The sequence below is a fragment of the Lepeophtheirus salmonis genome, chromosome 6 (assembly GCF_016086655.4).
Source record: "Lepeophtheirus salmonis chromosome 6, UVic_Lsal_1.4, whole genome shotgun sequence".
Taxonomy (NCBI): domain Eukaryota; kingdom Metazoa; phylum Arthropoda; class Copepoda; order Siphonostomatoida; family Caligidae; genus Lepeophtheirus; species Lepeophtheirus salmonis.
In genome coordinates, this window is record NC_052136.2 from 17,340,717 (window position 1) to 17,412,637 (window position 71,921).

General features: G+C 29.8%; 1 protein-coding gene and 1 long non-coding RNA gene across 4 annotated transcripts; one reads left to right on the forward strand and one right to left on the reverse strand.

Annotated features, from left to right (window-relative positions):
- Positions 1–35,212: 35,212 nt before the first annotated feature.
- LOC121120367 (brain-specific serine protease 4) lies at positions 35,213–59,851 on the forward strand. Of its 2 annotated transcripts, none has more exons than XM_040715211.2 (5): positions 35,213–35,783; positions 35,920–36,134; positions 53,319–53,477; positions 58,868–59,014; positions 59,070–59,851. In XM_040715211.2, exons 1-5 carry the CDS (start codon positions 35,414–35,416, stop codon positions 59,622–59,624), a joined length of 1,446 nt encoding a protein of 481 aa, XP_040571145.1. In that variant the 5' UTR covers positions 35,213–35,413; the 3' UTR covers positions 59,625–59,851. The 2 variants fall into 2 exon arrangements, with proteins under 2 accessions (XP_040571145.1, XP_040571146.1); XM_040715212.2 differs by having other exon boundaries at positions 35,271–35,732.
- A 4,073-nt stretch (positions 59,852–63,924) lies between these two features.
- On the reverse strand, positions 63,925–67,829 carry LOC121120846 (uncharacterized). 2 transcript variants are annotated; one of them, XR_005865228.2, is made up of 3 exons: positions 64,563–65,206; positions 64,306–64,497; positions 64,035–64,245 (listed from the first exon to the last, which is right to left on the reverse strand). It is a non-coding gene; the product is annotated as an uncharacterized lncRNA (long non-coding RNA). The 2 variants fall into 2 exon arrangements; XR_011780804.1 differs by having other exon boundaries at positions 63,925–64,245; positions 64,306–67,829.
- Between the last annotated feature and the right edge of the window lie 4,092 nt (positions 67,830–71,921).

Consider the following 71,921-nt stretch of genomic DNA (forward strand, 5'->3'; position numbering starts at 1 on the left):
AGAAATAATGCATATTATATTCTAAAGAGTTATCTTTTAATTTATGTGCCTTCAAACATCTTACCAATTCTTAGAAATTATAATTATAGAAACGGTAAAATATTTACTTTGTTATAAAACAAATTATTTTATAATTTGATTGCTTAAAAACATGAACATTCACGTATAAAGAACTTTTTTGAAGTTGTTATTGTAATGCTTTCAATACACGTCAAGTATTGTTGAGTATACCTATATTTTCTGCAAACAACATTGCTTAAAAAGAACAACAATGCATATCAAACCAAGAAAATTCTATATCAGATTTGCTTTGAATTATCATAATTAATCATTCTTCACGCAAGACATTTGTGGTTATGAAAATTATATATGAAAAATGCGTATAAATATATTTTAAAAACTTCAAAGTATATTTAATTACAAATTAACAAATGTCTTTGTAATAAAGGTAATTTTGGTCTAAGTTGGATAAATACATTATTTAAATCTTGGAATTTCTGGAATATATTGACATTTATCAGTAATCCCGAAATTTTCCAATAAAATGACATAAATTACTTAACATCTAGATATATTTTTTACTTAAATATCATATAACCTCACTAATATCGCCTTCCTGCCTTACTAATTAAATATTCCATAATTACATAAAATAGGTAAGTTTACCTTAATTACATAAAATAGGTAAGTGTACCTTAATTACATAAAATAGGTAAGTGTACCTTGATTACATAAAATAAGTAAGTTTACCTATATGTGTCATATTATTTTCATGAATATAATTGCACTTTCCCAAAATGAGAAATATGTTTTCTAATATTAACATATGCGTACATAATGTCCATTACCTTTATTGTATCATCCAATTTTTCCTACAAAAAGAAAAAAAACCTAAATCATTTGGTAATTAACCCAATAAATCAAACATTACCAACTAATATTTTTCTCTTAAGTACTACAAGACTTTTATTGTTATATTATTCCTTCAAAAATTTTAAAATGAATTCAAAATTACACTTATTAATAATATTAAAATCAACCCTCTCACCCCCCCTCCCCCTAGCCCCCATTTTGAAAAACATTTCATCTAATTTTCATCTAATATCATTTCCATTCCCCAAATTTTATAACGATGCACCTTGTTTTATGTGCCTGTTACCGAACTGAGCCTGTATAAAAAGAACCGAGACCGACAAATCGGAACTTAGACCCAAACCGTTGAAATGAAAGACCTGAGACCGAAATCGATAGAATCGCTGAATATGAACCGGGCACAACCTTTCTAAAATCTCATTTCATTTCATCATTTTTTCTAAAGATGATATTTGATTCATCAAGAGACGTTCTCCTCAACTAAAAGATACAAATATGAACTATAACTATAAGTTGCGATTCTGTACAAGTTGCCATCCAAACATAGGATGATTACTTGGAATGAAGATACTGCTATGACGTAATATTCTTTGTATGGCCAAATTATGACGTAATTTTTGAGTGTTTTATTGAAAATTAATTATTGATAAGTATTCTGTAGTACACCATAACTTTCAAATAGCCACAGGTATATTAGATGTAAATTGATATGAATATAACAAAGTTAAGTTTGTCTGGATGTTTGCCGATACCTTATTTTTGAGTGTTACTACTTGACCTGAGAAATAACAATAATGATCGTGAAGCTAAAGCTTCTCACGTCTTATTTAAAAAGAAAAGGGGAATATATCTATTTAGGGTCGTAAATTCCAAGCATTTTTAAGCCTTTAATTTTGGTCAACGCTGTTTTACTCATGAGTCAATGCGTCTCAGGCCTCCAATTCTCCTTTGAACGATCTAATGAAGTTGTTAATCGAATATTCTACAATTAATCGACTCACTTTCTTCGATGATAGAGTCAGTTTAACTAAAATAAGAAAAACGATTAGCTCTCTCAAAGTTAAGCACCGGAGGACAAAAACTTAAGGAATAATTTTATACACAAAAATATTTCAGACTTTGTCACGAAGAAAGAAAAAAAAAATCATACACATTTTGGAGTTGCCTGATAGTTTATAGAAGTTGACACAGCACTTTGGAATGGTAGGGAAGACTAATAGGAGGCATCCAAAAAATGATCAGTATGAAATGATTTAGCTGAAAAACGAGTGGCAGTCATCACAGAACATACTAGTTTAATAACAAATGACGAGTCACAACTTAAATGTCTTTTAAAAGTCGTAGAAATAAAAGAATAATAAAATACATACCAAAAGTCATTAGCATTTGTCTAAAACTTACAATAAGACATTATAAAAAATATGAATATACTGGTTTGAAAATAAATTTACATCAACAATTTGATAATTTAAACTGAATAAATCTTGTGTCTAAATAAATAAATATAAACTAAAGTAAGTACTTGTTCATTTATTTGATTTATCATCAAGAAAAATGTATCCAAATGATTTTTTTGTAGGTACCATCTTTGACAAGGATTACTTACATTTTTAATTCTAGTTTTATGTGTTAAAATTAATTTAATTGGTTAATTTTTTAAAAAAGGTCATTAAATGGTTACCAAAGACATGGTTATTAGAAATTTAATTTTTTACGCTTACTTTAATGTGATTTAAACGTAATTGCAAATTTTCATACTCATCAGTCCAACAATTGGGTTACAATATGCTAAATAAATAAAAAATGGGTCATGAGATAAATTTCAATCAACTTCAATGGACGTTATTTTGAACATATAAATATTATTTTTGTTGAAATAACTATAAAATATATTTTATTGTAAATTTAGCATTCTCAGTTTATTGTTTACAAAGAGGCTTTAATCTGAAGTTTATTGACAGTATTCAAGAAAATATACTCCGTTTTTTCTTTAAAAACGTAACTTTCAAAACTTTTTGGACGTTCAGCTACCCCTAAAAAAATTTCAAAACTGTTCAAACTTTCCGTAAATTTTTTTGTACAATTAAGAACCATTTTTTAACCTAATTCATTTAAGTTTCAAAAAAAAAAAAAAAGAAAAAAAAGAGATTTTATTGTCACATCAGGAGTCATATTAGACGGAGGTATCTCATTATCACCACCACTGATTATAAGTCCAATCTTTTTTTATAAATGGAAAATCAAGATTTCTGTGAATGACGAAGGTTATTTTTCTCTTATGTTGAAGGATATTTTTGTGCTTGACGGTGAAAAAAATATTTTTTTAAGTTGCATTTTTTGTCAGCTTCGATTTTTTTTTCTCGCAAGAAGGCCACCAAATAGCTTTGGAGAACAAAGGGAATGTCTATATTTTCATTAAAAACACTGATCAATTTAAAACTTAAATATTTTTGAAATATTGAAGTTTGAAGGTTAAGTAATTATAAAATTTATTAGAAGTGCTTTGTATATCATTTTTTCAGCATTCAAGTTAGGGACAATTTGGCTCAAAAGTATTTCTCCTTTGTAACAAGATTCAAGTGGGAGTATTCTCCAATCAATTTTGTGCCAAATTTATCCCTTTTCTCATTGGCTGAAATCGGAGTCTTGCACATATTCATTCATGTATTCATAAACCTGATTGCATCATATACATAGTTGTTCCTCCAAAAAGATAGAGTGGCTTAACATAAATACTTTTCTATTAATCCTGAACTGTTTTTTCTATTGTATTCCCGCCTAATGGAAGAAAGGGTTTGCGTGTCCATTTTCCCTCCAAAAATTATCAATGCTGTTGTGTAATTTAACTAGAATCCAAATTTTCTCTATTTATTTCATACCAGTCTGGAAAAATGAGCAATTTTCTAACAGAAAACGCAAAATGAGCAATTTTTTCCATGTAGGTCAAAATGAGCAATTCAACGATCGCTCACAAAGCCTAAGTCTATTGATTGAATCGAAAGTATTTATGAGTTCTATAAATCATCAAAATTTCAATAATAAAATATAAACATTTTTCAATTAAAATAGATATTTAGCCTGATTGTTTCGTCATAGGCATGAGCATACTATAAATATTTCAAATCTAATTACCTTAATCCCATCACAAAAAAATGACAAAACATTGAGTTTTAGTAGGTTATTTATACGATTAATTTAGGGATCGATTATATTGAACGAATATGTACATAATGTTATAATAAATATCTAAGAACGGATTTTTGGATAACTCCTTAAAGACGATGACATAGCGACATGAATCTCCAAAATAAATAGGTTAATTATATTTAGTTATTAATATATGTGTTTTTTTAATATTACAAAAGTCAAAAAGAATCATTCCAAATCTTTTCAAGTAATATATTTGTAATGGAAAGTTTCAAAATTCTCACTTATATGCATATCATTTTTGATGATAAATTCTACTTGCTGAACTCATAAGAATGTTGTACAATTATAAGATTATAATATTTGTCGTATTTGTAATTTTTTCTCCGCATCACATGGTATTTGAAGCAATTATTCCATTTTTTTACATGTAATTCCTATGAAGTAATAATTAGGGTGATGAGCTATTTAGTCACGGAGTCAGTTTGGAACACAGAAAAAATGCATATTTATCTATGATTTGGAGCAACAAATTTTAATTACCTGCAGATTTAAAGGCTGGATCACTGGATTTTATAAATCCAACCTCAAAAAACTATTCGAATAATACTCTAGAAATGAAGTTTAAATTTTCAGTCCCTAAAATAATGAATCAAAATAAATCATTTTATTGAAGACACTCATAAATTATTCTTAATTTATAGTTTGTGATAGTATTTTGTGATCTTGTCTTTGAATACCTACATTTGAACTATACGATTCCAAATCCATTTAACTAATTGTGCAAATATACTGACTTTAATGAATTAATCATATTAATATTGAAAGATCAATCGGAGAATAATATTTCATATTAATTAGCTATTTGAATGAAAATTACTACGTAATGATCTTGTGCAAGCACAAACTGAAGTTGATACTTTATTTTTGAAGGGCAATTTCATCGATTTAAATAATTAATTCAATAATTTAGTTCAGTAAAAATAATATTTCACCCTGAATACAGAAATGAAATGCATATATACTTGCTACAATATTATATATCTACTATATAATTAGTGTGTCTTAGTATGTCAATAATAAAATAATTCGTAATAGAAGGATAGTAGAGGATTAGGGAGTTTGTTTTAGTACTCTTAGTGTGTGCATAATAAAATAATTTGTACATCCTAGTCTACTATAATATGCAATACAACAATTTTTGGATTTAGACACATACAATTAATTCAAGATACATACATATGACAGTTTATTCCAAGGTACTGTATTATACAGGTGTGTTTCTCACAACTTTTATAGTTTGACAGAAGTAAGTATCCCATTTTAATGGCTTCATATATGTGTGGAAAACACTAGCCTGTACATGTATGTATTTTGCTCTAAGATTACAAGGAATCTAACTCAAAATGTAAAATTTTCTACTTGGAAACTGGGACTGGCACTATATAAGGGGGGAATTACATTTTATTTTCATACTATACCCTTGTAGATATGAATAATAAAAAAAATAGGTGAACATCAATCTACTTTAATGAATATAATGCGGTAGACAACTATTACTATTGGTTGCCTTGTAATTGTAACTTTGAACAACTGAATCTAATCATTTGTTAATATTTTCAACTTTCTCTAAATAGGGGATATACACCATTATCTTAATTTTATATTAATTTTTTCCAGGGTGGTTTTCTGCGCACGTTACATTAGGTATAGTTTTATAATAAATAACAATAATTATGTCGAAAAAATAAATGACATATTAAAAGTAACTGGATATTATTTTTTCTTAACATGAAACTCTGATGTAATATAAACTTATAACTATATTTTATATTTTTATTTATGTTGATGAAGAGTTAGTCTTGCTAACAGAACTGAAGATGATGCATTGAATAAGCCTCTGTTTCCTTGGGATTTTAACTTTTCTCTCCGGAAATAGATATATATATATATATTAGTAAATATTTAAATAATAGTCGGGAAATCAAATTTTCTAAGGATTTTGCACTTTCATATTGCTTGCAAAGGTATGTAATACAGACCAATAATAGCTATACAACTAATAATAGGAAGTATTTTGAAGTTTCTACTCGCCCAACAACAATCTCAATAATACAATAGCATTTTCATATACAAAATAAAACCGAATTAATCAATAAGATAAAAAATAAAATAATGGAGAACTCATAAATAGGGAACGTAAATTTTGAAGAATATTATTGATAATTTATTATTTTTTCAATCATTACAAAACATTTGTATTATTGTTTTGTTATATTTTAACTATTTCTTTTTCTTTTCAGTAAAAAACAACTTATAATTATCTAGTTTGTAAAACATTTAATAATTTATTTATTTGTGTTGAGATAATATATCTTTGCAAGGGAACTAGTCCAATATGAGTACAAACAATTTAGCTGTTTAAAAATGGATTCCCAACTAAATAAGTTTGGGAATTTCAATGACATTAAGACATTTCAACATAAGTCTACAGAAGTTAAGAGGTTTGTTATATATTTTGTAAAACACATAATCTCTTAACAGCTCTGAATAACTATTTATATGTAATAGCAGAATGGACTATGCTTTGCAGACCAAAATATTGAGAATAGAGAAGCCTAGTACCTTTAATAGTCTAGAATCATGTTCCACTTGTTTTCCAATGACAAGTGACTCAGTAGTATTGAAGCAATCAGGCCTAAGCTTAAAGGAGTCCGCTTATATAATTATCCGTATCGACTGTATATCACGAAACCTAACTTATAAAGGGAATTGATATAAATGTGATAGAGATGAGTGATTTCTGCGTTAGTTACATCCAGGAAACTGGATTTTTCTTATTAATGCTATAGTTTTCTTAGAGTAGGAGACGAAGCAGAGTTGACTTTCAGTAATTTGAAAAAAGGGAGTTGTAGGTGGAGGACGAGAACTCTCTCTGCTACTCACTGGCCATCCCAGTCGATTATTCTGTCGTTCTATGGAACTTCTTAATTCTTATATGTATACGTATACGATGATTGACCAGACCATGACATTGAAGTGTGTTATATCATCAACCACCTAGATAAATTCTCAACTCACGTTGTTATAGTAATATTATTGTATTCATTTATGAGTGAATACAACCTTTGTGACGTCACTCAGCTCACCAGTCAGAATGCAGACGCTAACCATCATACCTTTATTATCAAGTACCTTGGTTTATTAACTCTTCAATTCGCTCCAGGATCACAATGTCTCCTGCGTTTTCTATTTTATTGCACATTAACAGAAGTACTTTTTAATTATGAAATTAGACGTTTTCGAAGCTATTAATTCAATCAATTTAAAAATCAATAATTTTTACTACGCATAAAGCACTTAAAAACAAGATATCTTGTATATATTAGTCTTCCTCTACCCTTATTGATGGTGAAGAGCAAAAATCAAAAACTGTAACTCATTGTTATACGATATATTAAAAGAAATCAATTCCTGCATTTTCGTAATCATCTATTTGGTTCCAAATAACAGTCTTTCAAGATTTTTTTTATGTTTAGGCAACATAAAGGTACTTATCTTTAATGTATTATTATGAGGTGCTGTGCTTTAGGTTCACACATTCGTCAAAAATGAGTCTTTCAAAGACAAAGAGACAGACAAACTTTTTTTGATTTTAATATACCGGTAGTTGCATAAATACGCGGACTAATTTTTAAACACTTATATCTCGAGGTTCCGTGACCGAAAATAAGAAATTCCAGCACAAGTAACTCGGTAAATCTTTTGGCTTTGTTTTTGTTTTTCTTACTCGCATCAAACAAAGTCGTTTACGATGAATAACGAGGCCAAACGTCATATGGTTGCCACTCTCCTCTGCGTCGGTAGGTATGTCAAGGAGATAATCAAGGACACTGGACTATCCAGGAATACTGTGTTCAAGGTCAATAAGCTTGTGAAGAAGGGAAAAGATCTGAAGGAGGATGTTCGGACTGGCAAACCACGGAAAATCAATGTGTGATAAGGTGTAGGAGGCCTTCACAAAAACATTTGACCACCTCAATCGCCTGATTTGAATCCCCTTGACTACAGAGTGTGGTGGCAAATTGAGAATAAGGCCTGTGCTACCCACCACCCGAACTTGGACTCATTGAAGGCCAGTGTCAATGAGCAATGGACAGCCATGGAAGACCATTACATCATCAATGTTTGCAAGGCCTTCAACGGGCGCTTGGAGGGTGTCATAGCAGCTGATGGCGGTTATATTCAGCAATTATATTAAATTTTATACCAAAATAAATTATCTATTATGTAGTTCTCAAAAAAAAATACGTCATACGAACTTTATTACACGTTTATTTATTTGCCACAAATAGTCCACGTATTTATGCAACTACTGGTAGATAGTATTAAAATTAAAAATAGGTCATTGTAATAGGTTTTAACTAGAAATATATATAATTGCACTCTCGGGCTCCGTAGGTGAAGGTCCTGTTCATAATGAGTAAGACTTAATAGTCTCAATATTTAGCAACAGAAATAAGAAATTAATGGGTATGTAGAAAATTGCACTCTTACCTAAATCAGAATTTCTATTTTCTACTTCACCATTCCACATTCTATTGATTTGCAATTGGCGTGTTGTGAGATATTACATGAAAAGTAATCAATGTACACTCAAAATCAGATTAATAATTAATATATATACATTAATGTTATTTTAGGCACCCCCAAAGATAATAATAATCATATCCATATTGTAGAAAAAAATGTAGTAATCTTTGGAAAAAATAGTTACATAACAATCCCTTAGAAACAATACAGAAATGAACGACCAAATCAATGTTCTTCATTTTTTCCCCCGTTCATTTTTCTTTTTTTTCTGTTCATCGGTTATTCGTTCAAAATAAATGGAAAGCGTGAATGCTGTTCATTTTCTGTTCAATCTCCAAGCCTGAATAATTTTAACTCATAATTCAAATATCGTATTGGGCTTCATTAACCATCGACATTTTTAGGAAAAATTACAAGGACCGAAAGTTAAGGACCAAGCACAAGTACATACAATGTTAAGGACCAGTCCGTAGGACAGACAGTCTTAAGAACTGGTTCCAAGGACCCGACGGTCCTTAAGATTGGTCTCAAGGATCAAAAGTACTAAAAACTGATATGACCGATTCTAAGACTGGACTGAACTGAATAAATAAAGGCTGACACAGCACAAACTATTCAAGGTAATAATGTTTTTTCCATTAATTTTCCAAATATGTTTGTGACCTCTTTAATTAGAGTCTCTTTATATGACAGTATTGGAAATAGCTTTCTATCAAATAATATTTTTGTAAAATATAAATTATAAAATATATATAAAGCATTCCAGACCAATGAACAAACTATGATTTCTTTTTATTTTATGCCCTGTACCTAACTATATTCAGATAAAAAGTGTCGTATCATAACCATACATTTCCCTGACTATTAGTCTATAGAATTATGTATATCTACCCCAAGTCTAATATCAATAATCAAAATAATATCTAAGAATCTTGTAAAGACATCCTCATTGTCTCGTTATTTTCAGTATGTGGAATATTGGGGAAAAATAAGAAAATACATGGAAAAAATGACTTTGATTATGCATATTCAAAAAGGACATTGCAATCTAGTATAGAGGGCTAATAAAGGTTATTTCTTTATAACTCTTTTTTTTCTTGAAAATATCAAATCAGTACTTTTCTCTAATGGAATGAATTGAGATTATTTGAAAAAAACAACAACAAAAAGTATTAGGAATATAAATGAAACGGAATGAGCAGTTCATAAAGTTACCCATTATATTAATTATGTCTTCATCTTCCCGGTCCATCTTAGTAAAGGAAATATACTTTATGTTTATGGACTTCAAAGAAGATTCCCATGTCAAAATGGAGTAAATATGATATAATAATTTTTATTTATAATTATATAATCAGAGTGACTCCCTTTGCCCAATTAAAGGAACATAAAAAAAGGATAACCCCACGTATCAAGCTTATGGATTTTTTTTTTTTTGATAAAAACGTTTTTTAATTTTAAACCACTTTTTATTTAAAGACAGATTATTATTATTAAAATTATTTGAATAAACAAATTGAGAATAATTTCATTTCAGTTCTAAAAAAGAAGTACTTTGAAAAACTTATAATTGAATCGGAACTTGACGAAATAAGTAACCATATTACTGTATCTACCATTTTATAATTCAATTTTCTTGTAATTGTGTTCAATAAATTTAAAGTAAGACTATTTCATAACATAACTTTATTTATGGTGAATGAAAGTTAATAAAATTTGAATATTAGTAAAAGTTATAGCTTCATAATAATATTTTGGGAGTAAAATGTGGAAAATTTTAAGTTTCTGATTACTATAGTTTAATTGGACGATTTTTTTCAACTGATTATGATTAATAGTTAGCATTACTAATTATTTATGATACCCAATTCGAGTCACTCTGATTTAAAAAAGAAAAACAAATGCTGAGTTATTTGATAAAATTGATATTCGTTAGGGGGCTATCACGGGAGTCCAAAATTGAGCTATCACGCATTCTGACCCCTCAAAAGTTGTGAATGGTAAATTAAAATTCATTCTACGAATAAAATCCTGGAGAAAAGTATTTACCCCCCTCACCTTCCTTTTTTTGTCCTTAAAGGTTTCTGTATTAAATAAAATAAAATTTTATACAAAAACCTTTTTTTTTCTTATTTATAAAAAGCTTTATTTGCTTAAAAAAATGATAGTGCACGATATGTAATTTTCTTCTAAGTAAACTCCCTTACTTCTACAGTGAGCTAAACGTTGTGCACCCCCGGATTTAGTGCAAAAATAGACAAAAAGATTAAAATTACTTATGAAAAGGAGAAACTTCTGCCAAAATCTTATTTTCTTATTCAACATAAGTTCATAGTATATATCAATCATATTCATGAAATGATTTGATTCATTGTTTATTTTATTAGGAATTATGAGTTGCCTATGGTGGTTCATATGAAATTTTGGCATTCAAGACTGTGTTCAATGCAAATTTACGATCTTCTGAGTCTTCATCGACCAATTCTGCTAACAATATATTTTCATGATGAGCAAATTTCGAGATAAATTTTTTTGTACAATAGGAGGCAGATCTTGATGAATACCTATTGATCGTGAAATTGCAAGCTGAAAATGCTTTGAACTATCATAGCAATTTGGTTGACATTTAATTGTAAGCCCCATTGGTGCAAATAATTTAAGATAAATACTGCCCATTTTAAGCAGTTTTTGCTAGGCTTTTTATTCAATATATAATATTGCAAAATGCCATTTGCTTTGGTAAGCCCTCTAGTCTCGTGCAAGGTTCCTGGTGATTTAAGAGGATAAGTGGAAACCAGGAGGAATTTTTCCAGACACAATTGCCAAAACAATGTCGTAAAGGCAGCGTTGGTCATTACTTAAATCTGCGAAAATATCTTCATTAATTTTTTTAATAATGTGCTCCTCTTTTTCTGTACAAAATATATTTTAAGTTGTATAAAAGAAACATGTTAATAAGTCTATTTTTCAAAATAATAAGAGGTAATAATAAAGAATGTTAAATTTTAATTTTTTTCCCCAAATGTAGAAAGTAAATTTAATTTACGAACATTTAGCATTTATACTATCTACATTATTTATTGTTTACTAACTTATATAGAATAAATAAATAAAAAATATTGGCAGAATTTTCTCTTTTTCATAAGTAATTGTTATCTTATTCGTCTATTTCCACAATAAATCCGGGGATGTGCAACGCTTATCTCGTTGTAGAAGTAAGGGATTTAACTTTAACAAAAAGTTACATATGGCGCAATATCATTTTTTTATGCACATAAAGCTTTTTTATAAATAAGAAAAAAAAGATTATTTCATAACTTTTGTTTTTACTTAATACATAAACCTTTCCGGACAAAACAGTGGGTTTAAATTTTTTTCTCTGGAATTTTTTTTTAGTAAAACGGTTTTTCTATTTACCATTTGCAACTTATGAGGGATCAGAATGCTTGATAGCTCAATTTTGGGCTCCCGTGATATCCCCTAATATTCGAGGATTTTCCATCTTGATGATCATGTTATGATGAAGTTGCTTCATCACTAAATTAAAACTGTTAATACAACTGTTAAAAAAACAAACTAATGAATCATGCTCGTACAGGGTGTCCACGATAAATTGGAACTATCTTAAAATTCAACCTGCTTGATAAAAATGGAATTTGGAGTGCATTTGTTAATATAAAAAGTTAGACATGATATTAAACAATAAATTTATTCAACATGTCCTCCCATAGCAGCCACCATCTTCCCCATCCTGCCCCTAAAGGATTTGCATGCCCTGATGACTTCCGCGGAATCGACAGCATTCAACTCCCTCGTAATGGAGCCCTTCAGGGCCGCGATGCTCTTGTGGCTGACCTTGTACACCTCCCTCTCCAACTTCCCCTACCAGTAATCACACGGATTGAGGTCGGGTGAGTTGGAGGGCCAGGTGTTGGGATCCCAGAAAGTGATGTCGTGGGAGTTGAAGAGGTTAGTGGTCCTCATGGCGATGTGTGCGGGCGCTGAGTCTTGTTGGAATATGAACTCCCTCCCAGCGGCCGTATCCTTCATCCAGGGGATGACAAACTCCTCCATGACTTCGCAGTACCTTATCGCATTAACACTTTTCTTGGGATTGAAGAAGATAGGAGGCTTCACCTCACAAGTGCTGCAGATGACACCCAGGGTCATCACAGAGGCCGGGAACTTTGTGGTGAAGACTGCAAAGACCTCTTCTCTCTCCTTGGGAAGCCACCTGTCATTCTGGACGTTGTAGCTTTTGTTGACAGTCCAGTTCTTCTCGTCGGAGAAGAAGATGATTCTTCCTCCATGGCTCTTCAGGTCATTCAGGAGACGCTTACCGTTGGTGCACCTGGTGGCCTTCATGGATGCTGTGAGGATGTGTTGTTTGGCCATTCGGTATGACCTGTACCCGAGGTCCTCATTCACAGCCTTGGAGACCAGCTGCTTGCTCACTCCACGGTTCTTGGCCAACCTGGACAAGGAAGTTCCCGGCGAAACCTAGATGGACGTCCGGAGGCCTTCAAGGAAGCGGAAGTGCGAATTCGGTCACTGCTCAGGTTGTGGGCCTTGCAGCAGACCTTCCCCTCAACCTCCCAGGCATTGAAGACCCTGTACACCGTGGTCTTGGGGTAGTTAAGAAGCTTGTACATAGCAGAGGGATTGTGTCTTGCTCGAGCCAATTCGAGGATGGCGTCTCTCCTTGCTTGTTCCATGATGACTATTGTTTGTTGTCAAAACAATTGTGGTGGAAGTTATTGTGTATTGTTCAAGCAACCTTTTATATTAGTATGATTTAACCTCGAATATCCACATTATAGATCTAGATGAGGTTTAAAGTAGTTTCAATTTATTGTGGACACCCTTTATATTGGAAAGAGAAAAAAATATGCTGGAATGGGAGAAGAAGTAAATGCATTTGTTAAATGTATATAAGTTCCAATGTATCTCGTGGAGCAACATAGCTCAGTGAACAACGCGCCCAGGAGAAATTATTCTCTTGACCTCAATATTCATGGGGTCAATTCAAAGTTGCTCCTAGAGAAGGACATGCATATAGGCTTGTACCCATTTACTCTTTTTCCGTTCAATTGTTCATTTTGTGAAAACTTTCCGTTCCCCGTTCATTCGTTTATTTTTCCCTTCATTATGAATTATTTATTTATTCATTTAAATATCTAGTATAAAAAGTCCAAATTAAAAAAATACTCACTAATGTATAAAGCTCTTTTTGTTTCTCAATGAATAACAAATGAGTCTCAAGGGCATAGCTTATTAAAGCAAAATAGGCAATCCCAGGGGTCCTAAAATGATACTCTCAATGGTTATAAAATGGGGTTTAATTTCTTGAAATCGTTTCTATTTTTTTTTAATAGCCTCAAAATAGAGGCAGTTATTTTATTCAAGGCAAACTCCAATTCATTTTCAACACCCTCCCTCCTTTAACCGACATATTTTTCTGAGATACCTTATTTACTGGATAGGCTGACCTGTGGCATAGACCTAACAATATACTAGGCAAATAAATGCATTAACGTCCATTACCTATACCTTTTATTTGATCCATAACAGCTTATTTTGAAGGCTATCTTGAGATGACTTATTTTCAAGTGAGTAACCATTCCCTTTTTCCATTCAATATCCGAGCTTGAATATACATTATATAAGGTCTTTGGAGTCGGTACATAAAATCCCAGACTCCGATTCCAGTAATATTGAGCGTCACCAACTCCGATTCTAACACATAATTTAACATTTTTTAATAGTATATATTTTATACCCTATATAAGTACTACTGAGTCATTTGAGTCTAGAGACTATAAATATAGATTTAATTTATAGATAGTTATTAGTCATATACATGTATTTGCAAGATGAACAGCTAATAATTGTGCCAGGTTTAATAATGCACTCGTAACCGAGGAACAACAATACACACAACCTCTAACTGGATCGTTATAGTTTACTTTGATTACATTGACTATTTACAATACTGAGTAATGAACTAGCATGGTTAATGGCTATGTTCTACCCAACTTAATAATTTAGACTTTAGAAATATTCTAGAATTTTGACTGTATAGACCAAATAGCACGTTTGAAATTTGTGAAATAAACTTATAGATGAGTTAACTTAATAAGTTTGATCAATTAATAGCACTTAATTGTTATAATTTAGAAAAACACGATACAAATACTCTATGTAAACCTTAGATTATAAATGAGTTTCATTTAGATAAATTAGAATAATTTGAAAAATTTAGTGTACATACTTATATATGTTTGTTGATCCCGAAGTTGTTTGAATAGAATCGTCAAGATAGGCATGTCAAAAGCAGCAACACAAATGTTTCCTTCCTTTCTTTTTTCAAAAAAGGAAAAAAAAAATGTTTTTTAAAGATAATAATATTATTTTGGGCACCTATTTTTAAGTGGAAGTGCGGAACCTAGGCAAGTCAGTTTTAACGTAAGCAAAAACCAATGCGGGGCTCTTTTAAAAAAAAAATTGAATGAATTTATTTGTGACTTATTTTTAGAAAAGATTTTTTTATAATGGAATACAGTTTCATTAAATAAAGGATTTTTAAATTAATTCATTTTATCACAAATATCTACTATGTGCATCCATTGGCCTTCTTTAATCCATCAAACCAGATTTACCAATTTTTTAATGCCCCCTGAACTACAATTCAATGTAGGCTGATACTAGATTCTAAAGGTATGAAATATCCAAGTATACATAAATAATTAAAAATAAATAAGGACCTTTTGAATATTTTTTATTGCATAGATTAACATAGTAATACAAAGGGCCTCAAATTAACATTAACTGCACGTAGATAATTCAAATTCTTAATTGTTTTTCTTGTTGTCCTTTTAAAACTAGAAGTACATATTATGTTAATTCATGTCATGTGTTTTAAAGCACGTTTAAAATTTAATGATTATTTCTATTCTTATTATCGTAACTTTTGAATGTACGTAGGTTGTATTGGGTATACACGTATTATTATAACAAGGATCAGTTATTTGTATTGTAAATTCAATGGATTTTTTTATGAACTTGAAAAAATTGAATTCAAGGATAGAAATGACTGAAAAGTAAAGAAAATAAAACATTTAAAAAAGTGTTGGGAGCCATGTACTTGACAATAAAAATGAAAAATATTTATTTGTCCAAAGTAGTGGTAAATACGACACTTTTTGTCTGCTTGGTTCTTTGGGGATGCTATAAATATTGCTCTAAAATTAACTACACACCTGTATAAATACAGTCTTTGAACTCAATTAACAAAGTTAATTATGCAAAGGGATGAAAATATTTATGCTGTTAAAATAATTTATCTCAACTTCGGGTAATGGCTTAGTTAAAAGAATCCAAATTTTGTTGAAGAGTATCATTGGACTGTCCCTCGACGACACACCGCTATCATAAGTAGTCAACCACAATGATATCAGGGAATGAGGGAGGCCACAGTATTAGGATGAAAATATTTCCTGGCATCCGTAATTCCTTTTCCTTACCACTGATGTTGTTATAATGTTTTGGGGTACTCCAAAAAAGTTCTTGAGGTTAAGGTTTTCATTTATAGCCTCCTGATTATCGCCTAACTGACCTTCATTTCTTTAGATATTTATTTTAGCCTTCGAACTGGTAAGGAAGCCGTATCTCTGTATATTTTTTTACCACTAACTCCAACTTGACTCTGAAGGAAGCCAAATATGTTGATGTGCTCATTTTTTATTGCGAAAATCATTTAGACGCACTTCTACAATCTAAATAGTGTATTTTTGTACCATTCCCTTGTGATGGTGGTCGGAGATAATTCGTCATTTTGCTATGTTGTCATTTGATAAGAAGAAGTTGTAATCATGCGTATGATGAATTATTCATACTGAAAAATATGTATGGGCTGACAAACAAGCATAATATATGGCAAGAGACTAGTAATTTAAAATTCATTATGATCCAGGATTTGTCAAAAGAAGAGACGTTTTGCTATAGAGAGGCCAAATGTACAAGTTACAATTTCTATGTTTTAATACGTCAATCTTAATTATCTCATTTCCACAATATTGGTGAGAACTCTTCATTCAGAGGGAGATGTTAATGTCACGAAGATATATTACGAATAAAGAAAAAAGAAAAAAGAGTACTTGCAGCAACTATATTTCATTTTCTAATGTCTGAACTGTTTTTTATATCTACAAAAATCCTATCCCTGACTATTAAGTACCTTCACAATAAATATTCAGTGACATTATCAAAGTCAAGTATTCTATATTGCATTACGTAAAATATTATGAAAGTTGCTATATATAAAATAATATAGTCCTACTTTCAAATCATAATTTATGTATTCATATTTATTTTTATTGCACATGTCTTTAGGACTCTTAATGGTCAATATAATTAGTTAAGTAGTATATAGCTAGGTGCATGGATTTTTTTTGTGGTGAAGGTCTTACGTACATGCATATAAACAGCCTACACATACATATGTGTAAAATATGTAGAAATGAATCTTAAGTAGTTATACGCAGACACAATGACCCCTAACAAAATGTTGTAGACTTTTTATTTCTAAGGAAATAATCCTTACTATCACATACTAATGTGCGTGTCAAAATCATATTCAAAGCAATCAAGTCTATTTCTCATATCTTGTATTTAGGCTATATTGCAGCTAAATACTTTTTTATTGTACATATTTATAGCCTCCTTATAAAAGGTTCCCAAACTTTTTTAGCCCATAGATCTTTTTGTCTTCCGTAGAAGCCCGATTGAATGATCTTAAACTAATTAATCTTAAATTATTTTGACAGCTTACACAGTTATTTTCACTTTTATAGTATTATTTTTAAATTGGACAATTGTAATAAAAAAAAGAAAAAAAATAAATATTGAAAAACTACAAAATCCATGTATACTGTATATTTAATTGGAACGGAACAAATCAAAAATTATCAACATGACTACCTACATACATAAAATGACTAAGAAATAATTATTTTATCATTAATTGGAAGGATAAGTTGGATGCTCTGATAACAATTTGTCAATATTTGGCTTCAAATTGGCCAGGTTTCATACCAAATTTTTACATTCCATGATTTTTAATTGATTTTATTTTTTTGTAAGAAGAATAGCGACAGTACTAAAACTTCTTTTCACAAAATATGTGGATAAAAAATTTGTTCATAACTTCTTAGGAATATAAAGTAGAATAACCGAAAAGTATTTATTTTTAAGCCAAAACTGCTTAGTTTCCATTCTGAAGTGCACCTTAAGTTCTTCGTTACAGCGTATTCGGATCTATATTTCTTGTAACATGACATCTGATTATTCAATTTCTTCTTATGGATTGATCATCCAAAATATTACAAAATTGTCCAAAATTGAAGATTTCCTAACCAATGCAACTAGAAAAATCCTTCAGAGTCAAACGCTTCCCATATCAACATTAATAACTGACATATTACAATTGATGAAAATATTAATTATTTTTCAAACATTTTTAACGTAATGATTAATTTTTTTTTTCATAATTTTCTGTAGAAAGTACTTGGAAGCAGTTAAAAATTCGTAAGTTTATGTTAAATTTTCTTAATCCAATGCTTTAATTTTCAACCACTATGTTTATTAATGTATATATTTTTTATATAACTGCTTTGGTATTTAGGCGTAAGAATAGAAATAAATAATAAAATATATAGTAAGATATTTAATTTGAGAGTAGGATAAATGTCATGTTTTGTTGATACTATCTCAAAATTACTATGATCAATCAATAAATAATACTTCATTTTATATTGTTAAGATAATGCTCATAATGTATAATATGAAATATGCACACATTATAAAAATGAGACCGATTATTTTCTTACGTTAATTTTTCAGTGTGAAATTTTTCACTATATCATTAATCAAAGACACTTAATAAACGCGACAGCATATATTAAAGTAAACTACCATGATAATTGTAGCTTCTAACTGTGAGTAATATGCAATAGAACGAAATTATTTTCTTATTCAGTAATATTTAATAAGTATCTTATTTGTCTATAAGTTATATTATCAAACACTGTTGAAAACTAACTGGGTCGTTAGATATCTACGTTTCTACAATGTGGCTGAAATGTTCTGTGTAAGAATTTGTTCAGTTAAATTGATTAAATATATATATTTATTAATAATTATGACATGATCTACGGAAATATTACGCGGTTTCTCTATCTAAGCGAGTAGACACAAGTCATTACAAGGCCGGCTTTAGAACACTACGATAGGCCCTTCACTTCTATTAGGGCATACATTTGAGTTTAAAAAAAAAAGAATTTATTTTCTATAAAAAAATTATTCTAAAAAAAGATGAAAAAATTCAAAAAAAAAAAAAAAAAAGAAGAGTTCAGGTAGTTCCTCTTTGGAATCTGACGGAACTGGGTATTGTAATACAAATGTAATTTGTTATACATGTATTTCGATTACACCCAAAACTGCTTTTAACTTTTTATTGAAGCCTACTTTTACCTCATATTACATGACTCAACAATTATCAAATTAACATGAAAGTTTACTCCATATTAAAAAGAAAGGTTGGGAGATGCTATGAAAATTGTTATATGGAAGCCTTTTATGTTAATAGCAAAGAAAAAGACATTTATTTACATAAATATCAGACCAAAAGATGCAAATTAACTTTCATATTAATTAAAAAATGCATCTCACAGCGTATTCTTAAAAATAATAAAATTTGCACTGTATTTTTTTGATAGTTATAGACTTGTCTACTGATTTTGCATTATTATTATTTTACTTTCTGAATGGTTGAAATTTTATCAACCCATTAATGACGAGTTGCAGGATTTCTTATAACAAATTTTAACTACTTTTTTATCATCAAAACGAGAAATACATGGGTGTAAAAATGTTTTTATGTGTTTGTAAATATTTTCTTGAGGGCTTAGAGCCATTTAAATAATCGTAGATTGCTTTTTATACCCTCAAAATATATATATATATTTTTTTTTTTTTGGGGGGGAGTAACCATAGTGAAAACTTTTACATCAAACGTCTATGTTATGTGCATTTAAAAAAAATATATTTTAATAAAAAGTTTTCCTTCTGTTAACTAGTCATATTATGTTATGATTCGCTAAAATTTTATTTAAAATTGGGCTCTGTGATTAATTTACAACCTTGATTTGATTGCTGGGTGGCAAGAAATCATACCGGTTCATATTTCTTAACCTGTTGAAAGAAATCAAAAAAAAAAAAAAAAAATGAATACCTATAATATATATATTATTTAAATCAAAATATATAATCTTAAATTATTTAAAAGTTAAAATTACTTCCAGAGATTTGTTGGCATCAATTGGCTGATTTGTAAACAATTTCCTACTACTAAATGAAAATGAATTAATTAGTTTTTTGTTTTTTTTCTTCTCATTTTAGAATAGAATATATTAAGTGATGAAATAGAGATATACATAGATGAATTACCCTTACAAATGGATTTCATTATTTCGAATCACAGATTGGATCCAATGATTACCATCATTAAACAAAAATAAAAACAAAAAAAACAGACACTAATTTTGTTTGCATTACACTCCCTTCCAATCGCAATTATTCGTTTAGGATAATTATTTTTGCCAATTATAGGGAAATTGATATAAATCAATCTTCCAAATGCATTACAACATAATTACATGTGAAGTGATGTAAAGATTTTTATATAATTACTTCATTCACAACATATAATCGGATGAATATATTTGTACATACATACGCAGTCCTTTTACAATGAAATAATTGGCTCAATCTTAGTCAAAGAAATTCCTTACAAGTTGCAGTGGGTTCTTATACATTATTTCAGGTATTTTATATACGTATTTTCCGCTTGAAAATTGTGTTTGATAAAATTCCTCATTTGATAATTACATTTTTAAGGAATAAACATAAACTTAATTATATTTTTCTACTCTTAATCAAAATTGAGTCCCCTGGGGTTCATGACTCTTCAAAAAAAAAAAAATTATTTTATTTTGATTAGATGCACTTTTCGATTAGTAACCTATTCCAGGCTCCTATATAAATATATTTCTATAGTTGTAATAATCAATTTTTTCGATTTCGATTATGGATAGTCAAGAATTTTTGAGATTGGATATCGAGAGTTCAAAATAGAGAAAAATACAAAATTGCTTACAAACCACAACTCTTAACATAATTTTATATTTCAAATAAATAAACTGAGCTGTACCAGATCTATTACTTTTTTTCTTGATATATTATGTATTCACCTCACAGCATAATAAGATAATTGAGTAATTCAGTGGGCCTCAAAACTTTACATTGCCTACCTCCGCGAAAATATCAAGTTCTTCTAGGAGAACCCAGATACTTAGAGCCTTTTTAATCAGAATTTCCCCCTCTTTTCCGGGTACCTCCAAAATGGAGTGTGCTTAGGACTTGTGGTACACGTACCAGAATTTGATAAACACTGGAGTAGTTCATTTTCAATGCGATTAAGTAGTTTTGAAGAGATATTTCTCCCAGTGCTGAAATATATTTCGCTTCCAACACTGGTTGGACGAATACTTAAAAAAACAACTCAGTAGCAGCTGTCTAAACAAAAATCTCTTTAGTAATTAATAATATTTTTCCTGTTGAACCATATCTTTTAGAAACAAAAAAAAATTCCAATAAAAAACGCGAATATTGATTTTTCAAATGAATCCCTTAAGCAATAAATAAATAACTTAAAGAGATCCGAACTGCAAAGATCTAATGGATATCATACCTGAACCTCCTTTCTCCCAAGATTATAATATTTTATTTTTAGCTTTAGAAAATTTTTTAAGATTAAAATAATTATGACTTAGCATTTGTACATTTCAAGTAGGCATATCAATCTTAAATTATATTGCAAATGAAATATATAACTTAGCTTTCTGAGTTCAATTAATTGTCATTATTAATCTTATATTTCCATTGAATATTTAAATTTAGTATTAGAGTTAGCAAACAAGTATGAATAGTGCCTAATGTAGGTTCAGAATGTGAACTCTCCCTCCCTCTATATCTTACATGAGTAGTGTATATTTCATATTTTATTGCTTTAGTTTTTAAAATAAATTTACTCACCTGATAAAGTCAAATTATTACTTAAACATACATTATGAAGTCAGAACATATTTTATTTCAAACTTTGGGAATATCTCGAATAAATGGTTTTATACTTTATTCTAAAAATAATAATGTAATATATTCTGATCGACTGTTAGTAATGTTATACTGTAATCCAGTTTTAATTAATCTTTATGTTTTCTTTTAAAAGATGATGATTATTACTAATAATGATTCATAACTTAGCAATGAATTTCACACCATTATACACATCTATGTATAATATAAGGTATCATATTAATTAAATACTTGGGAGCTTAGTTTTAGATATACATAATTAATCTTGTGAACTATTTTTTTATTAAATGATTATTTTAATTTCCATATATATTTTTTTAGTATGACAATATACTTGAAGTTTAATCACCCTTTTGATATAAAATTATGTTGACCTAGACAAAATACTCAATAAGCATTACTTATTCACATCTCTTTATGAGTATATTCTTGGTTTATTAAAAAAACAAATACATATAAATGAATGTTTGGTTTATTATTATTAACAGCTAAATATAATATTCTATATGATAAATATGTACTAAAAATGTGCTATTGTTGCATCCCCCAAAAAATAACAATGAAAAAATTTATTGTACAATTTGTCTTACACAGTTTAATTCATTCATCTAAAATATACTGTCCTGAATTGATACGTTTTTTTTTTAAATATTAGCCTCACAATGGATTTAAGTAAATAAATAATTTATTATATAAATAAATATTAATTTTCTTCGATTTTCATTGTTAAATGTTATTTTCCTTTTCATATTTGCTATTAAAAATAATAAAATTAAAATAAATTAATCCATTATGGGGTTAATTAACCCATTACTCTCTGATTGTAGAAATCGTTTGAATTTTTTGATAAAATCTTTTAAAGTAACTTCTATTAGTAAATATATATTAATACTCAAATTCATTTTTCCATTAAAAGTGTCACTTGTACCGTTGGTTGACACGTACATATAAGTACGCTTGCAAAGATCTCCTACAAAAATATTTATACTTATAAATTAAAATGATGGTATGATAATAAATAAGGTTAGGACTAATTTTTGTATTCTTTTTTTCCCAAGTTAACTTTCATACTATAAATGTAATAAAAAATATTTATGATATACATTGATAAAAATTATTTACAAGTGTTGAATTCTGTATTTTTCATAACAATTAGCACACAAACCTACGTCACACTTTTTGCATCTATGTATGCTTCTTGACAAACAAGATCCACAAAAATTTCGTTTATTTGTTTTGTTTTGACAAATAGATGGCATATATTGCCGTAAAGTATAGTAAAAAAAAATAAGTGCCCTTTCCTTGGCATTTGAAAATGAATTGTTCTAATTCAGAAGAGATCTCTGCGTCTTCATGGTGTGATGGATGGATAAAGGAACTACATTTATTTCGTAATTGGGCTTACGTAAATTATGTCTTCGACTTCCCCAATTGCTGATGGAAGAAAATTCACTGCTCAATTTCAGATAGCCAAAGGAATTTTGTTTTTCAGCACTTCATGTACAGATTGTGCTAAATTATTCAATACACTTAGACACGCTTTTTCAGAATGCCCACAATTACATATTCTAAGAGCATTTATTAGTTTAAAACTGAAGGGTCTGAAGAACAATAAATTTAATATAATAACGGCAATAATTATATTCGGCATGTCATCAAAAAAGAAAGAAAGTACTTCTGAGCTAGGTCGATCTGCGATACTTTATTAAATGTAGAGAATTTCCTAGCTAAGAATATAACTTTAGGAGAATCCGTGGTTGCGGAGGATATTCGTGCAATTTTAATTTCGGGTTTGGCAAGATATGGAGAGTTCGAGTTAAAGATACCTAGGGGGGATCGAGGGTACTTGGGACTGGGCCTCTGATGTAATTAGATATCATTCATAAAACGCATCAGGACATTTTCGGACTTTGCAGAAAATACTCAAACTTTTTAGAAAGAGAAAAAAAAAACAAAAAAAAACCGAGCTAGTTGTTGGTTTAAAAGCACATTTGGTATAAATGTTTTATGTTTGTACTTTATTGATTTTAGATACTAATGTTTTTAGTTTAGATGTATGAATATTTTATGTTTGTTGGCCTTAATCTGGTAATGTTTTTGATTTTTTTGTAAGTGTATCCTCACCAGAAAATTTTGGACCATTCTAATTTTTTATAAATTATTTTCTGTCTAAATAAAGGTTTTAAAAAAATAATATTTTTTTTTATGCTTTAAGTTAGGTAAAATAATAGTGTTGATGTTTTTACAATGATTAGTTACCTAGGATTTTGTACATAGTTGTGTAAAATCAATTTTTAAAATATTTTGTTTCCCCTTAGAATTTAAAAATTATACTACTATTTTCACATTTCTAAACCAATAATAAAATAACAAATACCATCTTTTTCTTTGTATACTTAATGAATTGTATGAAAACATATTATCCAATAGGTCAACTTCTCCATAGTGTTGTAAATTTTGCAGAAATGAGACGGATTTACTTCAAGATTTTTTCTTCTTTAATAAAATTGTTTGCAATACTGGTCTGTGCATCCTTTCAAACAATGATTACGTTATCATTATTGTTAAAAATGCACTTCTGTTCCTCTCATTTCATTTTCATTGATTCCTTTTTTGATGGAATGTAAATTGAATATTAATTACATCCAGAGGTTATCCGTTGTATTTCGTGCATAAAAATCTTCTACATTATTTAAAAAAATATTTTTTCCTGTAATACATATTTAAAAGTTCCACATTTTTTTATCTCCTTCTTCAAATATTTACTGTCCAAATCACACCCTCCGCATGAAAGACACTTTTTATTTCTTTTTCTATGTTATTTAAACACTTCAGTTGCATATTCATATGAGTCCTTGTTCTGGATCAAAATGGGTTGATAAACTACTTGTATGATCAAAATAGCATGTTGAGTCTTATAATAGAAAAGGTGTGAATTACAAATTTATAAGATTAAACAATATTGGTGATGTAGGATCTTCTCCCAAATAATTAGAAAGTGAACATAAAAATAATGAAGAATCTTTGGATAAAGTGACGGATGTAGGAGAACAAGTCAACGTAGGCAAGAAATCGTTACGTTGAGGAAATGGAATATTTATTAATTGTTTGTTAGGGAGGTTGTTTCATTTTTTATAAATTAAAAGAAAAAAAGTTGTTTCTTCACAAGAAATCAAAGGAACGACATTTTTCATATCATATTCAATTCCTTCCTCCAATAAGTTTTTATATATAATATAATCTTCTGGAATCATGAGAAACAATTCACTGGACAAAATTCCATGTTTTAAAAGTTCACAGAAAGAGTTTGTCAAATATCAACTATACTGTTAAGTGTACAGCTCGAGGAGAAGTAGATTTGAAAATGAATAGGTGGTAGTTATTTATTTCTTTTAAAGAACAGAAATACTTGTCTAAAAAAATCCTCCAACTATACTATATATTTGTGGGCATCCACTCTTCTTGGAAGATATAACGATGAATTTAGTAGATGCTTTGATGACAACTTCTACTTAATCTTCCACACATTCAATTTTTTTTTATTATAATAAGGTTTGGAAATTACGCCAAAGCTTCTGTCTGGCAATAACTTTGAATGATTTTCAACAAGAAAGTGTATAGAAAATTCATCAAATGTACCACAAATGACAATGTATATTACAAAAATCCATAACGATTTAATTTTTATTCTGACCTCTGTAAAGGAAATTAATTGTTATAAGTAGAAGATCTTTCCCTCTTATTCTAATACTCTTAGCCATAGTTATCACATAGAATTTCAAGACGTAAAATACCACTTATACGCTGTAATTCATGATATAAGCCTTGATTTGAGCCTTTCTAAAATTATTATAGAATAAGATTACATAGACTGATAACATTAGATAAAAATGTACATGCTCAGCCATATAAAAAATATATACATTGCATGTTTCTTTTCCTTCATTCTCAATAGCAAAAAGGCTAACTTTATATAAGTAAATGAAAGGTGAATTTCCTAATTGAATTGACGAGTAAGGAATTGATTTAGCTTCAGAAAATTCCATAATTAATAATGTAAAATATTCTTGATCATTTTTAGCGTACTCAATCCTCTTATTGTAATCTCTGCATTTCCTTTCGACATGGTGGATGTGCTGCTGAATACTGTCGTTAATATTTAATGTCCAATCAACCAAATGATTTTTTTGCATAGATTCTTTGAATAACGAGGGCAATTCTGTATAATATCATAACACATATGGAAAACATCGCTTCACTGTCTCATAATACCCAATTCGGGACACATACAGTCTTCCAATGACAAATAAAAGTGGACAAACTGCAATATTTATCGTATCTTTGATCCAAACATGATTTTTATATTTATTATTTACGACTTCCATATACCAATGACTCAGGAAACGAATTGCATTACGATCATAATGCAACTCTTTCCTATACAAAAATACCGTGATCCATCATTAGGCTCTCCAGAAAAAAAACAATATCTTCTTTTCTTTCATTAATATTACGATTGTTCGGGTTATTAGATGGATTTCCAGTTAACTTATGTTACTTATGAGTAGAGTTGTTGGAATCGTTGAAAAAGAACGAATTTGATTGGTCGGAAGATATTATATAAAAAAGGAATAAAATACGTTGGTACCCTTGCATCTTCTAAACAAATTATCCTCAGTATTGTACTAATCATCTGCAAAGTTACTTCCCCCTTACTGCTCTCACATGTGCCTCATCATCATGCCGAAGAAAACGTGCCTTTTTTCATGGGTCTCTAGCAACGGAGGTACTGATGTGTAGAATTATGATTTTGAAAATAAATCTTACCGTTTTTGCGGTTTTCTCGTGCCTATCTCGTTCTTTATGGCAAGTAATCTGCCACTTTAAAACCTCCCATCATATCAACGACTTAAAAGTCTTCAAGAAACACAAGACTCAAGAAGACGAAGTAGAATAAAACGCTTTATCATTCAATTTGGACGTAGCAAAGTTATTTGTGTTCTGCAACATCCCTTTAAATGTTCTGGATCATCCCAATTTCTCCAAGTTTATTGAAAAATATACCGGAAAAACTTCTCCAGATCGATGGGTTGTTAACAACATGATTGTGGAAGTATGTCAAGGAGTTTTGAATAGAATAAAATAAGAAGTGGAAGAGAATGTTATTTTCGTTGAACTAGATGATACAAGAGATCATCGAGGGAGGTCAATGATGGCAATTTTGATTGACCCTTTGGACGGACATTTCTGTGGGAGACCTTACTTTATTGAGTTGATTGATATTGAGATTACAAGCAATGTAAGGAACATCGTCATAAGCTCAGTTTATAAGTTATTGGGAGAACTGATACCGCCTCGTATTGTCTCAAGCAGGGGAATAATTTCGAGAGAAAAAATCCCGGAATTGATTCACATTACATGTATTGCTCATAGATTACATAGAGTTGCAGATATGATTTAACAAAAGTTTCCTCTAACGAACGAACTTATTTCCGATGTGAAGAAGATGCTTTTGAATTCTGGAAGAAGAAAGAGAGTATTAACTCTTTCGTACGAAATTTCCCTACCTCCATCACTAATAATAATAAGATGGGGAACTTGGTTAAAAGCAGTGGAGTACTACTACCATCACTTCGGTGTCTTCAGGGAATATTTAAACAGCCTTGATGAAGATTTGACAGCAACCAGAAGAGCATAAGAAGTAATTTATAATGATTCCTTAAGAGAAGAAGTCGTATTTATACAGGAAAATTTTCGCCAAATACCTTTGGCAATAACAGCACTTGAGGAAAGATTGCCTCTTCTTACCAGCCTAACCATAATAGAAAATCTGACTCAAGATTTGAAGGAAGATGCATTCAAGACCAAGTTAAAAGATGTGCTTCAAAAGAACCCTGACTACAGAAAACTAAAGGAACTCTCAACAAGTGAAAACCTTGGATACAAAAATACTCCAATTGTCAATTGTGATTCTGAGAGAGTCTTTAGTATGATGAATATCATGAATACGAAAAGGAGGTCCAAACTAAGTACTAAGAAATTGTTGATCACTAAATGGAATAAATTTTTTGTTATCATTTAATTGTCAACACGTTAATATTAACAATTTAAAAAAAAATAATTTGTTACTTTTTTGCCTCATTTCTTTTCTTTAGATTTTGGGCCAAAGTTATCTATTCATCCTTTATGGTCAGTGGTAACTAAGAAGTTATGAGTACACTTCCTGTAATGATGGGTTTGATGTTCTCTAACTAACAATATATTTTGTCTTGCATAAATTTACAGAATATAATATACATTTATAAAGTTATTTATTAATAATATACAACAATCCCTCTTTCTTCATGTGTAAATAAATCAATAATTTAAGTTAATTATATATTCTAAACGATACTCTTTTAATTGGGTTGGAATCGATATTTACTTTGAACTCTTGATCCAGCGACAGATACAATTGCACCACTGTCATATGCAGCTATTATATTTTTGAATTAATTTCCATGGACATTCAATGCATCGATAGGTAATTTATTCAGTCCAAATTTTTGAATAGAGTTGATGATCGAAATAGAGTTTTCTTTTAGACAACTCCATACTCTTGCATAGTGGTCTCTATTACCACATCTTGTGCGTTCTTTCCCATTTTTATGAGGAAATTGGAAACCACTGTCTACACAATCTTTCTTGGATCTTGTTCCACGATCTCCTACAGCTTTGACTTCTTTGATATATATTTAATCCACATGACTTTGTATTTGCGTTAAAACCCTTTGATACTAAATTATTTAGACTATTTTGATTATTCTTTGCCGTTTCTACTATTCTTCATTAATATATACTTCACATATTTTATTTGCATCATCAAATAATCTTAATTGTGCTTCTCTATAATTACATACCAAAGTTTTATATTATCACAATTAATATTTAATACTATTTGTATCATACAATAAATTATATCTAACATTAAGATATTTTCTAGATAATATTATTTTGATTAAATATTATGTAGTAAATTTTCAGATAAGTTGTAATGGTAAAAAAATTATAATTGAGATATCTTATAATTATGTATGTTCGAAATTACCCATCGGCCATCAAGTATGATATATGAATAAAGGTTTGCTTATGTCCGAAAGAAAACAGAGGAACCAGATAGTTAAAGTTGTATTTGCGGGAGGGCTTGCGCAAAACACGATTCCTGCAATCCTACTTATGATTGAGCCCACTTTTCAAATAATGAATTTAAATCCTCTGAACTCTAGATTTCCTCATGAGGATGAAAAATTCGTCAGACAAACTCTCCATTCAATAATTTGGAATTTGAAATTTTCCTCTTCCCTATCCAGGTACCAAAATGTCCAAACGCATAGGCTTCACGACTCAATGGAGAAATAGAGGACATATCTAGGCATTGATCTCCCCGAAAAGAAACACATTCAAAATCAAACAAATTAAAACAAGGAGTTTAGTTACCTAATGGATCCAATGGCCCTAGAAAACAGGAAATACCATTTTCGAGATACATTTCAATTCTACGTCTTTCTTCTATATCCACATCACGAAATGTGACGTCTTCATGCTCCTATGTTAGATATCAGAGATATCGTAAATATATGAAGAACAAATATCGGAATTAATGACGAAAATATATTATTTATCTTAATATAATGATAATGGCGTCGAAGGATTTAAAATATAACAATATAGTATGTAATTTAATTTCAGATGAGCTGGTTAAGAACCTAATCTTACCAACATAATTTTTATTTGTCCTTATAATATAATTTCATGCTGTAACATCTTTAAGGGACCATTATAGCTTCTCTGAAGCATTATACTTTTAAAAAATGCATTCAAATTAAACTAAAGATTCTAAGCAACACATTTTTGTTTGCGGTTTATAGAACTTCTGTCTAAAAGTGGTAAAATTTCATGTTACAAGAATAGTCTTTTCTTTTCTTATAATAAAAAAGTAGGTAGAAATATAAAAACCTTTTTTTCTCCTTTACACATATTTTTTTTAGGAGTCAATTTCTCGTGATGTCCTCACATATATGCATCTAAAAATTGTCTAGATGAGAATTCTATTTTTTATTTACATCAAAAAATTCCCAAATCAAGTGAAGAAAATTGACAAAAACTTTTTTGCATTAATTTACCAAAAAAAAAAGTAAATAGCATTTATTGGAATTGTAAAAGAAAGACAAACCTAGTTATATTTTTTCGTAGTTGCAAAAACAAAAAAGTAGTGAAGAATAATGTTGTCGAAAAAATAATATTCGATAACTGGTTCATTTTAAATCATTTGCAAATACTGCAAACATTATGTTATAAAATGTTCTGGAAGTTGAAAAAACAATAATGTTATGTAAAGTTAGAGTTGTTTTTTTATGTCCAAAACGTATCGTTTTGTGGCATTTCTCTTTTAAAAATTTGAATTTGATATTTGATGAAAAAATGGAGGAAAAAAGAGAAAAAAAGAAATGAAAAATATTGAAAAACTATTCAGAAAATGACAAATATTTCGGTTAAACATAAATTTTTATTTGGCAAATTTATATGGAAACCAATCTCCTGACAAATTTCTAAAAGCCTTATTCTTTTTACTAATCCCATATTCCATTTGAAGTTCAATTTTTTTATCCTGAAAAAAAAGGAAATTAATATTTTCACCAATTTTTCTTTTTGTCCTTAATTTTTTTGATTTTGAATAAATTTATAAAATGTGGTTATTTGTATAGTTTTTTGAAACCCCAATCTCTTTTTGATAAATAACTGAAACTCCTATCTAGTCTCCTATAATTCCAAAAAACGTTTTTTTTTTGTTTTGGGTATAGCATTAGCCCCCTTATTGGAACCCTCCCCCCCACTTCCAAAAAAAATTCAACACCCCCGTCTTAGCGTGTCCAAGCTTAAAAGATAGAGACCCATGCAAAATTTCAGCCTCTAAGATTCAAGGATGTGGGAACGTATAAAGGACATATACATACAAACCCATATATATACCATCTCAGGATTACACGGCATTGCTCGGAATAAGGAGGGAGAAGGAAATGACATTGAAAATTGTCAAGTTAATTATGAAAATTAAAAAAATATTCAGAAAATACTTCCATATACTAATAATTACAATATGAATGCTTCGTTCGTATCCTGATAATTCTAATTCTGTTTCTCTTGGATTTTAGCAGACTATATCAATACGGTTAAGAAGGGTAATCAACAAAGTCTCATCATAACAACAATGGAATAAAATGTTCCGGAAATTGAAAATACTCCTAGGAGAGTGTGACGTCGGCATTTTTTTTAGACTGAAAATTGACGTTTTATGAAAAAATGGGGAAAAACGAGAGAAAAAATTAAATAAATTGAAAAATCAATTGTTAATAATTAACTCAGCCCCCTATCCATAGTCTTCTGGAGCCCCCCCCCCTTCCCACACACATACTTTTAAAAACCAGCATAACACTTTGTAAATAACTAATTCATGTCTAAAAGATAACTGAATCTTCCTTAAAAATTGCTCAAACCTTTAAAAAAAGAAAAAATACTCAAAACTTTAAAATATAGAGCTCAGACAAAAAAGCTACTTATAGATTTGGTAACGTAACCAACGTGTCCAGTAATAAAAAAAATAGATATAGAAACATAACGTTCTTTGAAAATAACATTTTTTTTGTGCTATCTATTATGTATACAAATTTACTTTGATGTGAAATATTAAGAGAAGGATTGCAGAGATAGAATATGAAATGACTTAAGGTAAAAAAAAAATATATATAAATATATCACACGAGACTAAAATTCCCTCTGAATATATAGTACACATTAGGTACTGCGAAAGAAGACAAATTGTACCCAAGATACTGCTATATTCTTGGGGTTGAATAAAAATGTGTTGGATCTGTCATTTGTATATTAAAGAAATATAAGAAGTAAACAAACCAGATAAATTAAAGAATCTAAAAGAAGTAAACAAACGAGATAAATTAAAGAATTTAAAAGAAACAAGTTTCTTAAATTTTGGCAACGAAGTATTTTTCAACTCGTACCTATTTAGATGAACATGCACTCTTTGTAGAAATGTTCATTAGACTGAAAGGATCAATATCAATAATCCTCAAAGAAAAACAACAAGAAGTAATTTAGAATAAGGATTCAATTTCCTTTACAGCCCAACATTCAGTTAAAAACTTGGACAACTATCATTTTTTTAAATTGATTCTAAATGAAAATATGATTATATAAATCTAAAAAATAGCATTTTTGTTTTAAAAATCATATAATATAAGGCTTTAGAAATCGGCACACCCCCGAAAATTTTACTTTTCAAGATTACAATGACAATACATTGAATCAATACTTAACAGCCAAGGTATCTTTTTCGACACCTTCATCATTTTTTAATGGACACAGTCAAAAATGGTATAGCGTCCACCTGTTTTTGCGTTTCACCACACTAAGTAGCCAGATATATTTTTCAAATTTAGAATTGCTACAAAATAAAAAACTTGGTTTTACATTTCATTATCGGCTCACTCGTTTTATACTCGTTGGCTGTTTAAGATAAACTCGTAAATACCTTCAACAACTTAAAAAATTAATGATACAAAATTTTATTTATCATTAATTAAGGATAGAAGAGTATTGATCAAAGAAAGTTCGATTATGTAGATACTCTGGTTAATTTTAAAAAAAAGGCACTGAAAATATGTAGTAAAATGTCTAAAATGACGAATTGGACGTTCTACTCTTTATAATTACATCGCCAATATTATTTTAGATACTTTGACTCTGAAAAATTATAGAACCAAACTTTTTTTAAAATCTGAATTAGTATTATCACAATAATATAGGACATTTGACGATCAATTTTCAAAAGCAAACGGATTTGACTCAAATTTGGTAAAAATTGATAGTAGTCTTACTCAGAAATGAAATATTGGATAAGTACCCTAATCCAACTCAGTATAATATATCTTTGAAAAGCTACCAATTAGCTAAAAAAAGTTATGTCATAATTTTTTATGTGTCATTTATAAAAAATATTTTACATTATGTAAAATATTTATGATACAAATTTTTGAGATAAAAAAGAAGTTACCCATGAACTTAGTTTTAAGGTAAGTGGTCTTGATTTTTTTCTCTCCTGAAGTTTTAATTACCTAAGGATAAAATACTTAGAAATTCATTTTTTTTAATAAGTGTAGAGTAGTAAAGTCATAGAATTAGGAGTACTGATATGATTTATCCTAGTTAATGTAACGGCAGATTAATTGTCTGCACTATGCATAATATACATTTGCTAAAATACAAATTTTGAAACACAGATTAGGATCTAATATATAATGAAACTAGATATTGGAGGGATATATTTTTGATAGACAATGAAGGATTAATTCATTTTATTTGTTGGTCCAATTTTGATATCAAAATATAAACCAATACCATCATGTAATTGGGCTTGCTAGAATTTTCAATCTGATGTATTGTACCAACTGCTTGGTAAGATAAGTAGATTGTGACAAAACGCACAACCACTCATAGTCTATGACTTCACTATTTATAGAGTTTTCAATCTAATGTACCATACCAACTGCTGGGCAAGGAAAACAGATTTTGACAAAACGAGCAACCCCTCATCTACTATGACGTCAATATTAAAAGCGTGGTGGAAGTCAAACATTAGTCGTACACACGTTATGTTGTAACTTTGTATATCTATTAACCTTGACTACTGTATAAACTTGAATGAAAATGGGGTCATATCTGTATAAAATTTGATTGTTAAGTCCCTCAATATGGCTAGCATCAACAATATTACTGCCCCATAAAAACACGCTATAAATATTTTTCATAGTTTACGTATATTTTAAGTAACATAGACGTAAAAAAAAAATTATAATTCAATTTATTTTTATTATGGACACTTCTGTAACCAAGCATGACGAATTATGTTCACTATTATCATTCCAATTATTTACTCAGTAACTCACCTTGAACCAAGGGGCTGTCGTTGTTGATGGTGGAGGAGGATTTCTCACCTCACCAAGGTCAATGGTTGTATAAGTATAACATGTACATATATTTTTATACGCTATGAATGGACTCATTACTAAAATAATCATCATGTATATAGAATTATATGTTCAAAAAAGTTATTATGTAGTGATGGAAGTAAGTTATTAGATGACATCATATTTGTTTCCTTTTGTTTATGGCTCTGAATGTCATCCTCATGATATAAAGGAATATAAAATTTTAAGAAGATAAAAAAAGGTTTTTTATCGTTATTATTATTATTTTTTTTTTTAATCTTTTCATCACGACATTCGTTTTCCTTTTGGATGAGATACAATGAAAAGAAAGATTATTTGCTGTGACGGTACATCCATACTAGAATATTGACATGATGATGGTTTTTCCCGTTGACCCTTGAGGAGTAATTGTACTTATAAAGAAGGATAGATACCAACAACATAAGATACTATTGGTCCCAAAATTTGACGTCCTTTCCTAATTCTTAAAGAGGATTTCAAATTGGAAGCAAACATTGAAATCATCATCACGGTATCACTTCATTATCAATCTATCTCGGCTATCTTGGAGGCATAAAAACTTAATTTTCTAATGAGTATCCACGACTCTCTTTCTGGGGTAAAATACAAAGTAATGTGATATCTCTTTAACTGTTTGGTCAGTTGACTCTTTTTGATTTAAAATACGCGTATTTACGAGTATGAATTCAAAAGGGTTCACTTACCCGAAGATATCTTAGAAGCATGCCAAACTCCACATTGTGATCATAAGTAATTGTTAATGTTTCCCTTTTTATTTTTTAAAGTCAAGGTTAAGAGTGGGCAAAAAAATGTTCCCTCATGATCTAAGTAAATATGAAGCTTTAAATACTTTATTAAGGCCTCATAATACGGAACTGATTTTAAGTCCCATATTTTGGAATGAAGTAACTCTACATACATACAAATCATTGAAAGTACAAAATTTGGAAGAGTTCATTTTTCTTCAGTACTGAATTGACTTAGACAAGTATATATATACTTTTAGCGGCTTTGTTTCATTGCCCTTGAAGAAAGTTTCAAAGGTCCAAAAGAAAAGGGTTGAATGAATCAAACATCCTTTTCTAGTTTTTTTTTTTTCTTTTTCATTCTTGGGTTGAAGAAAATGGTAATATGAAAAGAAGGAAAAAGACACACTCACATTTCAAGCAGACGTTTTCCAAAAAAAAAAAAAAACACAATCATTTTCCCTTGAAATAGAAGTAACCATGCGCGTTGTTTTGCTTTTCAAAGACAGGCAAACGCTGGCGCATGGTAATATTTTTCATTCTATGATAAGGTCCTACATATAGTTAGATTCTATAACCAGTCTATATTGAAGTGCAGTTCAACTCATCACTCTTCTCATTATCTGTTTTATTTTAGTTTATTAGTTTGTATAAAAGCTTCAACTATGATGATATATAGTTCATAGCACCTTAATAAGGGAAGCAGGATTGCTCCACTGCATACCTAGTTCAACATAGTATCACTAATAATAACGTTATTTGTAACTTTTTCTGGCAAAAATGTTGTATCACAGATCCTCTTTTGTCTATCTTTTACTGTCCCTTTCATTCACTGCCTTCAACTTCTCATTTGTTCATTCAGACATCTACCATTCTCCTTTTCCTACTCCCTATGGACCACGAGGAGGAATACATCGACTCACACAATTGGTTCCCAATGAGGGACAACGTCGCCTAGAGGACGACGAGAGTAATGCCATTTATGTAGACAATTTAACACCCGAGTTTCATCGCTATAGAGGACGTCGAAGAAGGGTCTTCTATCGAAATCCTTTGAGTCGACTCTTTCCGCTTTTTCGACGACAAAGGAAACGTCGACGTAACTTTAGATCTAATTTCCGATATCGGAGACACAAAGGCGCAATTAAAGGTTATTTGAGAATGCTCTTCTTAAATTGAATGGGATTTTAATGGCGAACATAATTGGGGTGTATTTTTTTCCTTTAATTTTCTTCATTTTGCAATAGTACAGACTCAACTGACCTTTATAAAAATGTGTACTTTAGCTCGAGGACGTGCCTATGAGTCAGATGAGATGACTGCTGGAGGGATGTTGAACTCTATCGGAGGATCTTCCTCAAGCTGTAATATAGCTGGAGATTCCAGGGAACATCGTTGTACGTTTACTCCTGCATGTTGGATTGCAGGAGGATCCAGTTTTTCGGGGTGTAGCTCCGTATTTTACTCCTGTTGCATCTTACCTGAGGATCCTTTTCGGAAGGTAAGTTCTTCCACATTCCTTCTACATCTATGTGTTTGACCTTTAATTGACCGTGCTAACAAAAACTCTGCGTGCTATTTCCTTCAATGATAGTGATAGTTTCCTTTTCTCTTTAGTCATTTCAAGTTCATGACCTTGAAGCAAATATCATGTAAAATACATAGTTATGTATGTACCTACATACAAAAAGAAATGCATACCCAGGTACTGACCAGTCCTTTACCCCCGACATTCATAGGCTCATTTTGTAATCTATATTTCAATGTGTTATGTTCAGTGAATTCAATGACCCCGAATTAAAAAAGAGTTCATAATGTGTAATCATCCTTGCTGATACTATGTACTCATTGCTTCATCGCCCAACTGCCACCAAAAAATATAATAATTTGCATATTTATATCTGCCTTTGAAAATATATTAACAATCCCTTTGGTTTAAGTCATTATGAAAAAAAATACGAAAATATTTTATATATATAGTGGATTGAAATCATTCTAATCACTTTAACCAAAGGCAAAAGAACGGACTAATACATCCTACTCATCTAATAGTAATAATCAGTCATAATATATTTCATAAATATATCTATGGTATTTAGATCCATATGTACTCCAACTCCATAATCAAATAATAAAAATTTTCACTATTCTTGGCGTAAATCTAAGAATGAAAGACAAAAGTCATTTTTATTTTGACCTTAATTTAATAATCAACTTCTTTACATATATGTAGATCAAGAATACCGACTTTCAGACATACAACGTTAAATGGTTAAAGAAATAGTATCAACATTTCTAGTCACTAGATAATTATAAATCTTTATGAACTCTCTCAACCTTCTCTTCAATATGTAAGAAGGAAAAAAAATCTGGAATAAGTAAGTAGTTCAAAGGCAGTTTATGCTTATTTGCCCCTCTAGAAAACCTATAATTTTTAGGCCTTAGTCCACATTTATATTAGTTACATAAATACTAGGTCTGAACTATTTGTATGATTTTGCACAGAACTACCAACTGCTCTTGATGACATCACAACTGTTGGATTATTCTCCATATATTCCTGATAGAAGGGATATTCATATAGAGAAAGATTTAATTCTAGTTCAACGGGTCAATATTTTAGTACACTAATTCGAGTAAACATACCCGATTAAAATGGATGATGTAGGCATACAATCAGTTTATTTTAAATCTAAAAAGAGATTCAATAGGTATTTATCTGTTTTGGGATTAAAATCACCTATAATTGTTAAAATTGATCTATATGTATAATATCTACTAAACTTACCCACTTATTAGAGATGGTTTTTGGTCTGGCAATCCTAGACCGGCTTGATTCTTTCATAATTTTTGTTGGGCTAAGATAATTCAGCCCTTTAAAAAAGTAGTTTGGTTTGATTCGATTCCAAATTAAAAATCACTATAAGTTAGTCCAACAAAAAAAGTATCCGTCTTAATTTGTCTCATTTAAAATTTGCTCTAGACCAATTTATAGATGAATTGTTGATGATGTCATGTGTGACTTATACGAATAAACTATGGTGTATTACTCGATTATGGAGTTTATAGGAGTTTTTTTTTTTTAGTTTTTGGGGTGTTCAAGAGGCTTATAGACAATTTGTGCAAAAAAACAATAAAAACATCAACGACAGTTGATCTATGTAATATAAAGTTATGTCCCTCATATGAAACCGAAAAAATTGGTCCACAGAGATAAACCATAAAAACAGTATTCTACAGTTTGAAAACAAATAAAATTCAGTCAAATAATGATCCAAATCGGTCTAAAAAATAAACCTATCCCTAACAAAATAGGTCTGAGATTGTGTATCAACACAGTTTGGTGTTATTACTTTTTTCTAAGGTCTGAAATTATAGATTTAAATTGATTTCGTGAATCTTTATGCTAAAAAAGTGAAGCAAACCCATTTGTAAGAATGATCAAGACCTCGTTTTACAACGAGACCGATCCCGACGGAGCTTGGATCGAATTAGTTGGTACTACAAAAATGAGAACACAAATAAATACATTTGTAAAATTTTATAAAAGTGTTACGTTAGAAAATATTTGAAGCTGTGTTTTGAATATAGTTTTTTTATTTTGTGCACAACTATTTATTTCACATACGTAAATATGGCAAATGGATTTTGAAGAACTTCATTATTCACGAAGCTAGTATGCTAGTATCTAAGGGTGATTAAATTTAGTTTATAACTTTAAAAAACAACATAAAATATGTATTTACCGACTTAGATATATAAATATGTACATGCATAGATCTGAGGCACAAAAATGCAGTGTATTATTTATAGAAGTAAAAATAACAATAAAGAGGGGAAAAGACAAAGAGAGAGAAAAAACTTTCACTTTCCGAGCTTCGAATGAAAATGAAAACATGCCTACATACTCTCACATAATATACTTATACACACCGTCTCCTACTTCTCTAAATAGTATTCGATACGTTTTGTTCCAGCGATAAGGAACACCCACCACCCAATAAGGCCATGTCTGTATCCACATGTACATATTCACTTTCTCCACTTGTCAAATTGCAGAGGTGCTCTATGTTTTTCCAGTAGATATATATTAAGATTGTTTTTATTTTTAATATCATATATTCCTAAATATATCCATGTACAATATGTGTGATGTGTCAACACAAATACAATCTTGAACTATTATTAAGAAAAGTCTAATTCCTTATTTAAGTATTTACTTTATCAGTTATGGGGGTTATATCCTAATATCTGGGATGAATGAGATACCTAGAAATATTAACTATTGTATGGAGCCTTCATTTAATGTATGATACATATTTCCAATTATAACCTATTTAATCCTTTTCTAAAGTCAACAAAATTTCACTTATTGAGACATCTTTTAAATTCATGTTCTTCTAGTAGTTTGACGAGTTGATGACTAATCTGTAATTAGTTTTTCGTATAAAATCTGGTTTGCAAGGATTTTTGATTTGAAATTTTTGATTATTTCTACCCTTTTTATAGGTTTAAGATAACTTTTGATTATAAAAATATTAATAATTTATATACATTTTGTGTTTATTTTGAAAAATTTCAACTTGGCGTGTTCCTTCATTAAAAAGTAAATCTTTGCTCTAAATAGCTAAGGACTTGTTAGTTTTTTTAAACCAAAGAATGAAAAGGGCAATGGGATCTGGCACACGTTCTTGCCTTGACTTCATACTTCATATGCTGTCTTCAAGTTTTTCATTCTCTGTTTTTCTTATTAAAAAGATTTGAGACCGCTGTTTCTTCTTCGTAATTTAAATCCGGGGATGGAGGACGCGTAGTAGGGTTTGTCAGACTGGCCACAGAATTTGAATTAGATAAATCCTTAAGACCGTTACAATATTCGGTAAAATCTTCCACATCCAGCTTGACCATTCTACGAGTCATATGACGGTGGGAGGTTGGAACAGATCGAACGACAATCTCCGTAGCCAGAGTCCCTAACTGCTTAGGAACGAACGATGGGTCCAATGGGCGATTAAAGGTTACAAGAATTTACTTGGATGGCATCAATTCGTCCGTTAGAAGATCAATGGATCTTCTTACACGTTCTTGAGGTGAGATGCCCCATTGTTTCGGGACATTCAATTTTAAATTTTCATACTAAGAAGTCAAATCCACAGGAGGTACACCTCTTAGGGTATGTGAAAGCAGCACAGATACGACGATGTTTAGCTTGTCAGACCACTCCTTTACCTTATGGGATTTGCAAATGAACTCTTCCCTCAAGAACCGGGTCTCTGGATCCTTCCTCGAGGAACTTGTACGTGACCAGGTATTGTCTGCTCCTCGGAGTTTGGATTTTAAATCCAAGCAATTTACGAATAGAAATGTTGGGGTTTGGTTCACGAGAAAATTTTAGAGCCATAGTGTCGTTGGTAGAGCTAAGGAAAATAATTTTTGAATCCACACATGGTGTCTCACATCCTGGATTTAAGTTGACTCTAAGTGAAATAGCAAAGTCATTCGCATGGCCATGTCTTAGGGATGATGCCAAGTCTTGGACCGGTGAGTGTTTGTCCTGACAAACAAAACAAGCCCTCAGTGTACACAAAACCATATGGAACAACGCCATTTAATCAGAATCCCGATCGACCTTGTTGGGCCACTGCCTCTATCAAAGGGATATCGAGTCCTACTAACGGTTGTTTTGGATAGGGCTACGAGATGGACAGAAGCACTTCCTTTACAAGACACTAATACAGAAAATAAAGCTTGTGCCTTTTTCGTGGCATGGATATCTAGATTCGTAGTCCCTCAGACAGTACACTGAGATCGGGGAGCTCAATTTACTGGTTCTCTATAGAAACACTTGGGACAACTCATCGGTTCGAGTAACCTATCCCCCACCTCGTATCACCCGGGGTCCAACGGCATTATTGAGTGGTTTCAAAGGACTTTGAAGACTTCTGTCGGTTCACAAATGAGCCAGGAAGGTAAATCTTGGGTAGACACTCTTCCAACTGTAATGATAGGCCTTCGTTCTGCCATCCCAGTTATTCCGGGATCAACATTTTCTCCAATGCACTACGTCTTAGGTACAGCACCGAGGCTACCGTTAGCGTTCACGGAACGTACTGGTGCGCCCAATGATAAGAGCTTGGGCGCACCAATACGTTCAATGAGATGAAGCATGCTCCACCAAGAGTTATCCCCCAGCCTCCACGAGAGTGAGGGCCGCGTTGGAAGCTCTTAAGAAGTCGGATCATGTTTTTGTCAGAAATAAGCCGATTAAACTATCCCTGGCTCCTACATGTTTGGCCCCTTTTAAAGTCCTGTCTATGTCCGACAGAATCTTTACTCTGGGCATGGGTCATCTAACCGACTTTGTGTCAATCGACAGCTTGAAACCGGCTTTCGGAGTTAGGGATATTCTTCCTACATACAAGGACAACTCTCAGTGATTAGAATCTGCATCTAAAGTTATATACTTTTATTAAATTCATATTTTGTTTTACCTTATTAATTTATTCACATATAACTAATTTATTTATTTTACACAGAAATTAATGGGTCGTAATTGACGCAGACACTTGGGAAAATATTATAGGACTTTTACGAAAAGACAGGTTGAAATCCCTTTTATATGTTATATGAGAACTTTGATGAAATATATTCAGTTTAAGTTAGTAATTCTACGCGGTGTGTTCCTTCATATATTCAGTAATTTTATATGTAAGAAGAAACTCACAGTCAGTTTTAGAATCATGAGCATTGCTTTTATTTTATTCATCCAAGGAGTTAATCTTGTATCATAAGAGATAAGTAGCTCAGTTTATACATATTCCAAATTTGCTCTGTATATGCAAGGTTGTTGTATGGTCGAACATCGACACAGGTGGTGACACCAATTTATATATCCAGCACCAGTGGACAGAGGATGTATTTCGTCATGGAGTTAGACATTTTTCTTGATAAAAAGTTAGACCTTAATGCTACTAAATTGCCCTTCAGTAAGGCGATTTGCTCTCATTTTGTTTAAGGTAGGGGGGTTGTTAGCTCATTTTTATGTTTTCATATAGATATACAAAACAAACCTATTTACAATGAGTATCCCTCCTCCCCCCTTCACCCCCAAAAAAAAAATGATGAAAGCTAGCAATGCCCCTGGTGTAACGTATTTTATATAGTTTATTTACGACATCATTCCACGAATTTTTAAGCATAATATATTTAAATGCTTATAATAATTCTATAGCAAATATTTATACGAATGATTAAAAAATCTCTACTACTTCTGTCCTCAGTAATTAATGAATATAATATATAAATTAATGATTTGTTCATAAAATCAAATGATTTAATTGCTAATGATATAATTGGTTAATTGTAATGAAAAAAATTAACTTGTGTATTAAAACTATGTCTTCTAATTAAATTATATGTTTATGGATAATTTATTGATAATTTTAGTTTGAAAAGCATGTGTTCATTTAATTTAACACCGTGCATCAATTCATTTTATGGATACACATTTCATATAAGTATATAATTATAATAATTGATTTTGAAGATTACATTTCTTGAAGTATTCTATTTTATTTTTAAAAATATATTATAATGGAGCTCAATTCATCCGTTCTAACGGAAATTAAATATTTATTCAAGATTTATTTTGCATATTTCCTAGTTTAACTTTGACTTCACTCATTATATTAAAAAAAATGTAAAATAAAACCTCATTTAAGGATTGAATTGAAATGTCATCTGGTTCTACTTTACAACAGTGCTTCTCAAACTTTTTTAGTCCAACTTGCAATAATGATATTACCAAAATCCACGTGCGCTGAATTGAGTACCGCTGTTGGTCTTGCATTATCCATAAATAACAATTAGACAGCACATTTTGAATTCTCTTGAGCGTACTATTTGAGAAACATGGCTTTAAAGTCTTGTCTGCAAATTCTGAATTATAAATTGACACATTATCATTTAATGTCCATTAATTACCATGTGATCAATACTATTAATAATAAGTTTACAAATGTAGATATGATACAAATATATATAACAGGAATTCAACTTATATATATAAATTAGAGTTTTCACCTGTCTTCAGCATTGTTGTTGTAGACCATTGTGGAGGCATAACCAACCAAGTTTTATAACAATAAAAACTTTTTTCATTTATATTAAGCACATTAAGGATTAATTGAGGATAGTTAAATATTGTATGTCAAAATGGACCAACAAATAAAACAACATAAACCTAAAAATCGATAAAAAAAAATCCCTTTATTGCTTAGTTTTAGTATACATTTGACCCTAAAATGTATTAAAAATATGTTATTACATCGTTATACAATTGCATTGAAAATTAACTATTATAATCAAAATATTCAAATATTTTTCATTAATTGATTCTTTTCCCGATTCAATAAAAAAAAATTAATTAATACAAATATAATCATTTTAAGGATTTTAATACATATTATTTTTTATCAAAGGCATCGAGGTGTATTTAATAAAAGTGTTATGTCTTTTTTAAAATTCATAAAGTCATTTGATAAATTTTATCAGGATTTATTTTAAATTTATTCATCTTGTGTACAAAAAAATATCAACTTTGAGCCCTTTAGTCTCTTTCAATGATGATTCAATTTATGACGTTAGTGAAAATATTCAATACATAATTTCAAAATATATGAGAGAATAAAGATTTACTTTTAAAGTAAAATGTATATTTTACAGAATGTCTACAAAAATATATAGGGATTTAAAAAATGAAAATATGTATGCATAATCTTTGTACAATATAGATAGAAGAATGTTGAGTATTAGTTTCTGATTTGGTTTTTCTCTTTTCCAACATTAATGGTATTATTGTGTATACAATTATTGTGGATGACAAATACTTGTGGTTTTTTTGAATGAATTCAATTGCTAAACTAAGATGTGTAATTTAACATAATATTTGTTATTTTGATGCTATTTAGCGTTTTAAGATTTTGGACACTTACCAATCAGTTTTTAGTAGGCCAAATAAGTCAATCATGCCAAGGGCTATTAATTTTTAAGTATTCCTAGACTATCGTTTACATATTATTTCTCCAGAAATTTTAAAATAAACTATTTTGATACATTTCATAATATTACAATTATATAATGGATTCCATAAAATACATTATTAGGTATGATGTTGCTTATAAATATTTTATTAAATGCGTAGCCATACATTTGTTTATGGATTTTTTTTTCATAGAACTAATAAGATAACTAATATATTTATAAATAAATGAGGTCGGATCAACAAAAAATTCTATTTCTGTCATTTTGGAAATGGATTAAAGGAATAGTAGTATGTAATAAATCATGCAATAGCCTTGACGTATCAATTGAGACGAGGGAATCCACAGCTTACAAAGGTACTTTGGGGATCGATTTGATGTCCGATATAAAGGACCGATAATCTTAACCTGCCGTGACGAGATGACATTTTGTGTGAATAAATATATACTCGAACACTTGAAGTATTTGGATACCTATTCATTAATACTGAGTGTTATTTCTGTAGTACAGAAAGATATGAAAACTTTACACCTACACCTCAGTTTTATATCTTGTGTTCCCCACTCTTGGCATGCTATTAAAGGAACACTTCGGATACTATTTTACAATAACTTCTTTTAGAAATCTCCATCAAGAAGTATAAAATAGTAAATATATATAAACCTATATTAATATTTTAATAGAATTAGTCTTAGGTAAATTTGTCTTTAAAACTACTCATTGTTTGTGTTTTTTGTTTTAGTTATTATTTTAGCCAAACATGTTTTTAAAGTGTTGATGCTTCGATTTATTTTAACATATAAATATGGCTTATGGGTCTTTTATTTAACAAATATTAAATGTAATTACTTTAGTGCAAAATATTTACAGCTATATATATTATTCGTTTTGATTATTTTAATTGTCTTTGTATATATTCATTTGTTTTGCGAAGGGTATAATTGTTATTTTTCAGTATTTCAAAATGTTTGAAATAAAATTTGTCTATGAATAAAAATATATTTTATGCTACAAATCCTAAAATCCTTAGTATAAATATTACAAATAACGAGAATTTATAATAATTATGATAAAGGTAATGATGATCTTAGTATAGTTTTGATCTCATTTTCATTGAACGAAATAGTTCTTAGAAAATGGACTATCAAAAGTTAAGATATATTATTGACCTTTCATGTTGCCTATGTAATCCTAATTAACTTATAAAAAAACATTTCTAACAAGGTAAAAATGAATTGGTATAACTCTCGTTAGATTTGGGATCAATTGTATTTTTGGGACAATTTTCTCTCACTTATGAATGCTGGAAAATAAACTTTAGTAGTTGACAATACTAATGAAGAACATGGGAACCTGGAAAAAAAAAAGAATTAAGTTCTCTATTTAATTCTGTAATATAATTGGATACTACATAAACTTCGGCTTTCTTTTTTAATTTTAAAAAAGGTAGCTATAGATACAAAATCTTTAATAATATAGATTCAATTGTTTGGAACACCAAATATATATATATATAATTATACTCCAAATACAAGTTGATTAACAAAATTCAACTATAAATATCACATCCAATCTGAACTACAAATTCATTAGCATTATTGCATAGAGCTATTTACTAACCCAAATTATGTCTTTTAGCCAAGTAGATTATAAAACTTTGCACCTAATTTTCAAGTCAAATCTGAAGTCACACTTTAATAATGCATAAGTTCCAATGAAATCAGAGTAAACAGATTTGTTATAAGACTTTTAGAACGCAGACGTTACATAACACAATTGCCGGTCAAATCATCCGATTATTAACTAATTGTGTTGAATCAAGCTAATATACAATGATTTGAGGAATTATTTTAATTTGGAGCATAATATAAAACTCTCAGATGAATTTAATCTACCAAACTTCAAAAAATATCCAAGAAAACGATCTTACTTTTATTTGATATTGCAGTCTTTCCTCACCCAAAAAAAAAGAAAAAGAAATCGAGGAAAAATCAGTTAGGCAATTCTTCCCAACTGTGGAATTATAATTAAATATTTAATCATTGAGAATTTCCAACAGCTTAACAAGAGCTAAGTCGAATTCAAGCAATCACCGTTAAGACTATTGATAAAAAAAAAGATGCACAAAAAACTAAAGTTAACATCAAAATACAGTGCAAATTGGTATATTAGTGAGGTAACGCCGTGATAAATATATAATAAAAAGAACTAATTAGCTGTCGATTTTTCGTAATGAAATGAAAGCCGATTACCAAGCCTCGAAATCGCTTCTCACTCAATTCTTGTAAAGTCAAAATGGGTATATTTAAAATTATATATTATATCTATACTTATTATATGTGAAAAGGAGGTTAAGTTTCATGACATGTGTGATGATATTATCCCAGAATCTTCACTCTACTTATAAAGTATGTATGTGCAATTATTGTTTGTTAAAACATCATTAAAATAAGGTTGGAAAATGTACAAGGTGATCACATGATGTTATACATATTTTATGTTAAGTAATTGTTACTACTTTGTTGTCGTTACATATTTGAACTTGAACCAGAGGATTGTGGATTTCTTTTTTAAATGTTTTTTCGTAATGATCCTTGAAATCCCTCTTTCATAATTATATACCGTCATATTTAATAAGGTTAAAAAAACTTGTTACAAACTTGAAAAGATACAAATATATAATACAATGATTGTCTTTGTCTTTTTTGTTGAGAATACTTCATTGTCTGGAAAAAAAATTTCATTTTTGTCATATAAATTTGAAGATTTATCCATATTTTAATGATGCATTTAAAAAATCAGAATGATATTAGAAAAAATAAAAACACACGTCATTTACTAATGATGACTAAACTTAAATAAAAATAATATTTTAAAATTTGCTAAAAAAAGAGAAATAAATTTCATAATACTTTGCCAGAAAAATGAATATATTTATTTCGACATAAAGCGGTACTTTAAAATACATAAATATTGGTCGATTCACTTATATATAAATAATGGTCATTTTTAATACCTTAAAAATATTTCTGCTTTCAACTTGTAAGAGGGTGAAAGGACACAAACATAAATTAAAATATCGTTAACGGACTTTGATATAGCTAATAATTGAGATACATAATTACAGAGATAAATAAAATACACTGTGAATCACTTAACAGGTGCTAATTACCAACTTTTTAGAGCGACATAGTATAAATAAATGCTTATGTATGCCGTTCAAACATTAATATTTTAATTTTTAATAGACGATTGGTTACAAAATGATATTTTATTAATCCGAAGTAAACTAAAGGATATTTTGGATTACTTAAAAGTAGAGATGATAAACTGTTTATAAAACATATTGATATAACTAACGGACAAAGTGTCTATTCTTTTAATCAATAATTTAGTTCATTCGTAAATCAACGAAATAAATAATAACTTAAAAGTGTATTTTCATAACATTTGAGACAAGAAAATGTGCGGAATGAATCGTTTTTTTTTATTTTGACTTTAAAACTATGTTTATTACTTTAAGTTGAATATTATTTCGAAAAATTAAAAGAATAATTAATATAGAAATCTGTGATAAAGCCTCAATGCTCTACTCCTTTTCATTCTTGCAAAAGTTTACCGTATTTGTTCGTTATCAAAAAGTCAACGATTTTACCTAATATATTTAAAGGGGTTTCCAATAAGGTGTGTTTGAAACTTTTTGCGTAAAAGAACGATGGTTTCGTTGCTTGTGGAGCACGTAGCACCATCTCATTGAATGTAAACGTTGTCCAGATTAATACCATCCAGTTCAGGCCATAAAAAATCATTCATCATCTCCCAATAGCGCAATCCATTCACCGTAACTGTTGCTCCAGATTCATTTTCGAAAGAGTAGACAAAGTTTATTTTCAGCAAGATGACGCAACGTGCCACACAAACAACGAAACCATCGTTCTTTTATAGGAAAAGTTTTCGGACTATGTTTTCTCTCGAAGAGGTGATCACAATTAGGCCCCAATATCTTATGATTTAACACATTGTAACTTCTTCTTTTGCGGCCACGTCAAAGATAAAGGCTACACCAGTAGCCCAGCGTCGATTCAATACCTCAAAGATGGAATTCGTGAAGCTATTGAGAGAATACCACATATACTTTGCAATTCGGTGATGGAAAATATCATAAAAAGAATACGATCCTGTAGAGTAGATGTGGCAGCCATTTGCCTGATATTATTAAAATATTAAGATATTATTTCCCATTATTAATGACACACCTTTCTCTGTACATCGAAATAAACATCCGATCATTTATCTCAAAAAATGCAATTTTTCTTTGCATATCAAAATAATACCTCCTATTGCAAAACCCTTCTTTAATTATAATTTGACTTTAATTGAACTATTTTGTAGTCGAAATGAGATCACATCAATTTATAAGTAACTATATGCCATTGCAAAGGACTTAAAAGGGAGAATAATGAACATTTTATTAAAAAAATTGAGTAAACTTAAAAAAACATTGATTTATAGCTAAATCAATTAATTGATGATTTGAACGGTCACTTAAAAGCAAAAAATGTCAATTTCAAGAGAGGAAAATAAGTATAATATTTATGAAATTAAACCATTTTTGTAATAAATGGCGTAAAGAATAAAATCAATTTTTTGGTTATTATATTTATTTTATGTCAACAGAATAATAATTAATTTAGTTATGTTAATTCTGAAGGACATTCATAACACTATTGCTCTAATGCAATTCTATCTTCCATTTCATAACTATTCTACTACTAATAATAAAAAATAGTTCTTAGTTGTTAAGAAAAAAATTAAATTGACATGATATAGTGAGTGTAATTTTTGAATAATACTTAATCATAATTAATCTTTTATATGGAGACACACTCTATGGCTTCATCTTTTAAAATATCTATGAACATTAAATGTAATTTTTAGCAATTTTGCCATAAAGTGTAATTTACTCTTTTTGTATTTTTCCCATTATTTTTTATTTTTTTGAAAGCTTAAAGTCAAAATCATTCCTACAAAAATAAGAAAAATGCATTTAAGTAAGTTGTTTATGATAAAGTATTTAGATACGTATAAACTAAAAAATATTATTTTAATGTTTTTGTAAAATATGAACGAATTACATCAAAAACACATAATTTTCTATGTTTACTGATATTGATGTTTACAATATTACGAATTTATATGTATAAGGCATGTACATACTAGTGTTGAGACTCGGTCCAAGACTGTAGACCGAAATTGAATCGTTTTTAAATCGTAGATGAATTTATGAGTTGCCCAAATATGACTTATGTTACAGATTTAACTTTATTTGATATTACTTTAGATCGATATTCACCATTATAAAACGGAACCGATGTAATCAACAATTCGCCTATAGAGTTGGTCTATATCGAATTTTAAATGAGACAAATCCTTATTGAGGGCAGTCCGGACCAAACTTCTTTAACTCCCTTTAATGTGGTTTACAGCATATATCTCGTTTTCAAATTCTACTTTGTCTTGCGGAAGACGCAATATCACGTCTTAGATAGAAGGATTATGGATAATTTCAGTGAGCTTATGCTGGAATAAAAGGACTCCGAAAGATAACCTGTTGAATTTAAAATAATGCCGTTAATATGTAGAATTAATAAATTAGATTAGGCCGGTACTACGAAGAAGAATGGAGCTCATATACTTCAGAGACACTTTGATCGATATGAATTCATGATAATGATGACTTCAACCGGGATGAACGAAAGAGAGTCATTAAATCAGGGCTCCCATATTTTTTTAAATTATACCAAGTATGGTTGGTTTTTTAGAATTTGTTTCTCCAAGCTATTTACATGGATTTGAAAAATAAACCAACCCGTTCAGGGGTTAAATGATCGAATGAATTCGGTCCATTAAAAATCAGAACGTCTCAAACCGGTCTAGGATTTTCAGACCGAAGACCAATAATATTATGTAGATCGTACGTATTTTTATATGTAATATGTGTGTTAAATATTGAAAAATGTATTATCAAATTAAAAATTAATGAACATTCTTTTAATGTTAAAACAAAGGGGAAAATTAAAAGTTGTATACAGAACCTTCAATAGTTAATAATGTCAAATTTATGAATGGAAAGTTAAAAAAAAAAATGCCATTATTTTTTAAGCAAGTTAAAATACAAATTTATTTAAAATAATTGTTAGTGGACTACATCTTATGAAAATGAAATTTATATATTTATCACTTTGATAAAAAGATAATTCTGTAAGTACCTAATTAATTGAAAATTAACGTCATTCTGATTGAACCAAATAAATAAGGTTATATATATTTATATATTTTTTTGCGATACTGACTTTAAAAAAAGTCCAAGGACAGCCCTGCTTTTCAGATCAAATACTTTTATACTTAAATCTAAGACACTCTATAGGTTCTCAATGTATCCTTATCTTTTTAATGATGCCTTAATGCTTAAGTCTGAAATCACTGGAGGGGTAATTCCTGTATCTCTTTGTTTCTTTCAAATTACTATAAAGATAATTTATTATATAGGTATATATTGATATTGGTGATATAGCCTCTTCATCCTAATATGACCATATAATGGAACATTCTTAGAAGAGATGGAACAACAAAAATGTACAAATAGATTAGTCGTTATGAGAAACATATCTATATGGACAAAATAAATCCTATATATATTTTTTTTGAAATTTTGATATATTGAAAACTGTTCGGTTAATGAAATCACTTAAGGTCGATAATGACTTTTAACAGATAAACGAATATAAATGACTCATAAAAAATCTGATATAAATATTGGACTTATCTTTCATATATTTAATAATAATGCAATGTTGATATTTCCTCTGATCAGTTGGACAATCTTTAATTTCAAAGTTTCTTCGCTTAAAACTTTACTGGATATGATCCCTCTTTTCTGTAACAAAATTTCTTGTGAATACAAGACACATTTTCCTGATGATGAGCCTGACTATCCTAAATAATTTTTTACCAAATTTATATTCTTCTTGGACAAGTATATATGAAGCTTTACACATCAATTTTTTTAGTAGTGTCAGCAGCAAATAAAGATTGATCCTTTTCCGAATTTAAACATGAATTATTAATTTTCTGAGGATATCGTTATTTCAAATTCTTCATAGAATGTACTTACTAATTAAACTAATTTATATAACGTTTGTGATGGTGCAAAAGGGGCACTCAAGTCTATTACATGTATTAAGGAATCCATCATTTGAGTTGTCTTGGTATTTAAAGTGTAAGTAAAATAGGGCCTACAAATTTTTTAATAGCCTTTAACCATTTATCTCTCGATCACTCCTAAAGAGTAAAAAATACACATTATGGTATATGCAGGCTTATGAACGGAATGCAAAATTGAACAGCATTACATGAAATGCATGATTCAATGAACGGATCTGATTTTTTTTTTTTAAACGATGAACCCTAAAAATGAGATTTTAGCCTTCCGTTGCAATAGGTGATAGTAATTTTGGAAGGGATGTAGTTGTCCACGGGATAAGTACCCTAGAAATACTACTATACAAATTCAGGGGCAATTTTTGGAAATTGGGAAGGGACCTAAAGCTTCACTCCTGCAGATTTCCCTGATATTAACATTCATGTAAATGTGAATTAACCACTCCTAAAACTATTATTTATATCCCTTTTAACAAGTAATAATTTAATTTATCTTGTACTTAATGAAACACATTTCAAACTCTTTGTTTTTTTATTTTTCGCTGTAATTTTTCATATGGACTTCATATTGAGTGAATATTTCAGTTAGATAATATGTTGAACGTTAGTGTTTGTAATCAAGGTTAATTTTATTTCTATTAATCTTGGCTACAATTATTTTTTTCAATGCCCTCTACACGTTGGGGTTTAGTTTTAAAAAAAAACATTTCTTTTCATGAAAAATACACAAATCATAAATACAAAGGTTCAATCATTTATATTTATTAAATAACAGACAATAATTCAAAGAGATATTATGGTCAATTAAAGGCATTGAATTCAAATTTCTGGAATGAATTGAAATACCCGTGAGTTTTAACTGTAGTTTAAAACCTCCATTTTATTTATTTGACTTAATTTGGCTCCAATATTGTCTTAGAAATATAACTTAATATTTTCCTAATTCTATAAATGTGGCGGTGAATTTTGGCTACTTTCAGTAGAATTAGTGTTGCCTCCAAAGGATCAATCAGAATCATTATTAAAATTAACTATAATTTGTAGGAAAATGTATGTATTCTATGCTAAATTTTGAGAAAAAAAATATTCTAGCTTCCTTTTGTGTTGACGTGCTACAAATATACTATTTTTTACAATGACTCAGTACTATTAAGTGTTGCCCATAAGTTATATATAATACATTTTTATAATTAATTATGACTTAATTTATCTATATTTACTATGGTATTAAGAAGATATGAATCAAAACGGAGATAGCTATTCTACTTTTGTGAAAATAAAATAATGCAATTTTTAGTAGCTACGAGTGTTTTGAACTTGAGTTTGATTAATTTTTTTATCATTCCTATATATATATATTTTAGATAAAAAAAGCTTTGGTGCCCCTGACATATATCAAAGCATTCTCGTTTTTCTAAGTTCAATTTGATTTAGCAATCTCATTTGGAGTATCCGACTTTTTATGCCTCAAAATTTATAGAGCTTCATTTAAAGAGTATGGTAGTCTATGTTTATATACTGTACAGCCCTGTTACTACCTTATAATTGGAACCCTGAACAGACCACCAAAATAGTGGAACTCTTACAAGTCTAGGTAAATGTACAATGTACATAGTTGCAAGCCGGTATACTTAAAAAAAAACCCAAAAGTTAACTTGATCACTCTGACAATTTTAAGAATGTTTGGTAGAAGAGTTGCATGGCTGTCATGACGTTTCGATAAATTAAATATATTACTTCAATGATGGTCCTCAATTATATTCCTAGTCCAACAAGAACTACCAACAAATGCAAGAAATCCTCAGTGTTACAGTTTTTTCACGACTAGTGATTACTTCATATGTTCTATCTATATACAAAAGAATAATGATAAAAGGTTTGGAAAATTTAAAAAACAAAACAAAATTTCAGGGATCAAATACAATAAAGTGCTTTTTCTTCCATTATCATATTGATTTCATCTATGGTTATGTATATGGACTACAGAGAGAATTCATCGATCAGAAAGGGTATTTGTAATATTTAAATGTTTACTTATACTTAATTGGTGCAACTCTATCTGAAAAATTAAAGGAGCCTTAAAAAAGAAGAAGGTTTATAACAACTAATGTACGCAGAAAAATATTTTCTCTTGTTCCTGTCCTTCTCTTGTGTAATCCATGGTACTTACTTACATTACGCGTTGATCCATTGTGTTGATCTCTTTTTACTTCCCCTATCCAAGTGTTAAGAAATATATAACATTATAATAATCCATTCATCCGTAATAAAGTGTCATTTTAGAAATGTGTCGTATTGTCTTATTGCCATTCATTCATGGAGTATCACATTCAAAAAATTTCTAATTACTTATTATCTATAAATAAAAATGTTCCCATATAACCATTATTGAAATACTCCCTCTCTCATCATTATTTTTCAGGATCAATTTAATAATCGAAAGATGCGACAACTTCGTTTGGAAACCTCTAGGAAAATCCGTCTTCAAAACGATCCGCAGTGTGGACTTACAAAACATAATTCATTCAGCAAACGGATCATTGGAGGGAAAAAGGCCAAATTTGCAGAACTACCATGGCAGGTAAATATCATTTAAGTGCCAATAGGTCATTGTAGTTTTATTAAATTAAAGGGAAAAGGGTACCATTTTGTATTTTCTGAGAATAAATTTAAATCTTGTTTTAAAATGATCAATGATAATTTACTTTATCTCTATACATAGATATATAATAGAGTTTGTGTATGTGCCCTTTGTGGCTCACTACACCGTTGGACCGTATGCTGAGACTTTGCATGGGTGTCTCTTTTAAACCTGGTCAGCCTAAGACTGGGTTGCCAATTTTTTTGGGGTGGTCATATAAGGGGAGCTTATTCTATACCCAAAACACAAAAACTGTTTTTTTGGAGTGCAAAGAGACTAGATAGGGTGTTGAGTTATACATCAAAAAGTGACTTGTGTATCAAAAAAAAAAGTAATATTAAGAATAAAAACGTTTTCTAAATTTTTACAAATCAAAAAAGTTATGGGCATAAATTATACATTTTATATTATATACAGGCACTATATTATAATATTTGCCCAGGCCGAAGGTCTCTAACCAATAAAAAAATAACATGGACGATTGTCAATGTTATTTTCCACTCGCTCCTTGGTCCGAGCAACGCCAGGTAATCCTTTGCTACTATATATATAAAATGAAAAATTGTCTATTATAAAAAAGTCATTCAAATTTCTGTGCTAAAAAAATCTAGGCACCGTTAGGTTAGAGCAACACATACGTATGTAGTACTTTGGGAGCTTTTACCAGACATGCAATGTTTTTCCATTTCATAAGTGAAGTGTAACAAATTGACTAATATAATACTTGAATCATTTTTTTAATTTCGAAACTCTAACTAACGAATGATTCTTTAATAAATCCATGGAGGATGGAATTTGCAAAATCATACAAACAAATTTTTTAGCTTTTCTCTTATTAATCTATGAAAATATGAAACTCTGTAAAATAGCAATCTTTATTGGATCTTTCAATCTTCTTTCTAAAAAAGAACAGTAAAGGTCCCAAGTTATATGGTTGTCAGTTAATTCTGTCATTCCCCCCTACTATTATCTATTCAATAGTTTGACAAGATATTATTTGAGTTGAGTACATAAACATTCAGAAAACCAAAACCAATCAGAGGGTATAGGCAGAGCATTTATTGTGGGTATTACATTTTGCTGTATCATGTTCATTCTTAGTCTTTAAAATATCTACTATCATTAATAATAATTTGCAAAAACAGAAATAATGTTGTAAAAAATTATTTGTTAACAATATAGGCCACAAAGCCCTTACAATGCTTTAATTTATTCAAAAAATACAAGTCAAGGATTTAAAGTATTCTTAGAAAGTGAAGTGGTTAGTTAAGGTGGTCAAAAAAAGAAATTACTTGCAAATTTGAAATAGAGTTAAATAATCAGAAACCAACTTTGTCAATAAAATTTCCCAATGTATTTTATTTTTAACGCTTTAATTCAAACCTGGGAATATGATTTCCTATTTGACATAAGCATTATTTCAGTATGGAGATATTTGATACACAAACATTAAACCTCTTCAAAAATATGCTTTTTATCTGTTTATGCATTTTCCCCATGCTTTAAGATGTGAGAATTATACCCTGGCTCATCGGACTTAAAGTTTTTCCAAAATGCTTTTTTTGATGATTTTGCGTAATTTTTGGACTAAAACTATAGATAAAGCACACAATTGAATGATGCCAAAAAATACATTAAACAACAATAAAACTATTTCTGAATAATACTTTTAGCATATCTTATTATCTAAGTATCAAGATTGCCAAGTGCCATGAAGGTAAAGAGATACATTTAGGTGCAAAGACCACAGTACTCAAATTGTATGCTCCAATCTATCAATATTATTTTCTACTATATTTAGCCAAAATACATAAGTGACGATATTATCCCACATAAACAAAAATTTATAAATTATTTTATAGTCAGCTATAGATTTTTTGCTTCTTTTCCTCTTATGAGCGTTGGGAATGTTGATTGTTTAATACAAATTATATTTTTTAATGCTAGGAACAATTCCGAGCAATTATTAAATAGTAATTCCATATTTGAGGATGATTAGCTAACTATTAACTGATTTTGAGACAAAAAAGGTATCGACATGATGTATAGAATCGTCCTTTCAACAAAATGCGACCCTCACAGCTGACTCATATAAGTACATATGCAATCTCCTACTTTTACAATATTATTGATCATAAAATGATTTTTGTCATACAATGGCTCATATCCCTTGAATTCTGGTTTAACTTTTTTTTTAAACTGACTCCCATATAATAAAACACTTTACTCAGCATCAAATTAAAAATTGACAATATTGACTAGAAATTTGATGGTGTGGAAGATATCACCTAGGTTGTTTTGGTTTTAGATTTTCCTTACTAAGAATAAGCTCTTAATATCCCTAATTTGACTCCTGATTACCATATATATATATATATATATAGAACCACTTTAATAAACATAAATATATATTTAAAAAATATATTTGGCAATTTGAAAGTCCACGATTAAATCATCTGTGAAGATACATAATACACTTAATTGATTATAGCTAATATGTGATCTGCAATTTGCAATTTTAATCATATTCTAATACTATTGGCTACAACTTCAACATAATTTTTAATATCCAATTTAAAAAGAGAAATTTCCTTCTCCTATAAAAAGTTGAACGTAAGTCAAACGTTCATTTATATTTTCTTTCTATTAGTGATTGGGCAATATCCGATTTTAAAACAAGTACCATTAATTTTTTATTTTATTTGGAGTAGGATTAAGTTTTTTACGCGAGTTATTATGTCATTTTTTAACTTTATTTACAAACTTATTACCTACATATTAAATTCCTTTAGTAATTGTTTCGTTGTTGTGGAAAAGATCCTGATAATTCTTATTCTTTTGACATGGTAATTATTATAATCATTATAACAATGGAGCTGGAAATGGACTATATTTTATACTACATATACTAATCACACTATATCAATCTGGTTAATTAAGGTTATCTACAAAGTCTCATCATAGCATCCCACCTCCCCTTCAAATAACCTTACTTATATTGGCTCTTGTAACCTTAGTAGTACCATAAGGATTTTTATATTGTGCTATACGCTTCAAATAACATATATCAGCAAAAAACTAGTCTAGATGTTAATTCTATTCTTTATTTTGGTCAAATAATGGCTAAATCGAAATTCGTGAAGAAAATTGCAAAAGCCTTTATTGGTATTTTAATATTTTTATGTACTTCCAAAAACAAAAAAGTAATGGAGAATACTAATGGAAAAGTAATCCGCGATAATTGGATCATTTTTGCAAAAATTATGTAATAAAATGTTCTGAAAATTCAAGATATAAAATTGCAATGTTGGAGTCCAAAGTTTTATATACAAAATGCATCGTTTTGTGGCATTTCTTCTTAAAAGTTGACGTTTGATGAAACAAAAGAGACAAAAAATTTAAAAAAATTGACAAAAAAAAAGGAGACAAAAAATTATAAAAATTGAAAAAAAAAGAGGAATATTTATGCAAAAAAAGACAGATATTTCAGTTAAACATCAATTTTTAGTTCTTCAATTTATATGCAAACGAATATTCAAACAAATTTTTACAAATTTTATATACGAATCCAATATGCCATTGAAATTTCATTTTTTTTTGCACCTGAAAAAAAAGAAAATTGGAATTTTCTCAAATTTCTTTTTTGTTGCCCAGAACTTTTTTCTATTTTGAATAAATATAGACAACATAGTTGTTTTTGGTAGACGCCAATCACTTTTTGATTTATAACTCAACCACCTATCTAGTCTTCTTGAGCTGCAAAAAATGGTTTTTGTGTTTTGTGTATAAGATAAGCCCCATTATATAACCCCCCTCAAAAAAAAAAAAAAAAAATCTCTTAGTTCGACCAGCTTCAACGGTGTGGACACACACACAAACTCTAATTTACATATATACAGATTATTTATTAGAAACTGTTGATATAAAAATTGTTGAAATCTTGGGGAACGTATATTAAAAACGTTTATGTCGGCAATATATTTGCTCTCTAATCAATTATTATTATTCTCTGTTTTGAAAATTCAAATATCATCAGCAGGGATTATTGGCCTCACTTTATCTTTGTCAGTAGATATTTACTTTTCACAAAGTTACCATATTTTTTATGAAAATATTCCATACGTGGTTTTTACGCTCATATGGGTTATAGTCATTCTTACATTTATGAACCTTATATAATTTCATGCAGAGCCTTTGAGTATGTACGTATATATATGAATAAACATTTATGATAATTTAATACCTAAGAATGATTAAAATACTTAATTTTATTAAAACAGTTGTGAAAAAGTGTTTTAAATCATTTTACTATCAAACTTTGACGTAGCAAAACAATGACCATTCAGCACATACATATTATATGAACTAAGGTCATTCTTTTGATTAGAGTTTCTTATTTTTGCTCAATAATTCCATAATATAGGATAATGTAAGTTCTATTTTTTTTAACCCAAATTGATTTACCTAAAAGTATAGTGGAGCAAATATCACAATTAAAGTAAGGATATGTAAATTTATCAAACTCTTGTGATATTTTATCTAATAAAGTATAAAAACCATCTATCCATTAGAGTAATGCCCTTAAAAAAGTTTTAAATATCCCATCAAATATCATTCTAGACAATTTGACCATGCATTTTTGCTGTTTAGTTCATCTCTGAAGGTTGTGATGCCATAAAAACCTATTATATTTATTACATTTAGAAAGAGTTTAAAAGGGAAGATAAATATACTTTATTTCTATAAAAACGTGTATTTTTACAGAAAATTAATGCGTCCTTAAAAACTCTTTAAAAGTGTCTTGTTAACTTATAAAGAATATCCGTCATTAAAGACAGATGCACAAATTATAGACGTACACTCACTCAGGGTAAAGAGAAAATTTAAACTTTCAAACCTTAGAAAATAATAACAAGTGAAATGCCACTATGTAAAAGGTTCAGTTTATTTATCTGAAGATGAGGCACATAATTATATGTAGAAGGATATTAGAATGAATAATAAACAGGGAAGCTAATAAAATATATAATAACTAAAGAGTTGACGCACAAGTGATGCAATCCCCTCTATGAAGAATCTCGAATCAACAACCTCCAAAATACCTAAAGGCTGATGAATTAACAATATGCATAGAGACATAGTTTTAAATCAATTTATTTCCCTCTCAAGGTTAAGTGATATACATACCATGGATATGGATATCATATCATATATATACATATATATAATATCACACAATGTATGTATCTAGCTCTAATGGAATCATTTCCTTTCTAGGATATCTCCAATATAATTATGATTTCACTTTTGAACTATTTTCATGTTACTAGGTACATATAAGAATATCAGGCTATCAATGTGGCGGAGTCCTACTAAATCATTTACATGTAGCAACAGCAGCACATTGTGTTCACCGGAACAAATTGGATCAAATCACTGTTCGTCTAGGAGAATTTGACACAAAGAACACAGACAAGGTAAGTTTTTACTTTAAAAAAAACAACTTCCTTAAACTTACAATTACATTTGCAGATTGATGAGCCCCTGGACTCAGAGTCCTTCAAAGTAACAAAAATCCGTCTTCATCCCGAGTTTCGTTACATGCTAACTCAACCTGATCGATATGACATCGCTATCCTAGAATTGGATCGTCCTGTGGTATATAAGGACAATATACTTCCGATTTGCCTCCCAACGTCCGACTTCTCCCTTACTGGAAAGACTGGAGTTGTGGCAGGTTGGGGTAAAACAGACAATTCATTTGGCAAAACTGGAACACACTTGCTTCATAAGGTCCTTGTACCCATTATTGAAAATGAGCAGTGTAAGCATTGGCATCGGGAGAAGAGTATAGCAGTGCAGCTCCACGATGAAATGTTCTGTGCTGGTCATGAAGAGGGACAAATGGATGCTTGTCTCGGGGATTCGGGAGGTCCCCTTGTTATTAATTTTGATGGCCGATGGACACTCATTGGTATAACATCAGCAGGCTTCGGTTGTGCAGTAGAGAAACAACCAGGGATATATCATAAAGTCAGTAAAACGGCGGAATGGTTAGCAGATCATATCCATGAAGTACGGAAATGATCCAAGAGTTAACTTCGGATGAAACGTGTATTCTGAATATCATTTTATATTAACTAATTTTAATATAATATTGGTTTTTTCTTTGTTTGTTTGTTAATTTTTATCCCAATTAGGAAAAGAGTAGACACTAGGCTACATTTCCAGCCTATTGAATATCAAATATTCTTATCATGAAATAGTTATTTTTATAAAATAAGTTATTTTGAAATATACAAATTATATATATACCTAAGACGAGTTCCAATTTTAACTCCTTTTTATCAAACCTATTAATATTTCACTTTTTCTCGTTCTTCAAGGTCTATAAAAAGTAAATATACCAGTCATTTGGATTTTGGACCGTAGCTATGCCTGCCGCATGGGCCTTGATAATTTATTTCTGGGAACTCTAAAACAAGGCAAAAAAACTGCAAGAAACGTGATTATTCGTACTCTTTTGACGATAGCTTCGCATACTATAGCATTGATCTGGTTATCAAATAAAATCCAATAAACTGTGCTTCAATTTGTATCAATATTTAATTAACCTTTTATTTGTGATCATGGGCAAATTTTAGCCCAAAAATAAAGAAATACTTGTTTTATAAATAAATTCCTGGCTTTATTTTATATATGGCATTGGATAACAGCAAAATCTGCCGCCAATGCTCCCATTCACAATTTGCAATTGCATTATAACAGGAAGTACTATTAAGATATTGATAATGAAGTTGCAACCTCTATTTTGAAGAAAATGAGAAATCCTGGTTTGTATCTGACTCAGAAATTAGTAAAATTCACCTTATTCACAGAAATAAATATATTGGTTTCACGAAATCTAACTTAAATCATTAAGAATTACTGTGTATCTGGTATGTTATAATTTATTGTTTTTTTAGTAAAGAGTAATTAGCTTTGTTCAAGGGATTTTTTAAATTCTATTTTTGTATACATATGCGTCAAGATAATAATAACTTAGGAGAATACCTAAAAAGACTGGGAAAAATGTAAAAAAACAAGCATTTTTTAATATCTGGGGTAAAAGTTAATTATCAGCGCAAATAAAGGGTTAAAAACATATTTACACAAATTTGAACAGGTCTAATGTACATAGGGGAGAGTGAGGATACATGTTATAAAAAATCCTTTATTTTTTTAAACTGTCTTAAGTTTCACAATTTAAAAGATAATTCAACTACATGACATAGGTAGAGTTACCTTAGAAAAATAATTCCAAAGTATTTTTGATGGTGTACAGTAATTAATGGCCATTAATTGGTCTTTTTGAAACTAAGAAAAAAATAGGAGACTTGATACACCAGGAGGAAATATTTATGTGTTAAAAATTTTAAGGTCGTAATTCTTTATATCTGTAAGCATTAGGCTTTACATTTTAAAGCTATTGGCAGTTTAACATGTTTCATTCCATTACAAGTATCCTCACTCTCCCCTACACATCTCCACGACGATTTTTATAATCAGAGAACCTTTTTTTAAATAAAAGCAACAAATCACAGTATACTAGTATACCTAATAGAGTTAAATTGTTACAAGCTCAAAACATTCCTAATTTATTTAAAATGAGATTTTTCACATTATAAGATGACATTTTTACGTAAAAACAATCTGGATATATATTTGCATTGTACAGCATATGAAATTAAATTAACCCCACACTCGAGTCTCTCTGATCCTCTTTTTCATTAGTTAATTCCTTAGAATTAATGATATTTTTGAAGAGTGTGCATAAGCGTGTTGAATTGAATAGAAAAATTTGAGTTTTTATTATAGGGTATATAACTATTATTGAACCATTTGAGTCTAGAGACTAGAGTCAAATGAGAATATATATTTAATTTATAGCTATAGGTATTTATTATTTATATGTAGTAAATACTTTTGCCAAGTATAAATAAAATGTTTGGTATGAAAACAATCACTTCTAAGACATTCATAAGATTCAGGCTACTAAGCGTTCCGTTATTTTGGCGTTACGTTTATTTATTTGTTTTCGTTCTGCTTTGAGCATTCAGCAATTATTTACATTCTGTTCCGTGTTCCAATAATAAGTTAGTATAAGATACATTGTGGAACAGCAAATCGTAAATTCCATTTTGATAGTGTCAGGGAAGCCTCATTTGAGAACTAGGTTTCAAGATTTGTTAACAAAATATTTTGGTGAACACTAGCGTTCAAATGAGCTACAATTGACTAAAATCGGTTCATTCATTGTCAAAATGGAGGCCAAAAGGTAAAGTTTACCCGATTTGATTAGCACCCAGTATACCAACAAGAAAGAAAAACTGTACCGTGGACTTGTCGAGAAACTGTAGGAACGACCGCTACCTCGCCTATATTGTCGAAATCTGCAAACTCGATTTGTAGCCTCCCTCCTCGCCCGACATGAATCCTTTCGCCTATTTTACCTGCAGCTATGTCGAAAGTAGGGCCTGTGTTGTCTCCTATCCTAACGTAGATGCAACTCATCTCCTCTTTTCCCTCGCCGCGAAATAGGTCTCCCAAGTGTTCGTCTTTGGTTTATCAGCCCTTTAAATCATGTTTAAAAAGTAGAAAAAACATATAAACTAAATTTTGTAAGTAACATTGGAACAGAACGGTGAAATATCATAAATCGGTTCCGTTCAGAGTTCTGTTCATAAGCCTGATAAGATTATTTACATAATTTATGCACTCGTAACCGAGGAACAACAGTACCCCCAACCTCTCACTGCAATGTTACATTTTACTCCGATCATATTGACTATTCACTAGACTAAGTAATGACTAACGAACTATCCATGGCTAATTACTATGCTCAATGTGGCTACATACAAAATATATTCCCACATGTACAGAAAAAAACCATCTTTTCAAATTTTCTGATATAAAGAAATATAGTTCTGAATACCATGTTACCCAACTAACATATATATTTTGTCAACATGTCATGATTATTGGACACATTTAAATTTAATAATTAATTATTTAAGTGTATCATTTCCTGAAAATATTATTTAAGTTTATAGTGTAAAAATTCATTAAAGTATTTAATATTTAAAAAGTAAATTCGGTTTTTTTTAACTTTATATTTAAAAAATGTTTGTTGAATATGTATTGGGATAACTTCCTCTGTTCTAGAACAAATACATTTAAATTAAAAAAAGAAAAGATGATGTGATACAAAATATCATATAATGATATAAGTTATAGTTTGAAGAAAAGTTTTAAACGAAACTCGGGGAAAAAAAAATTGAAATTGATCTGTTCATTACCAGGAATGGAGATAAAATGTAAGAAAGAGTTTTAAAGATTAATAAAAATGAGGTTAAAAAAGTGAAAATTTTTACACAAATGTGTTAAAATTTTATATTAGAACAATCATTTTTTATTTATTTTTCACTAATTCTTAATGTTTGGTGTTATATAAATGTAATCTTCAGAAATATGCGTGCAGTGTACCTACAGCGTTTTCATACTTCTTATCCTTTTTTGAATCGGAAGAAACCATTTTTGAGGTACAACATAAATATAATATTGACAGATTATGTGTAGTTCAATAAAAGAGTCCCATAACGTTACCAGAAATAAAAAGAAAGATGTTCTAGGAACTTTGTGTATTCATGTATCAATTATCATAAATCATAGGGCTTGGCATCAAGCGAGTGTGTGTAAAAAGCAGGAGCGAGAGATATGGTACTATTGAATAAATGTTATGGTTTCGGAGGATAGAATATCACAAGATGCTCGTATAAAAATGAGAATCTTCTATATTTCACATTGCTCTAGAAGAGTGAATATAATAAGTACCTGAAATTTTCAAATTCAGGAATATCTTATTTGCTTCGTTAAAATTATGAAAAAACTTCCCAATTTCTATATTACAGATTTATTAACAAATATTAATAAAAGTCGTTAATATGATATGTCATACAATGAGTAGTCAGAAAGTTATGATTATCACTTAACCCGTAGAAGTAGATTACTAGTAAATTTAGACATTCCGTCTCCAGCCTCTCCAGTTTTTTAATGAATTCTGATATCGGGGGCTGGTTAAACAATGCACCATCCCTAGAACACCTTCAGGGCGGTCTACAGTAAGATACCTAATCTGGCAAACTATTGCGAGGGCACCAATAGTTAAAGTTATTTTTACATGTGCCCGTACTAATTGTATATTTAAATGAAGTCTAACGATAAATGTTTTTTTAACTAATTACTAGTAAATTTATAAATTAAAGTATTTTAACGTATATTTGTGATATTAAGTTAAAGAAGTATATGAGTAAAATAAAAAATACAAATAAAAAACGATTATAACTAATTATAAGGAAAAATATTAATTAGAAATTTTAATAGCTGCTATACACAGAAAGTGAAACAGATTAAAAATATCAACCGACACTAAATATTACAAATTATTAAGGAAAATGAAACGAAATTGAAGTTATTAAAATTAAAATGACGAATGGATTCAACAATTTAGTAGGGAAAAATGTAAATTATAAATGTACAAAAATAATAAGTCATTTTTATACAGAAAAAAATATACTAATTTTAGTAAAAATAAAATCCGTCTTTTTCCTATCATACTTCAAATTCCATCTAAAATCCTCATTTTTCGTCATCAAAGTAATTTGTAAAGCTAAGAAAAGAAAAAGTAAATTTAATGTTCAGTATTTAAAACGACTTAAATAAATTGTACTTCAACATATTGGAATCCATGAAGCATATACAATTCTTAACCCGAAGAAACTCATGTAAAACAAAATATTTGCAAGCCATTTGAAGCTAAGACCACCTTTGGTACCATTCATGCTTTTGTTTCGGACTTTATTACTATAGTTCTCTTAACACCTTCTCTCGGAGATTATGAACATTTAGCTATATGCTAATCCTAAATTTAAAGAAGTATTTGTTTAATGAATTTTTGAATATTGAAATACATCAAAAATTTCTTACCCACGTCTTTACACGAAGAAACTAATGTTAGACAAACTATTTGCATGCCATTTGAAGCTAAGACCCCCTTTGAGACCATTCATGCTGTTGTTCTTGACCATATTACTGTATTTATGAATACATAGATGTAATTTATTCTTAAAAAAGTTATTTGATAAATACCTACTCTAACGAATCTAATATTTCATTATTGCATTCTAAAATTAGCTTGTTCCTGACACCTTTTACTGATAAACATGATCTTATTTTTGTATGAATGACTCTCAATATGCTAAAAGTCCTTTCTAAGTCACACTTTACAATAACTGTGTTTCTGCAAATTGTCTTCTCAAAATTTGCTAGATCTCGCAAATCGTTGTACGCTGGATTTTCATCTACAAATGCATTTAATTTTGTTTGGAATTGCTTTTGCTTGATATTTACCCGTTAATGTTCGACAATAGTCAAGCTAACAAGTAAAGAGAGTCTTCCTTATAAAACGGCAATGGCCTCGGTAATTGGGTTGAGATTATGATTAATTATTGACAATTTTTCAAGAATAAACTCATCATTTATAATCTCCTTAGCTTTAACGACCGTTGGTGTTTTTTCATCAAGATTGTTTAAATATTCCCTGATTACTTCGAAGTTATTGAAATAGTAATCAACTGCTTTCTACCAAGTTTCCTAGTGTGTGGCGATAGGTGCAGGAGGTAAAGGAATTTGGTAAGAAGCAGTAAAGTTCAATTTTCTTAGCCCGGCATTCAAAAACATTTTTTTAATTTCTGAAATGAGCTAATTTGTCTTTACGTACAAGTTTAGCCACGTTATGGAGTCTATCAGCTACACAAATAATATGTTTTAATGAGGAGAAGCTTCTTTTTGAGGTCTTCGCCCATTTTTTACAGTAGGGCGCTCCATCCGTGATGGAAACTTTTAACTTATTTTCATCAAAGTCCAAACTAAGAGTTAGTTGAATACTCGGAACGACAAAATTTGCAACATTAACGGCATTAGCAACTTTTATGTATATTGTGTTGGTTAGATAAGGAGAACCCAGGAAACGGCCATCTAAAGGACACATACATAAAACTGTCATTGATCGTTCCCGGTTGCCTTTAGTCTCATCAACAGCTATGAAAATATCCTTATCTCCGATTTTCCCTTTAATTTTGGAGATTGCATCTTTGCTGACAACCTCCTTCTACTAGAGACGGCTCTATCGGCATCATATTTCTTCATAAACTTTGATACAATGGAGTTCTCCACAAAAGAAAAAAGGTATATTACAAGAAACTAGCATCTTTAAGAAGTAGGTGTTAGATTTGTCAGAATCATCATGAGTCAAATGTTGTTCGGATGCATTCATACTCTTGATGTGGGACGAGGACATTAAGTGTCGTTTAACTCTGGATGGGGGCTGTAAGAGTACTTTCATCGGCATATTCGACAAAATATTTTGTTATCGTCCTGTAGGTAGCTCCAAATTTCATGGCCTCCATTAATTTCAGGCGTAGGGAGAATTTTTCTTCTGCATTTCACTAATTTTATTGTACAAACTCAAAGGTACTCGGCGATTCTTTGAGGAGATATTAGCACAATAACAATTCGAAAAAGAATGAATAAATAAGAAATAAGGCAAATTCTACAAACTTTTTTCCTTTTATAACCTCAAAATAGTAATTTATTTGACCAAACAGCCCAGCTATTCCCATAATATATTCCATGGTATGTGCGTATTTAGTTTCCAAAAAATTAATTTAAATATAAAATATCGGAACAGTTGATTCTTTGTAAGTAACTCACAAAACCTTTCTCATTCACATGAAGTTATCAAAATATTCTTACTAAAATGAATAATACTATCTGGAGGGTGGTGTAACAGTATGTATTTTGGGGGTGCATCATAAATAAATTTCAAAGGGTATTCGTTTTAAAAAATAATTTCTTGCACCCCAATTCAGTTTAAAATTTAAAAGTATTTAATAATATCTTTCAGGAGCCCTTACTCTCGATTTGTTTGTGAAGAAACTAATATTAGTAATGCCCCATTGATAATTTATATATATAATAATAATAAATCTAAAACTCTTGATGGAAAGGTATTTTTTTGCTTAGAACAAAGTCCCATTCACAAAACAATAAAATCATGTTAATCGAAAACTTAACATTATATGCTTAAAGGATCTTGAAAATGATTTGTTCTTTCTTTTATATAGAACAAAGACTAATCCCTATCTCAAAAAGTTTTTGGGAATTTAAAATGATTTAATGAAGATTTTCACAATTGTAGCATCACTAATTTTAGTTATGACTGTCAGCAAATATTTCGTCTCTCAATGTTACCATATTTTTTATGGCATTTCCTCCTTGGCGTGATTTTTCCGCTCAGCCCAATTTGGAAAATATTCTCATACCTTATTGTAAGATTAAGAGGGCTTTGGATTAAGATGTAAGAAAATACTTATACAGACTATATACAGTGTCCGTAACCAACAATGCATCATAGAAGACAACATTAACAAACTCATCAAGAGCTCAAACATGATTAAAGTTAGCACTTTGAAATCTATGAAATCGTGAAAAAATAAGTCTTCGTTCCTTAAAATTCAAAATGTCCACATTTACCTCAATTTCAGCTTTTACACGAGGTGAGAAGGCCTTTCACACTCCTGCTCAATGGAGGCCTTCCACTGAACAGTATTTCTGTGAGGGACAGCGGAGGCCTTGACCTCAATGGCGCCCAAATCACATAGTCAAGTTGGTTCAGATATGATTAGGAAGGGCCCAACAATGTCTAGGGTCAGAAATTAAGAGAGCGAACACGCCAGTTTCAGCCATTTCAAAATAGCTGATTACACATCCAAATAATTAAATAATAAAAAAATACTTAAAACTTAATACAATAGGATAAACTTATAAAAATGTATAATATGTAACATGGAGAGTTAATTTAAAAAAAAATGCATTTATTTAGTAATTTATTTTTGTAATTACAAAATTGTTAAATTTAATTAGTAAATATTTTCTTTTTTTTCAATTATTTTGCTTAATTATCTTTCAAGAACATATCTCACTCTTTATTCATTAATAACATCTTAACAACTGTATCCAGGGAGTACAAAATTATCCGTATAGTACCTACTCAGCTTTATAAATGGAATTGGCATCACTATTAGCGTGATATAGTCTGTTATTTGTTTGTAATAATATCAATTTCTAACCATAAATTCGAAAACATGGCTTTAAATATAACTAAAAATATTTTGCCCGATTTTCAAAAAAACAAATAAACAATAACTTTAATTCAAAAAGATCTTAAAATTATGAATACATATTAACGAAGTGGGCATTAAAAGGTCTTATTCAACTCTTCAGTTGATCTGGAATTACTGATTTAGTATTATTCAGCAGATGATCCACAAAGTTAGAAGTCAGTGTAACACACCTGTGATAAATTCATTTTCAAGGTGTGGAAAAAGTTGGAAGTTGAGTTAAAAAAAAACAACAACAAGTTTATAAAAAATGAAATTACCCTGAAAAAGTCAATCACTTAGAGGGAAGGCATGCTATACTTTGAGTATGGGGACCCTTATCAAAGGAAGATTTGAAATTTTGTTCCTAAAGAAGAAATTACAAGATTCGAAATTCCCTTAAAAATATAAATTATATAAATTTAAAGAGTTAGTAATTTTATAAGTCTTTAGCGTAGGAACTGTAAAATTTACACATGCCCTTCCGCCAACGCTGTTAAAGGGCATTGCTATTAATGGGTATCTCTATATGAATGATCCTTCCTTTAAAAGAGATTAAATCTATTGAGTGAGGCATGATAGTTTTTTCCAAAGGGATGGTTAGTTTTTTCCAAAGGGATGGTTAGTTTTTTCCAAAGGGATGGGATCCCTTACTCGTTAAGGGTAGGCGTGTGGATCTGAATATCTGAAAAAAAAAAATAATTAAGACTTGTATTGGTTTTCATTACTTCATTCAGTATACCTAATATTCACATACTATTTTGGAATTATTTATGTGAATTAGCGCATGCTACAAAATTATTTTAAATGTCTTAAAACAAAATAATTTGTACTAATATTCTTCCTATGGACTAACTATTAGCACCGAAAGGCTCTTTAAGAAACTTTGTATCAAAATTATTTTCCTCTCTTACAAACTACTTATTTAATGAATGATGATAAAGGGTTCTCAAAAATGAGGCCATGATGTATCATTATATGAAAGTGTAATAACGAAGAATACATACATTAAAAGGAGAAGTAAATTTTTAGAGTCGCTATGCTCCAGATTCAATACACTACTAAGACTTTGAAAGTAGAGACTTAAATTTTGTTGCTTGGACAAAGTGGAAACCAAAAAGTATATAAGATGTCGAAATCAACAATATAAAATTAAGACCATATTATGAACAAGGTTTTTGAAAGGTCAAAACTTTTAAGATACTCTGATTCTTGAAGAACTCGAGGCCAATAAACTAATTTAAAAAAATGTTCATTCGTAATGGTGTTAATTAAAGGAAATGATTACCTACACATAATTGATAAAATGTAGGAAGCATTGGCGTAGAAAGAGTTGATAAATGAACAACTTACATAAAAAAAAGACATGGTAAGTTATCATGCACCGTGATGAATTGTAATTCATGATTCAATCTCTAATGTTATCCTTATATGTATTTCATTGGCATTAAAAAGGAAAAAAAAGCTGATTCCTGATTTGTTCTCAAATATATTTTTAATCTACTATTTTTTTTTATAGCTTTGAAAATATGAATTATAATTTATTTTATTGATGAGCAGTAAAAACTTATATACATCTCTTTCATAGGTAGCCATGCTAATCGGTTGCATTTTTTTAGCTCATCTTTTCTTGGGCTATCATTATCATTCAATTCCTGAAGAGTTAAATTCCTTTCCTACTAAATACAAATATCATTGAACATAGATGCATAAAAGTAACTAATGAAACGTCATGACAGCTGAGCAGCTCTCCTCTGAACATTCTTCTTATTGTTAGGGTACCATGTTAACTTTCGGTTTCTTTTTTTTAGCATGCCCAAATCCTACTGATTTAATAATCATAACTCATAAGCATCGCCGTACGTTAGTATTGCACTTTGATCGCTTCAACGGTCCAAAAAAACAAAACCTTATCCAACCGTCCACCAATCCCATATATAAATATAGATGAATTAAGCCATAATTAATTATTAAAATATATTATATATAACTTAAGATCAACTCTTAGTAGTACTGAGTCATTGTAATAAAATTACATATTTGTAGCACGTCAACCCAAATGGAGCCAGAATAATTTTTCTCTAAACTGAACATGGAATACATTTTCCAAGAAATTATAGTTCATTTCAATGAACAAATGATTCTGATTAATCCTTTGGAGGCACGGCAAATTGTACTTAAAGTAGCCAAAATTCACCGCCACGTTGATAAAATTAGGAAATTATATTTCTAAGATAATATTGGGCCAAATTAAGTCAAATAGATAAAACGAAGTTTTTAAACTAGAGTTAACACTCTTGGGGGTATTTGAATTCATCCTAGAAATGTGAATTCAAAAGCTATCATTGACTGTAATATCTCTTTGAAATATTGCCTGCCATTTTATAAATATAAATGAATGCACCTTTGAATATATGATTTGTATAATTCTTATAAAAATAAATAGTTTTTTTTAGCCAAACCCATGTAGGCGACATTGAAAAAATATATTGCAGCCAAGATTAATAGAAATACTTATAACATTGATTGCAGCCTGTAACGTTAAACATAATATCTAACTCAAATATCAACTGAATGTGAAGAACTTTAACTCCATACGAAAAATATGGTGTGTGTCTTTGTTTTTTTATTTCTGGCTGTAAATTACTTTTGAAATAATTAAGAGCGTGAGAATATGTTTGATTGAATACAAGATAAATTAAATTATTACTGCTTAAATCAGAAATATCATAAATGTATCACGGAAAGTGGAAAACGCATTTTAACTGAGAGTTGGTGATTTGTTCTATCTGTCAGAAGGACAACTTTAATGATCACAAAGTTAAACTCTTCAAGAATGACCCCAGCTTCAAGTATCAAGTGAAAATGGATCATAAAAAGTAGAAAACATTTGCTGTAAGAAAACTTCCTCTGTTACCTCCTCAGTCACTGTTTCCTCCTATCCAGATGACCCTGCTCCAGTTGAAGCCTCACTGCCTGAACCAAGATCTGAAGAGTCCTCAGGTAGATGGCAAATACTCCAGAGACTTTCAATATGTCTGGTTCTGTAAGTTCCTGTGGCTAGAACTTAAAAAGGTTGCGGTTGAAAAGTCAGCAAGTCTTTCGCCTGTTCCAAATTTCCCATTTCCACCCATGGGAATTTTGAGTTCAAATCATGGAAAAACTGTTCCTCGGTGAAAGTTCATTCAACAAAAAAAAAAAAAAAAAAAAAAAAAAAACTATAAACGGAAAAGTTGATCAATTTCTTCAAATCAAAGAAAAAGAATATCTCGGCTCTCGGCCAGATTCAGTCTCAAAATGCTGAGGAAGTTGTGAAGTAGAGAACTTATTCGAGGCATCTTTTCCAAACTGTTGGACTCCTTGAAAAGCAAAGCAAGGATTGACTTTTAGGGGTAATTCCGAAGCAAGAGAAAGTTGATGGAATATAATGAAAATAATCAAGAAAACTTCAAGGATCTTTTCTCCCTGCGTTCCACGACAATCAGATTTTCAAAGAGAAACTGGGGGTCAAGGTCAAAAGATTTGGTTCAGCTGGAGCAAGTTTTGCCAAGTGGATTTTAGCTGAAATATATTATACCATCCACAGTGACGGAGAATATAATTGAAGATGGAAAAGTCTTGTGCCAGCGAAGATGACTACTGGTTCTCTGTGATTGTTGATGAGACATCACATATGTTAAAAAATGGAAGGAGACCCCCCTCCCCTGTGTGTGATAAGGAGCTTGCCAAGATGATGCCCCTGAAGAACCAGTCTGCCACCCACTCTTGTTTCTGCTACAGTGCTGTAAACGCTGCATCGCTTGAGATGGTCAGAATTATGAATACCCTCTTAATAATGAGAAAAGATAAATATACATTGTCAAGTTCAACAGCAATTTTTCTACTCAACAGCATCTTTAGTCACAAATTTGTTTTTGCCATTAAACTGTTGAAGACACTCCTGAGACACACATATAGCTAGTCAGATGAACTTCAAGGCAGAAAGGTTGGCCTAACATGTCAACCTATTGATTAGGACTCTTGAAGATCTTAAGAATGAGAAAAGCTTTGACGCAATCTGGAAACTTACTTTAGTTGAAGTCGTCTGAGCTGAAATAAGTAGCTGACCAGGAAGACTCAATTGATT

Excerpts from the sequence above, each read along its gene's own strand:
- LOC121120367 (XM_040715211.2), top strand. The coding sequence starts at position 35,414 with ATGTTGTATCACAGATCCTCTTTTGTCTATCTTTTACTGTCCCTTTCA. Across the intron at positions 35,784-35,919 it reads ACACAAAGGCGCAATTAAAG|CTCGAGGACGTGCCTATGAG; the intron begins GTTATTTGAGAA and ends TGTGTACTTTAG. Across the intron at positions 59,015-59,069 it reads ACACAAAGAACACAGACAAG|ATTGATGAGCCCCTGGACTC; the intron begins GTAAGTTTTTAC and ends TTACATTTGCAG.